This window comes from Arachis hypogaea, chromosome 12 (assembly GCF_003086295.3).
Source record: "Arachis hypogaea cultivar Tifrunner chromosome 12, arahy.Tifrunner.gnm2.J5K5, whole genome shotgun sequence".
Classification (NCBI taxonomy): Eukaryota; Viridiplantae; Streptophyta; class Magnoliopsida; order Fabales; family Fabaceae; genus Arachis; species Arachis hypogaea.
The window spans coordinates 99,649,732-99,721,820 of NC_092047.1; the positions used below are offsets into that span (position 1 = coordinate 99,649,732).

The 72,089-nt window shown below is 31.6% G+C and overlaps 4 protein-coding genes across 7 annotated transcripts; all 4 read right to left on the reverse strand.

Moving 5' to 3' along the window:
* Positions 1–12,555: 12,555 nt before the first annotated feature.
* Positions 12,556–18,094, reverse strand: LOC112727849 (vacuolar protein-sorting-associated protein 11 homolog). Of its 4 annotated transcripts, none has more exons than XM_025777769.3 (6): positions 17,758–18,094; positions 17,222–17,562; positions 16,438–16,611; positions 16,003–16,326; positions 14,145–15,905; positions 12,556–13,242 (listed from the first exon to the last, which is right to left on the reverse strand). In XM_025777769.3, exons 2-6 carry the CDS (start codon positions 17,459–17,461, stop codon positions 12,853–12,855), a joined length of 2,889 nt encoding a protein of 962 aa, XP_025633554.1. In that variant the 5' UTR covers positions 17,462–17,562; positions 17,758–18,094; the 3' UTR covers positions 12,556–12,852. The 4 variants fall into 4 exon arrangements, with proteins under 4 accessions (XP_025633554.1, XP_025633553.1, XP_025633555.1 ...); XM_025777768.3 differs by having other exon boundaries at positions 17,222–17,557; positions 17,758–18,067; XM_025777770.3 differs by having other exon boundaries at positions 17,222–17,557; positions 17,764–18,022.
* Positions 18,095–32,084: 13,990 nt separating this feature from the next.
* Positions 32,085–33,113, reverse strand: LOC112727850 (18.1 kDa class I heat shock protein). The gene has a single exon (XM_025777772.3). It carries the CDS (start codon positions 32,753–32,755, stop codon positions 32,312–32,314), a length of 444 nt encoding a protein of 147 aa, XP_025633557.1. The 5' UTR covers positions 32,756–33,113; the 3' UTR covers positions 32,085–32,311.
* Positions 33,114–49,278: 16,165 nt separating this feature from the next.
* Positions 49,279–57,387, reverse strand: LOC112727851 (GDSL esterase/lipase At5g33370). Its single transcript, XM_025777773.3, has 5 exons — positions 56,967–57,387; positions 56,516–56,643; positions 55,720–55,962; positions 51,387–51,639; positions 49,279–50,012 (listed from the first exon to the last, which is right to left on the reverse strand). Exons 1-5 carry the CDS (start codon positions 57,256–57,258, stop codon positions 49,780–49,782), a joined length of 1,149 nt encoding a protein of 382 aa, XP_025633558.1. The 5' UTR covers positions 57,259–57,387; the 3' UTR covers positions 49,279–49,779.
* Positions 57,388–64,347: 6,960 nt separating this feature from the next.
* Positions 64,348–67,037, reverse strand: LOC112727852 (small nuclear ribonucleoprotein SmD3b). The gene is made up of 5 exons (XM_025777774.2): positions 65,642–67,037; positions 65,415–65,467; positions 65,240–65,306; positions 65,106–65,162; positions 64,348–64,648 (listed from the first exon to the last, which is right to left on the reverse strand). Exons 1-5 carry the CDS (start codon positions 65,798–65,800, stop codon positions 64,589–64,591), a joined length of 396 nt encoding a protein of 131 aa, XP_025633559.1. The 5' UTR covers positions 65,801–67,037; the 3' UTR covers positions 64,348–64,588.
* Between the last annotated feature and the right edge of the window lie 5,052 nt (positions 67,038–72,089).

The window sequence follows — 72,089 nt, forward strand, 5'->3', positions numbered from 1 at the left end:
AAAAACCTTGTGTCACAAGTCGAGTTTTGTAGCGTACAACTTCATTTTTCTCATTTTGTTTTCTCAAAAATACCCATTTGTATCTAACAGGTTTTACATCTTTTGGTGTACGGACTACAAGTCCAAAGACTTCACATTTTGCAAGTGAGTTTAACTCAACCTTTATAACTTCTTTCCATTTTGGACAATTATTCCTTTGTCAATATTCTTCGACTGTTCTGGACTCAAGATCCTTATTTTCATGCATGATGTGTAATGTCACATTATATACAAATATTTCATTGACAATTATTTTATTTCGATTCTATTTTTCTCTTGTAAAGACATAATTTATCGAATTTTCAAAATTTTCAGATACCTGAATGTCTTCTAGCGTCAACACTATTTCAGACTTTTGGACATTTATTGGTGTCTTTTCTATGTCTTTATCTTTTTCAACAGGAGTACCATTTGTCTTGGTAATATCAAATGCCTCTCTTCTTTTTCGATGATTTTTATTTTTGGAACCAATTGATCTACCACGCTTCTGGCATGTACTCGTTTCAGTAGCTATTTGTCCAACTGGAACGTCAATTTAAATTGGGACATTTTCAGCTGGTATATAGAATTTAGTTATCATTTTCGTATTAGAAAATACATCAAGCAATTTATTTGATATTCTTTACAAATGTATAATCTTTTGAACTTCTAGTTCACATTACCCTGATCGAGGGTCTAAAGGACGATGCATTCCAATTAAGTCCCTTTTCAATAAGCTTATTCTCTCTCCCAAATATTGAAAATTTTGATTTATCAAAATGATAATCTGCAAATCGAACTTTAAATACATCTCCAATTTGTATCTCAAGATACCTTACTATAAAGAAAGAATCATATCCAATATATATCTCCAATTTTTTTGGGATCCCATTTTGGTGCAATAGAGTGGGACAATTGGATTATATATCACATACCAAAATATTCTCAAATGAAAAATATTTGACTGCTGGCCAAAAGCTAATTGCAAATGAGAGAATTGATAGTTGTTGGCCTTAAGCGAATAAGTGCTGCAACATGTAAATGGCATGTCTCAAAGCAAAGGTTAGGAACTTTGTTCTCATAAGAATCTAGCAATCAATTGGAGTCATTTAATAAGTGACCTTACTAGTTCATTTTGTGTATGAACATAAGCTACTAGATATTCAATACTTATACCATTGGACATATAATTAGCATAAAAAGCTTGAGAGGTGAATTCACCAGTATTATCAAGATGAATTATTTTGATTGGATTTTCTGAAAACTATTCTTTTAATCGAATAATTTGAGCAAGTAATCTCGCAAATGCCAGGTTATAAGAAAGACGATAAGCACACATATGACCATCTCGAAGATGTATCTAATAGGACAATAAAATATCTAAAAGATCTACATTGTAGATGAATAGGTCCATATATATCGTCTTGAATCTTTTCTAGAAATTCAGGAGACTCAAATCCAATCTTTACTGGTGATGGCCTTAAAATTAGCTTTCCTTGAGAACATGCAGCACAACAAAATTCACTAGATTTAAGAATCTTCTGGTTCTTTAGTGAATGTCTATGAGAGTTCTCAATATTTCTCTGCATCATGGTTGTTTCAAGATGTCTCAATCGATCATGCCAAATTATGAATTTATTTAGGTTAGTAAACTTCTAGTTTACAATGGAATGTGATTCAATTGCACTGATTTTAGTATAATATAACTTAAAAGAAAGTGAGGGTAACTTTTCTAATATTACCTTTTATTTAAATGATGAGTTGTGATACATAAGTACTCATATATATATACGACAGTACCTGTATGCGTATGTATGGTCTATGCTATGTGTTGTGGTTATATATAATGCTGACTTGAGTATGTTTAATTAGCTGTCCTCGCAAATCTTTTTATAAAGTAAAAGTCCTTCCAAAAATCGATAGTACGCTAACCCGATTACAGGCTTAATAATAAATAGTAAAAATTTCAGGTGAACAAGTTGGTGACATTTGATTTCTAGTATGATCGTGACTTACCGGGAATTGGGTCGTTACAACTGATTTTTTTCATTTATCGTTTCAATATGTATCCATTTCGGTGAATATCTTTAAAACTCAACAAGTTCCTTAGAGACTTAGTAGACAATAGTGTATTATCTATTATGAATTTTGTTCATCTAGGCAACAAAATTATATCTCTTTCGGAGTCTTTTATCACATTACCTGAGTCAATAATTGTATTAACACATTCTTTTTTTGGTACAAGATGAGTAAAATATATATTACTTTTAAAAATTGTATGCAAACTTGCATTATCCACAAGACAAACAACTTTATTATATGTCCTTGCCATTTTTTTCAAAACAAATAATAATAATAATAATAATAATAATAATAATAATAATAATAATAATAATAATAATAATAATAAAATGAGTAAAAGTATAGGGTAAAAAACAAAAATAAGCCAAGGGAGAAAATAATTTACGTGAATAAGCCAAAACGAAAATTGCTTCGTGAATCCACCAATGCACGTTAATATGTAGTTCGAACCAGCTTGGTTCGAACTCCATTTCTACATAATTCGAACCAGCTTGGTTCGAATTACACACAAACACACCCACACACATAATTCGAACCAGCTTGGTTCGAATTACACACACAATAATTCATGGTATAATTCGAATTATGCTGTTAAAAAATTAATAATTTATTAAAAAAAATTTATTAAAAAATTAATAATTTAAAAATTAAAAAAATATATATTTTTATTTCATACGTTAAAAAAAAGCTAACAAAATATTTAATTACGAGAATTCTTTAAAATATTAATGAGCTATCAATTCGAATTCCATACAATACTTTTCTGTCTATTTTTAATAGTTCATGAATATTTTAATAATTTTTTTTAAATTATACTACAAAAAATATTTTATCCTATGCAAAACAATTTAAAAAAATGGCTTAAACAATGTTAGGAGTACTATAAAAATTTGTAATGTTATAATAACTTAGGTAAATACATGCATGTACTCAAATTTTAAATAAAATACTCTACATAGTCAATAATAATTTAGAAATGAAAGAAAATATTTTATTCCATACAAAATAATTAAAAAATATATTTTATTCTATACAAAATAATTTTAAAAAATGGCTTAAAAGATGTTATGAATACTATAAAAGTTTGTAATATTCTAGTGATTTAGGTAAATACATGATAAAAATATTTTTTCTTTAATTTCTAAATTATTAGTGACTATGTGGAGTATTTCTTTAATGTCCTAAGTCATTAGGACATTACAAATTTTTATAGTACTTCTAACATCTTTTAAGCCATTTTTTAAATTATTTTGCATAGAATAAAATATTTTTTATGGTATAATTTAAATAAATTTATTAAAAAATATTCATGATAATTTTTTAATAAATTTATTTAAATTATATGGTAAGATATTACATGATTCGAATTACACATAGGGAAGTTCGAATTACTCTGATTCAAATTATATGGTGAGCAATTTGAATTCTATACAATACTCTTCTGCCCATTCTTGATAGCTCATGAATATTTTTTAATAAATTTATTTAAATTATACCATAAAAAAATATTTTATTCTATGCAAAATAATTTAAAAAACGGCTTAAAAGATGTTAAAAGTATTATAAAAATTTGTAATGTCCTAATGACTTAGGACATTAAAGAAATACTCCACATAGTCACTAATAATTTAGAAATTAAAGAAAAAATATTTTTATCATGTATTTACCTAAATCACTAGAATATTACAAACTTTTATAGTACTCATAACATCTTTTAAGCCATTTTTTAAAATTATTTTGTATAGAATAAAATATATTTTTTAATTATTTTGTATGGAATAAAATATTTTCTTTTATTTCTAAATTATTATTGACTATGTAGAGTATTTTATTTAAAATTTGAATACATGCATGTATTTACCTAAGTTATTATAACATTACAAATTTTTATAGTACCCCTAACATTTTTTAAGCCATTTTTTTTAAATTGTTTTGCATAAGATAAAATATTTTTTGTAGTATAATTTAAAAAAAATTATTAAAAAAATTTATTAAAAAATATTCATGAACTATTAAAAATGGACAGAAAAGTATTGTATGAAATTCGAATTGATAGCTCGTTAATATTTTAAAGAAGTCTCGTAATTAAATATTTTGTTAGCTTTTTTTTTAACGTATGAAATAAAAATATATATTTTTTAATTTTTAAATTATTAATTTTTTAAATAAATTTTTTAATAAATTTTTTTTAATAAATTATTAATTTTTTAACAGCATAATTCGAATTATACCATGAATTATTGTGTGTGTAATTCGAACCAAGCTGGTTCGAATTATGTGTGTGCGTGTGTTTGTGTGTAATTCGAACCAAGCTGGTTCGAATTATGTGTAACCATGTGTTTGTGTGTAATTCGAACCAAGCTGGTTCGAATTATGTAGAAATGGAGTTCGAACCAAGCTGGTTCGAACTACATATAAACGTGCATTGGTGGATTCATGAAGCAATTTTCATTTTGGCTTATTAACGTAAATTATTTTCTCTCTTGGCTTATTTTTGTTTTTTACCCAAAAGTATATGCACAGTAAAATTATACTTTTAATTGAAATTATTTTTTTAAAAAGCATTGTACATAAAAATATATCATATACTAAATTTTATTTTATTATTATTATTATTATCATTATTATTATTATTATTATTATTATTATAGAATTTGATACATTTAATAATTTTAAAATTCTTAAACATAAACATTAATATTTTATTAAATATTATTTATATACATCATACGTAAAATTCACATATATAAAAGATAAAACTTAACAAAAAATTTCTTATATTATTTATTTATATAAGTACTTAACGAATTTAAGTATTGAACTTATTCATCATTGATTAAATGACCAATATTTTCTTTAAGATTTTCAAATAAATCAAATATTTTATAATGAGTGGTATAATTTTCAACAATATCTTTTGAAATAAAATTTGTCTCCTTTCCTTTGTCATCCTTTTTTAAGAATGCTTGATAAAGATCAACTAAGAACCTTGGGGTACAATGGGTACGTGACCAATGACCCTTTCTACCACAACGGAAATATCTATCATCTGTTAATTTATTTTGTCCATTATTTCTTTCTTTATCCCTCTTCTGGTGAGATCCTTTATTGTGAAAATAATTTTTTTCTTCCATAATTTTTTTTGTTACCAAAGCCTTACAATTTATCTCTTCTAGGGTTATAATTTGCCGCATTTGCTTCAGGAAATAGGACGGCGCCAGTTGGGTGCACTTCATGATTTGTTAAAAGTAATTCATTGTTACGTTCAACAACAAGAAGGCAAAAAATTAGCTCACAATATTTTTAAATTTTTTTCTTGATACTGTTGTTGCAGGAGCACATTCGAGGCATGGAAGGTCGAGAAAGTTTTCTCTAACATGTCATTATCAGTTATCTTTTTTCCACATGATTTCATTTGTGAGGTAATTCGGAGCATTGCTGAATTGTATTCATTTATGGATTTAAAATCCTGTAAACGCAAGTGTGTTCACTCATATCGAGTTTGAGGAAGTATCACTGTCTTTTGATGATTATACATTTTTTTAAGGTTTTTCCATAGATCTGCATAATCTTTTAGTGTGAGATATTCATTTTTCAATCCTTCGTCAAGATGACGACGAAGGAAGATTATGGCTTTGACTTTATCTTTCTAGGATACTTTATTTTCAGTTTTAATGGTATCTCTAAAATCTATTGAATCAAGATGAATTTTGGCATCTAATATGCATGATAAGTAGTTGTTTCTAGATATATCAAGAGCATTAAATTCAAGATGAAAGAACTTTGATATAATAAAAATTTATTATCTGAATCTTCTTAAATTTTTTATCAGAAACTCGTGCTGATAACGTATTATAAAATAAAAAGATATAAATAAATAACTTTAATATTAATATTTATCAATATTATTATCTCAATATAATAGAGATTAGTTATATATATTTACTAATTATATGAGTTGTAAAATAAAAAAATTATTTGTTGTGTATATATTATCTCAAACCATCCTCTTATTTATATACGAACTAAATTTTTATTTTTAAAATTTTATTAATTTAATTCATTTTAAAAACTTGATCCTTCTTATTCTTAAAAATCTGAACCGTCCACATCAAATAAACATTCATCTATATCACAACAAAATAAAGGTTTTAGTATGGAGGAGTTGTTATTATTTTTAGGTTTAATTATTGTTAAAAAACTAGGAGTTCATAGGAAGTGGACCTAAGGCTTTTCACTGAAGTTTTAGCCTTTGCTTGAGAGTAAAGCATTTTACGGCACTGTGTTTGGGGGATTTGATGTAGAGGCTATGGTGTGTTAAGTGGGGTCTATCTTTGACATGTGTCATGCAGAAGCCAGAACGATTGTGCTTTTGAAATTGCCCACAAATCATTTTCATATCTTGCTTTTCATTAATGGTAAAAGATCTCAATTCTATCTTGGAACTCACCGATAAGCGGTTCATGATTTTAAAAGTCATTGGAAATTACTTTTTGTTTTAAATAATATTTTCTTTAATTTTAAAAATGTTCTGTAAACATTAGAAATTACTTACAAATAATTTAGAAATTACTTACAAATAATTTAAAAGTATCATATGTATACGAAAAAATTAACCTTCAAATTAATTATTATATATTTTTATATAATATAAATATATATTATTTAATTTATTATAATATATATTTTATATAAATAATTAATTTAATAATTAAATTTTTTATATATATTTAATATAATTGAATAATTATAATATTTATCTGTTATTATCTGATAGGATTTATATGCCATCTAATAAAATAATAATTAAGAGGTGATATATACGAGATAATATGATGATAGTTACATAGATAACTAATTTATGCGAACTACCGTACACCATGATGTATATAGTTTAGGATAGTTTTGAGAACAATCTCGTTGTTTATATTTTTTATGATATGGATTTATTTATAAAATAAAATTTTTATTAAACATATAAAAAATTTAAGTTTTTAATATATTTATTTTATATTTTTTATAATTATTTTATTTTATATTTTTTATAATTATTTTATTTTATATTTATTAAATAAAAATATTTAAAAATATTTATTAATAATAAATTTATTATGTATTCTTAAAATATATGTTAGTTAAATTTTTATGATAAATACTATTTTGTTATTAATATTTTTTAATGATCGAATACATCTTTTTTAATTAAAAAATAATTGAAATATATAATTAATTAATAATAACTATATGTTTATAAAAAAATCAATCGTATTTGATGTATGAATAATAATTTTTTTTTTAAAATAGATCATAATATGTAATTTTAAAATTGATGAATTATATGATTAAATTATTTTAATAATTAAATTTAATTAAAGTGATCTAATAAATTAATAATTGATAACAAAAATTACTTGTTCACCAGTTATTTTTCTTCTAAATCATACGAGTAATAATTACACATTAGTTGTTAATGTAATATTTTAGATTATAATTATATTTTTTTTAAAAACATAAAATTCTTTGCAAAGCTTTGGTCCTCTTATTTGGAAAAATACTAGCGTCCCCGCGCAGGAATAAGATTACTCTGTCCACATCTTACACCATCGAAGATCTTATGAAAATGATTAGTACAAGTAATGAAATGAAAACCTGATTTGATGGAGTAAAAATGTAAAATATATATAGAAACAGAATTGATGTTCAGATATCTCCCTCTTTCTCAATCAGAAGGCACAGCGAGGGGCATGAAATAATGAAATGTAATGCACAACGCAAAGGACATGCATGGCAGCATAGCTAACTGCATCAGTGCTATCACTATCAGATCAGAGTATCAGCTATGTGCCTAATGCTAATGCAAATACGCCAATGCTACTTATTATTCACTTTTTAATTTAGATCTAGAAGGAGGAATAATGTAGGACGTAGTTATAGAGTGTAGAAGTGCTTTACGCAACTGTGGTGTTAGGAGCAAAAATCGGACCGTTTGATTTGTATACCCTAAATTTTTTTAATTTTTTAAACATAAATTGAAGGGTCCGATTTACCTTCGCCAAAATTTTAATTTTTTCTTGCACACTAATCGGATTGTGCGATTAGTAGGCTTAATTTTTTTTACAAAAAAATCGAATGGTCCGATTTTTTTATCCTTGTTTCAGAAAAAGTTGTCTCATTTTCATGTCTAACATCCACATTCTCCACAATATCTCACAACACACATGTTTCTCATATAAAAAAAAAATATTTTTTATGATAAATTTTAAATATTTAAAATAATTTATTTTTATATTTTTAAATTAAATATTATTTTTTTATTTTTTTAATAAGTTAAACACTATTTTTAAACATTATAACAATTATCATGCAAAGCTTTCTTCAATATGCTTTAGGAGACGCACCACGCGCGCGCGTAAAGGGTGACGGCTGAGGAGTTCGTTGTTGGTGAGGGAATTGGTGAGGCACTACGCCATATTTTCAGTTCTTCCTATATTCGTGCCTCCCATTTTCTCCTTTCTTTTCCTAAGCTTTTTATTTTTAAAAAGAATTATATTTTGAGTTTTTAAAGTAAAAACTTTTGATTAAGAAAATGTTAACGAGTATTTTTAAGAACACTAAATAATTTGTCTTTATTGAAAACAAAGCATTAGTTTGGTTTGTAGAAAAAAGTTGTTGGAGTTCTTAACTGATCAACTGATCTGCTTGTTTTCTTTTGTTATTATTATATGTATTTTTTGGGTCACTCACGCATACACCTCACTACACAAAGGGTTCTTTTCTCATGGAAAAAATGTTTTACTTGGTCCATTCTTAACCCAATAATACCTAATGTCAACTGCAGTTGAGGTCTTAGTTTAGATGCTACATTTGAATACTTAATTGAATAGTGCATTGGAATTCAACTCCCAGCTAAAGTTGGATGTAATTTAGAAACTCCGAAAATGTGTGTGAGTACTGAGTAGTGTATAATGACAAAAACAAAAAAACACACACACAACTGAGGCAAGCACTCCATCAAAACCTAAGAGAATGAATCATTTTGGACATAGAAAAATTCTAAAACTTTGAAACATGAAAAATTTTCATTTAAAATTGTCAATAAGTTCTTGGGGGAACAAATCATCTTAATTTATTCTCTTAATTGATTTTATAAAATGTGATCACACTATATACAACTATAATGGTATAAAAGTATATTTTAGAGCAATTCCAATATTAATTTCTATATAAATTTTATTTTGGATCCTTAAAATATCACATTAACATTTGTAGAACTATATGTTATATTTTATTTGAGATTTAAATATGAGATTTATTATTCTAATATTTAGTCTCAATTTAATTTTAATTTTATATTATTTTAATTATATCATCAAGATAATTATACAAATGACAAAATTTTATTAGTTTTCATTAATGATATCATTTTTCTAAGATAGGATTGGTTTTATTTTATCTATTAATTTTAATGCAAAGTTTAATTCTAAATTAGTTTATTTTTCGTACAAAAGTAATACTCCAAAAACATTCCATTAGAGTTGATCTATTATTTTTTTGAGAAAAGGACAAATAGGTTTATGATTTTTTGTCCTGCCGACATTTTCATCCATAGCTATTTGAAAATATTTTTAAGTTCCTGACTTTTTTTTAAATTGGATATATGTATCTAGATTCCGCAGACTTAACAGAAATGTGTGATGTGACTCCCATCGTATGACCGATGCACACTTTCAAAAAGGAGACTAATTTGTCCCATTTTAAATTCTCTTCTACTACATGTGGATTCGTAATGATTAGGTCGACACAACAAGAATCACATTACATATTTTTGTTAGGTCTAACGGATCTATACGAATTGAGTGATATTAATGTTCAACTTTTAAAGAGGTTAAGAACTTGAAAGTATTTTCAAATTGTTAAAGACAAAAATATCCACAAAACAAAGAATTAGAGACCTATTTTTTAAAAAAAAAAATTTTTGAGTATGTTTTCCGATAAATAATTGAATTTGTGTTTACAAAACTTCTATGAAGAAAAAAAATAGAATGATTTAGAATTTAGATTCTAAATCAGAGATTCAGAATTTGTGATAAAGAATATTTTTCTACCTTTGATCGAAGTGTCAAAGTCAAATTTGGAGGAAGAATGTAAACTCTTCCAAAGAATGTGCAGGAGCATGAATGAGGGGTACCTAAAGGAAAACACATGCAATTTACACATTGAATGGTATGCGTATTACGCATGACATAAGCCAGATTCTAATGTGATTGATCTGTTTCTCAAACAGTGCTTTGGCTTCTGCTGCTGCTGCTGTTTTTTTTTTTTTTTTTTTTTTTTGCGTTGTTTCTTTTTTAATGCAATTATTTGTTGTAGGAAATAAGATCATTAAGGTGGTGCCCCTTACGAAATTGAAGCATCGGATTCCATTCTACAGTTTTGTTATTCTTACAATCTATTCTGACAATATATTACACGACCACTGTTGTGATCATTTGCACAGAAATGTGAAACTAAAATATTCGCTGTGTGATGAGTTATAGAAAACATCATTTTCATTCATTTTATTTCTATCAATTTTTGAAATATTATTGAGTGTGATGTTTTTTTTTCTTTTTCTACTAACAAAAATACTATTTACACATCAAAATCAGTTATTATATATTTATATATAAATATATATAGCTTAATTTATTTTTAATATATATTTTATATTTTTATATGTATTCTATACTTATTATTGATTTTAGTGTACACTTAACATGGTTGTTCTATCAAATATAGAACTTTTATTTTTGTATATTGGATTATGAGTGGTGAAGTCTTTAAAAGTGATCTAAATTAGGTGTTAAACGTTATTGTGGGTGTTTACAAAACGTCAGTGACGTTTTCACTTTATATAATTAAAATAATATTTTTTTTACAAAACGTCAATGACGTTTTCTCATTTTATAATTAAAAAATATTTTTTTACAAAACGTTGGTGACGTTTTGTTTTTTTATATTTAAAAAAATATTTGTTTTACAAAATGTTAGTGACGTTTTGTACTACCATCATAGCATTGTAAAATACCAAAATGAACAAATATTGTCGTATTTCACATTAAAATTATCCATATCTAAAAATTTTAGCCTCAAATATACATATACTCCATAATTTGTTTTAATATTCTCTTAAATCTCTTAACTTTTCTGCTCAATATAGTTTTAAACAATATCATAAGACATCATAACTTAAGTGTATTGTAATTGGATGATATAGTTTGTCGCCTTTTGTATGCCATCCTCTCAATAAAAATATTAATGACGTGAACTGAATATCAAAGAACTCATCCCAAAAGGTTAGTTTATTGGTGAAAAACCCTTAAATTGCACTTGAACTAAAATCAATAATAATCTTCGTCTATAAATAACAAACAACTAACCGATAAAAACACCATATTTCTTTCTGTTCAGAAGTGGTAAGACTCACTAAAATGAATCTGTAAGGTGTATTACATGGATATGGATCATGCCTTTTTATAGATTGCAAAAAATAACTTTATTTGACATTAGAGGCATTCGCAGAGTACCAAAAACAACCCATTACACATATCATCTACCTTAGATTTTTGTAGGTTGCCAAAAACAATTTATGTTATCTTTTTGGCAAATTCTGGAAGCAATAGGTGTTTTCTTTTGCAACACGTAACAAACCAGTTCATAGCCGCAGAGCGTTAGCTCAAGTGGCATTTCACCCTCTCCCATAGTTATCAGAATCGAACCGGTGATCGAATCGGTCAGATTATTGGGTCACTAGATCATTGGTTCAACCGGTAGGTCACTGGTCGAACCGGTTAACTCGGTATATATATATTTATTTTATTCTTATATTATTATAGGCAAAAACTCACATACAATTGTTTTCATGTGAAGTTGATATTTAAAAACCGTTAGATGATTTGACAAGTTTAACTAAATATCATTTAAGGATTTTCAACTATCAACTTCATATGAAGACAACTGCATGTGAGTCTTTACCTATTATTATATACTAAAAGTATTTATTAAAAAAATAATATTAATAGATATCATATAATCATGAAAAAAATAAATTGTGATTAATAAAATTTTTTGTTTATATTTTTAATTTGTATATATTTAATAAAATTTATAGTTAAATAAAATATAATTGATTTAAAAATGAGTGACTTTAAAATTAAAATAAATTGAATATAAATAAAATAAAAACTTGGTATATGTATTATAATATGTATATATATTAGTAAGAAGTGTGTCAGCTTGTTGGTACAATCTTCCTCCTTACATCTTTTGAATGAAGGAGCTTGAACCTTGGGTTAGTCATTTTGAAAAATTTTCCAAAAATTCACAAGGTTTGAGACATGGAAACTAAAATCATGGTACATTTATTCAAAGCAAGAAAATAAAAATTGTGAATCAAACCCACACTAAAACCGATCAGAATTCAAAGTGCCACTATTTCTCATGGGATTTAATATTTGCATGTATTAGATAAATCTCATCTTCGTCATTATAAATCCCTCGTAATTTTACACACAAAAAAAGGAAAATAAATACTTGAATGCACACCTAGGAAACCTCACATTGCCCTAATTATTTCTCTGAAATTTCCACCAACGAGAGGCTGTCAAGAACCCAAACAAGCAGCTTCAAATTTTCTCACAAAAGGGAAATACCAATCTTAACAGCCAGCAAAATAGAGAAATGATGAAGTTGAGAAGGCAAAAATTGTCAACTTCAGAAGCCACTATTGGATGAAGAAGCTGCAGCTCTGAGATCAGAAGTGGATCCATTACTTGTTTTGCTGATGATCCCTTTCCCGAAATATTCGGCAATGACAGAAAACCCATCTTTGGAGTTCTTGATTTGATGGAAAAACCTATCCTGGTCCTTAGAATTTTGCTCCAGATTTCTTTTCATTTCTAAGACAGATCTGTATTCAGGAGCACACTCAGGGCATTCTTTTTCGTTGTCACCGAGGCAGCGCAGATGAAATGAGTGCATGCACATGAAGTGCACAGCAGGGAGATCAAGGGTAAAAGTGCATGTAGTGCACTTGCTAAGCTGGAAAATTCGAGCATTTGTCCGAAGATCCTGAATCTCTTTTCTCATTGCTAGTGTATCTTCCTGTAGAGAAATAATTTATTAATCTTCGCCAAACAGAGAAGGAATATCCATTAACTAAGACTACCACCACTGATTAACATCAGGTGGAATTTTCATCTGCGAAACTCAACTGAAAATTTTCTCATATTATCTCTCCTTATCCAAAATAATATTTGTATGCCTACCAAATTTAGCATTACAGTGCACAAATCTGCCAATGCAGCAAGAACTAGGGATTTCTAATTAATGAAAATTCAATTCATAATACCAAGAGACATACAGCATGCACTACAACTTGGAGATGTTTACTTCAAATAAATAATTACACGGTAAAGCACTAGTCTTACAACAGAGAACAGATTCTTCGCATTATATAATCAAGATCACCCAGCTCCAATTCCACATATATATATATATATATATATTCCACATATATATATATATATATATATATATATATATATATATATATTTTTTTTTCACAGGTGTTCACAGATAAGAGAGAACCAATTCAAATATCTCCATTTTCTGTTCAATCATCTATATTACTGCTTCTTTTATGCAGTCAGTATTCATAATTTAAAGAATGAGTAGGGAATGGTTCAGGAGTTATTGATACTAAAGGGAACAGAGGGAAGTGAGGCAGGATTTTAAAACCATACACTGATAAATGTTTGAAGGTAATAGACTAATAGCCATAAAATTTTAGATAACTAGTATCAGTCAAATCAATTTCCTATTCATAATTCTTCAGAGTCATAACTTTCTCTCAATAGAAAAATTTATTCTGGAGTTTGGACACCATCAGAGTAATGAGGAAATACAGAAAGCATATTATGTTTCACTAATTAGTCATGCCATTAGGAAATTAAACATATACTAGTTATATGGATATAAACTACCAGATAAAATTAGGACCCAACCTGATATTTCTCAATAGCTTGTCGATCCTCCTCAATCATCTTTGATTCCTGCTCAAGCTTTCGAGCAATGTAGTCTTTGATTACGGAAAGTGTGAGGCATGGATTTCTTGAAAGAGTTTGAAGGACAATTATGGGGGGCAAAATATCATCCCTCTCAATATAGGTCAAAACTTCTTTTACTTCTTTGGAGCAATCTTCTCCGAGCTCACCAAAATATTTAAGTAAATCTGCCCAGAGAGTTGGATCCCCTCCTTTAACTGAATCCCCCAGCTTTTTGCAGCATGCAATTAACCCCTCATGATCGTGCGCCTGCATATAGCAAGCAATCACTTCTTTATAAAGTTTCATCTTTTCATACAAATATAGAAGTCCGTCTTTGAATGCATTCATTTCACATAATATAATTGCTAAATCAACATCATAAAGTGGATGTTCTGCCTCTGCAGGCCATGCACTCTTAAGCAAGCGTAGACCCTTCTCACGCCTTACAAGACGGTCCTTCTCCTCCTTTGAACCCTTTTTACCAGCAGTGGTTCCATTGGATTCGGCATTTAAAGTCGCAGCTTTTGCCGATGCTCCATTAAGGTAATCTCCACCCCCATTAACTTGTGACATTGAAGGAAAGTTCAACTCATTGGCTATATACAATTCTAAGAGGGTATTGTGAATCTCCACTTGAGCAGGTGAATCCTTGACCTTATTGGTATATTTCTCGAGAAATTCCATAAGGGACTGAGGATGATGAATGAAGATGCTGAGAAAATCAACCGGAGATGGCAACATAGATACATAGAGACCATTCGAGTCTCCTCTTTTGTCTCCATCCTCTGTACAGAGCCTTATGAGAATCTCAATTGTCTCCACTGGTTTGTGCTCTATTAGAATTTTACCATACTCCTTTATTGTCATCCCTGCTTGACTTGCTTCAAGACTTGAAATATATTCCAAAGCCTCTTCATATCTATCAAGATCTTCAAGCAAAATTTTCAAGTACCACTCATGTCTCCCCGCTTTCTTTGCAACATACATTGCATGCTCATGATAATTGGCAGCACGACAAACCCTGATTGCTGTCTCCACATCAAACTTAAGTTCCCCAACACTGTCATCACTTTTAATAAACAGATTTAGCTTTTCAACATCCTTAAGTTTGGTGTAACAGTTCAATAGAAGAGTGGTGTGATCTTTAGAAGCAAGACCCTTCTCATGTAGTTTTTCCAAATAATTTGTCAGGTTGTAGATTCTTTGAGCATCCAAAAACTTCTGTATTACATAAGACGGTTCAAGGTGACCAATAGTATGAATGTATTGAGCCATTGCCTCATCATAGTCTTGCTTGCTATACAGATGATCTCCATATTTTCTTAGCACCTCAGCTGTGGCAGCAGCATCAGCTTGCTGAGTTTGAACAAGATTAATTGCTACCGTATATAGGTTCTTCTTAAATAACATGTCTAACTTGCTTTCCATGTCTTTTTCCCCTATACATAAAGCTGACTTGTCACTCATTATGAGTATGATGTTACCCCATTCATACAGCATGTGAGAAACCTCTTTAACCGACGCACTATGGGCTATTAAACGATTCTTCAGGTCATAAATGTTGAAAGTGTGCTTTCGTGTTCTTTGATCAGCAATGACACACAAAAGGTACCCTCGAAACCATCCTAGCAATTTCTTCTCTCCCTCAAAAGCCCAACATGGACCACGCCCATCAACTTCATAAAAATATACTGCCTCAGGTCGCCCAATCATCAGCTCCTGCCAATATTACAAACATGAAAATATTTAATATTCAGAGATAATATAAACATGAGAATATGCTAAAACTTATTATGAAGGAACAAAGACTGCATACAGAGCGGTCACTCATTGCAACACTGTGTCCATCACATCCAATCTGATCAAGGGTCTGCCTTCTTGGTGGTTGATCATGCAATGAGAACAAGCTCACTGAACTTGGAGTTACAGCAAACAGTTGTAGAGATCGACCATCTACCCTAAATCCAAGACCATTTATGGAGGACAGGGTTTTGTCTGAATAGCTTTCCACCTGAAGCTTGAATCGGCTGATACGTTCCCTTGCAATATCTCCTTTGATGCAGTAAATAGAACCATTGTCTAAGCCAATAGCTATGAGTAGTATAGGAGGCACTTCTTCTAAGACTAAAAAAGAAGTAATCTGCAGTGCAACAAATTTCCCGCATTGTAAGAAACTAAGAATAAGCAACTGAAATAGTCAATATACATTATTTTCAGCTTCTATATTCAGTATGCATAAAAGTCTCATTACCTGTGCCTCAGGAAACTGATTGGTGAATATACGCAATATCCCAACACAATCAGGACTCGTCATGCTTGAACTCTCTGGTTGCATCTTATCAAGGTCAAAAACCTTCAGGCACAAAGGTGATTGCTGGGGAGAAAGTTGTTCATCTTCCCCAATAGTTACTAAGAAGTTGCGTTGCTGGTTAATCAACATACAAAAGAAAACTCCGTTGTTAAATTCAATTCAGAACCCCAGCAATATTCATCAACTACTCATACAAACATTTAATCACAGAAGTCTTTCACCAATCTTGAGGGGGGGAAAATATTACCAACCCTTTAAGTCTTTCATCAATTCGATATTAACACAGTAGACACTAGACAGTACAAAATGTTCAGAAATCCCAACAATGAGAAAATAGCAACCCTTAGCAGCAAGGAGCAAATAGCAATGAGAAAAAAGGAACTCTTGCTAAAGAGTTACATACCTATTTAATCCAAAACAACAATTCCAACATTGAAGCACCTAAGTTTTATTATCTCCCTTATTTTTCCCAGTTTATATACTCCCTCATCTCTCTCAAACCCAACTATTTATCATCAAAAGTTGCTCGATGGTACCATCAACCAGCAATCAAACACAAAATAAACAAAATCTTAATGCAAATAAGTGAATAATTCAAATAAATGCAAGGTGAATTGCATACACATGTTACAGATTAATAATCTCCACACCTAAACAACTATCTCCAATCCAAATAACATTTCTATTTCACGGAGGCATCTACAGAGTGAAATCAATTGATTACCTTGAGCTGTTGAAGAAAGAGGACACTGGAAGCGTGAGGCTTGAAGGCGTAATTGAACTTGAGACCTCGATCAAACAAGCAAACGTTACCATCATCAAAACCAGTCACCACCTTTCCCCTGCCACTGGAACAGCAAGTGATCTTCTTCGTGGCGAGATCATCGTCTTCCTCGCCATCCGGAACCACGCATTTCGCCGCATACTTCTCCTCGAAGAACTCAAACTTCCTCCATTGATACATCGATCCGGCTTCACCAAAATGCTCCCTTCTTCTTTGAATCACTTCCCTTCTTTAGAGAAGGGTACCATCACCATGATTCTATCTACTCTCAGATACCTAGGCTTAGAGGTATAGAATACACGGAATTGCAATTTTTTTTAGAAAAACAGAATAATAATAAAAATCAGAACATATTCAAGATGTAGAACAAATAGCTGAATGAAAAAAATTTGTAATTGGGGATCTAGTGACGTGGAAGGAGAGAAGCGAAGGAAAATTGAATCAAATTTAGAGAAGATGGAGAAGGAAAGGGGCACCAGTGCCTTTCTCGGTCCGTGAATGAGAGTGATCAATTGCGAACAGCGACGGTAGTTGTGAGACTCTCTCTGGCGGCGGCAGCGACGGTGGTGGTGGAGTAAGACGGGCAGTAGAGCGGCACGACGTGATGAGCTGGTAAAGAGATGAGCGGCGGTGGTATGGTGATCCTGAACTTATGTTGTTTCAACTTTCAACGTACGCAACGGACGGACGGAGTAAAAAAATTTGCTACTAATTTAGATTTTAATTTAATTTTTAGTCACCAATATTATGTACCAACAAAAAAAAATATAATAAAACTCTACAAACAAGTGATTTATCTAGCCAACTTCAACTAAATCATCTAGGTACAGGCACTCCTAATGTATATCAGACTTTTAACGAATTAAACCCTAAAATGGTCTTTCAGATTGGCGTCGTACACTAAAATCGTTCCTGAGATTTCAATTGCATCAATTATATCCCTGAAATTGAAAAAAGTGCACCATATTAGTCCCTGACCTATTTTTCATTAGCGATGTGATGACATGGCATGATGATATGGACTGTAAGTGACACATGTCACTTCATGATTTGGCCACGTGTAATGGTATGATGATGTGGTGACCAGTGACACGTGGCATGCTGACGTGGATGGTTGTGCCACGTGTCACAATGTTATTTGACCACGTGTCCATTTGTGCCACGTGTCGCAACCTTATTCGTCCACGTGTCATCCATCATGTCATCGTTGTATATACACCAAATTAGTCCCTCACTTTGCATTAAGTGATTCATTTTAGTCCCTGAAATTGAATGTCGTGCACCAAACTAGTCCATTCACCAGTTTTTTCTCATTTTTTCTATAAATTCAAAATTCTCAATATTTTTGAATGCATTAATTTTAATTCGATTTTTTCACATGTTCTTCAAATAAAAGTGTTTTTATAAAATATTTTTTCTCTTGCGAATACCCTAACCGCCAACTTAGAATTGACGTGAAGGGTTTTCAAGTACCTTCACTACCATCTCCGACCTCTTTCAGTACTTTTATAAAATATTTTTTTTCTTGCGGATACCCCTAATAACCGCCGTCTTGGAGTTGACGTGAAGGCATTTCAAGCTTCTCTCATTACCATCTCCGACCTCTTTCGTCTAGATTGCAGAGGTCAAAGATGGTAGTGAAGGTGCTTGAAGTGCCTTCAATCTAGTTCATTTACACATAACGAAAACGTGTATTTCATAAGAAAAAAATATTTATTTTAATTATTAATTTATTGTTAAAAACACATATTTTTTATGAAAAAAATGTGTCTAATCAATCATATAATTATTTTTTTATAATAACATACTTATATATTATAAAATTTACTAGTGTTAAATTATTAAAAAAATTATATAATTAAAACTAAAAAGTAAAATCTTAAAAAATTTTATGAAAGCACTTGTATTTAAACGATATATGAAAAAATAGAATTGAAATTAGTGTATCCAAGATATTAAAATTTTAAATTAAAAAAAATGAGAAACAATTGGTGAAGGGACTAGTTTGGTGCACGACATTCAATTTCAAGGACTAAAATGAGTCACTTAATGCAAAGTGAGGGACTAATTTAGTGCATATACAACGATGACATAATGGATGACACGTGGATGAATACTGTTGCGACACGTGACACAAACAGACACGTGGCCAAATAACATTGTGACACGTGGCACAACCATCCACGTCAGCATGCCACGTGTCACTGGTCACCACATCATCATACCATTACACGTGGCCAAATCATGAAGTGACACGTGTCACTTACAGTCCACGTCATCATGCCATGTCATCACGTCGTTAATGGAAAATAGGTCAGGGACTAATATGGTGCATTTTTTTCAATCTCAGGGACGTAATTGGTGCAATTGGAATCTCAGGGACGATTTTAGTGTATGACGTCAATCTCAGGGACCATTTTGGGGTTTAACTCATAGCATAAATGGTTTTTTTCTCTACATTTTTTTACAGATTTCATTTGTTATCTCTGACTTGTCTACGTTGAGATGAAATCCATTTCGTGCCCCACATTTGTCCTTGTCGATAGTTCCGTTAACGGAACGCTGATGTGGCACGTTAAGTCGCCAGCGTGTGTATCCATGTGTCACGCAGCTTGCCAGGGTGGATTCTTGATGAGTGAATGATGTGGCAAAATTTGAATCAACTCAATTTAACCCCTCCATAGATGATAAAACCCTAATTTGCAGCCCTCTTTTCCGAATACGGTGAAGACTGTGCTGGAGAAATGATGAGTTCAGGAAGCCTACCTGCAGTGAGTTCTGCACGATCACGTTCTCATGGGGCTTCCCTGAAGAACCTTAATGGTGGGAGGTTGGAGAAGATTCCTGACTGGTGTGGTTGTGGAATGCGTCCAATACTTCGCTAGTCTGGAACAAATGTCAATCTTGATAGACCCTTTTATGGGTGTCCAAATTATAATGTAAGTTCTCAATGTCGTCTTCTTCTTCCTCAATGTGTTGCTACTGGTATTTGTGTTTGATGAGTAATCTTAAGATTTTTTCTTTTTGTTGGTTGTTGCAAAATTGGCAGAGTTCTGGGAGAATATGGTGTGGTTTCTTTATGTGGGCAGACGGTGAAGAATAATAGAGTTTAGTGGGTAAAACACAACCTACAAGCAGTGATGATAGTTGGAAGATGAATTTAGCATGGAGAATTACTTCAATAGAAGTTGAAATTAGGTGTTTGAAAATATGGATTAATATTTTAAGTTTGGTTATTTGTTTAGTTATGTTTCTGATTGTTATGTATAGTGTAAGTATGATTAAATTTTGATTAAAAGTGTGGACCTGAAGGTGTGTACTCTGAGGGTGAATGAAAGCATTGTATTCAGATTTGCATGAAAAAGAAGCATGGTTTTAGCTCCTCTGGTACATATATCATATTGCAATAGTGAGAAAGGAAAGCTACATATTAAACATATTGGTACCATTCATAAACCTGAAATAAAGTGTCTACATTTAGTGAATATCCAAAAGCATTGCTTGCCAACAACTGAACAAATATCCAGAAAGTCATTAACAAAATACATCCAGAAATTCTTTAATAAAATAGCCAAGTATTTGGACACACACATAACCATGTTCTAGTGACACAAGATAAATATAATTAAGAAAATAACTACCCTAACTATAATAGTCTATCACAACTAAACATCATTCATTTCTTCCTAGGAGGTTTGAATGCTGGCTTTACTCCTGGTGTTGGGACAAATTTCATGAATTCAGCCATCCTTAAAGATGTTCCAGCATTTGCTCCTTGCAATGGGTCAACACTTGATGATCCTGGGGCTGGAGATGCTTTCCTCTTAGGTTGTAATTTGTTGGGCCTCGTTGCAGAAGTTACCTATGGTTGCATGAGTAGAATACAAGTCCCCGTCAGTCAAGTCAAAAAATTAAATTAAACAGATATTTTTTAAATAATCATTAAAAACACAAATAATAAGACATATTGGATTTCTACTTGTTCCTGATCTCCATTATCTGGTTGTGAAAAAGGGGTCTGTGAAAGCACAATCTCTGAAGGAGAATTTGTTGGGGCTGCAGAAGTGGCAACATTAGTTGCTGCATTAGCACCCTTTTCTTTCTCCTTAGCTATTACAACTGCTGCAGCAGCAGCAAGGGCAGCTGCAACGTCATCAACTTTTTTGTAGGAGCAGCTTCTCTTCGTGTGACCTTTTGTCCCACAGTAAGCACAAGAAAACTCCTTGTACTTTCTAGGTAGCTTTGTTGCATCTGTCTTACTCTTCTTACTTCCTGAAGACTCTTCATCTGCATCCTTTCGTCGTTTCTACTTCAAAGGACCTGGCTTTCTCCGAATCTTGGAAGCCTAGGGCCTACTATACTGAGACTTCTCTCACATTGCTTGTCCAGGGATGGGATTCAAGGAATGCTTATATGTTTCTTTATATGAGTCCATTGTCAACCACTTGTGACAATAATCTTCAAGATTCCCATTGAGTCTAGCTATTGCAGCACATGCGTGGACACATAGCATGCCTGAAATCCAGATTATATTCAATCAGAGAGGAGGTTCAGTCACAAACAGTTTATATTCATTCACGTCACAAACAGTTTATATTTCAATCAACGTTACAATTCCTACAAAAGTTGCCAATGAGACCTCATATGTACTTCTGAAACATTTTATAACTACTACCAAGTAAGAAAAAAAAGAATCTTATACCTGTGATCTGTCAGAATCTTCATGTGCATATATGCTTTTCCAAGTCAACAGCCATGTTTATTGGAAACCCATGAATCTCAAATCTATGATAGCCATCATCACCACACCACACCGGACGCCATTTTTGTGACTCCTTCCTTATCTTCTCTAGTCTGCTCCTCTGAATAGGAGGAAACCTGCCAATGTGGTATTGTAGCTTCACTTTTTTTTTTGCAATTGTTCTCATCACGAACATGCGTACTTCCTCTAGTAGAGTGAGTATAGGCTTTTTCCTATACTCCTTTATCCTTGCATTGAAGACCTTGCACGCGTTATTACAAATGTTATCCAGCTTTGGATCATGGCTAAAGTATGCCTTCGTCCAACTTTTCTTTGGCCATTTGTTCAAGTAGGCCCAGGCATCCTCATTCTTTCTCTTTACTTTCTCCATTTTCTGTTCAAATCCATGCCTCGTTGTCTCTCTTGCACATTCCCATAACATAGTTTTTAACTCTTGCTCTTTCCATTGCTTGTTAAAGTTCTTCCACAGGTGCCACACACAAAACCTATGGTGCACTCCAGGCATCAATTCACAGACTGCTGGAATTAACCCCTGACATCATATGCAGCACTATTAGCAATTACTGTTATCGAGCCCCAATTGAGCCCACCAAATAAACAGTTATGACTCTATCTGAACCCTTAAATTTAAATTATGTCCCAACAGAGTCCTCGATAGTTGCAGTCAAATTTTTTAAAGCTTAAATGTTACCTTTTGCATGTCAGACATGAAGCACCATTTGTTAGAGGCTACATCACCCAGATCATCTAACAGAAGCTCCAGAAACCATCGCCAATTTTCCTTGTTCTCAACCTCTACAATGGCCCAAGCGATGACATATATATGGTTGTTGGCGTCTTGTCCAACTGCGGCTAGTATTTGTCCTCCAAAGTGTGTCTTCAAAAAGGCTCCATCTAGCCCAATTAGAGGCCGACACCCAGCCTTGAATCCTTTCTTGCATCCATCGAGGCACATGTACATTTTTTCGAAAGTTGGTTCTCCTTCAGGTTGCGGCTTCACTCCTATTTTAATAGTTGATCCAAGGTTACTTTTCAATAGCATAGTTGTCAGAACCGAACCGGTGATCGAACTGGTCAGGCTACTGGATCATTGGGTCACTGGTTCAACCAGTGGGTTACTGGTTGAACCGGTTAACCCGGTCCTATGTAAATAAAAAATAAAATATAGTACAAAAATTAGAATTAAAAATTTAAAATACATATTTTTACTAATATTTTAAAAATATCTAGCTATTCTAAACAATATGGAACAGAAACAATAAGTATTTTGTTAATTTTACTCTATCATAAATATTTTTATTTTGTTTTTATATTAAAATAAGTATTATTTTCGAATTTTAATAATTTATTAATTAGTTTATATCTATTATACTATTATATACTACAAGTATTTATTAAAAAATAATATTAATAGATATTATATAATTATGAAAAAAATAATAAGTGAGTTTATAATTACTGTTAAATAAAAATATAATTAATTTAAAAATGAGTGAGCTTATAATTAAAATTAAAATAAATTAAATAAAAGTAAATTATTTACCGAAAGGTATTAATATATATTTTAATTTGTATCCATATTAGTGAAAGACAAGGTAGCCTGGTGGACATAGGTACCTTTTATTTCCTGGAGGGATGGGGTTCGAACCTCAACTGCTTCATTTTGAGGAAATTTTAAACTGTTCCGGTTCGGTCGGACCGGTTTCTACCGGTTCTTTGCGGGTTTGACCGGTTCTTAACCTTGTACGGTCCAATCATCGGACCGGACCGGTATAGGATCCGGTTCACTGGTTTTTCGGTCGAACCGGCCGGTCCGATCCGGTTCTGCTAACATTGTTCAATAATGTCTCTGCATAGTCTCTCAGAAGTGTGTCTGCCGCATCTCCATATACAATGTTCCTTGCATCACTTAAGGCTCTAGTCAGAGAGGACTTATTGAGGTCAAGATCACACTTCCTCTTGAAGTAATCAGACGCTTCTCCATGTTTCAGGTTAGGATATTTTTTTATTTTCTTTACCAGCTTTGAGGCTAACCACTTCCTATTTGCTGCCCTATTTTTAGTTCTCCTTGCACATATGTGGTTGTTGTTTAAAGTTTTCATCTGCCAGCAAGTCTCTTCATGATCCATAGAGGCATATGCAACCCGCTTACAACCCTCCTTCTTGTACTTACAAACAGCTCTCACCCTATAACTCTCATTTCTTCTGAAATTGATTTTCCTCCCCTCTTGTATGGTGAACTCTCTCACTGCCTCAATAAAATCATGTTTGCTATTGAACTTCATCCCGATCTCCAACTTTAGCTCATCAAATCTTGCTCCCTCCATGAACATTGGAAAAGCATCGTCCTCATCCGCATCAGATTCTTCATCCGAATTAGGTGGGGTCTTTATTTCCTCAGATTTCCATGAGTCATTTCCATCAGAATCATCGTGGTATGCATCAAAGGCGTCATATGGTGGCTGGACCTCAGGGGCTTTTCCAATCACTTGGCCCAGATCAACTTCCTCATTAGAATTCTGAACTATCAGCTCATTTTCTTCACACAAGTTTTCGAGACATATCTTACCTTTTGCCTTATTCTTTTTCATTTTCAACTCCCTGGGTCTTGCTGTAGCAACTTCAGAATCAGATTCATCATTACTTGAACTCTCAAAAGCCTCGGGTCCAGGCCTATAAAGTTCATCTTCCGCACTCTCATACGAGTCACTACTGTCACTGCTTAATGTCACGGATGGGACCTCACCAACAACCTTCTTCCCTCTGGGTGCAAATCTTGAAGCTGATCGTGTCACTCGTTTTGGTGGTGGTATCGGTACCTTCTTGACAGCACCTTTCTTTGGGGTAGACTTTGAATTTTTTTTACACTTGTTTTAAAATTCTTTGTAGTGGTGGGTGGAATAGACTTCTCAGATTTATTATTTTTTGATTTAGAAGAACATGGATTAGAAATAGGCATTGGTTTAGGCTGGGATAGAGGTGTGGAGGTGGGCTGGGCTGGAAGTGTGGATGTGGCTGGGCTGCAAGTGAACAGTTGGGTTGGACTGCAGGCTTTGACTTGGGCTGGGCTGCAGGTTCAAAGGTGGGTTGGGCTGGATAATTTGAGGTGGGTTTGGTTTGAGGTTTAGAGTGGGGCTGACTTGGAGGAACAGAGTTCAGTTGGCCTAGGGGTGCAGAGTTTGCTTCAGGGAATGTGATTGTATCTTGTTCAAGGGGTGTGTTTGGAATACATGAGGATGGATTTGAGGTGTGTCAGATACCATGATTTTTGGACTGGGGGTCATAGGGACCAGTTGTGGAACCTCATCACCTTCATGTTCAGAATTTCCATGCTCAAGGTACACATACACTACACCTTCATTATTCTTTGCGTGAAAGCACATCTCTAGCTAAGAGCTCGGTCATGTGACAGTGCTCTCAATCCAGTCTTCAAAGGCCTCCCAGGAGCTAGCCACCAGCACTTCTTCAAGTTGTCATATCCTAGAACCTTCTAATAATTTCTTATTGAGAACACGTCCAATGTATCTTCCTCTAGTCCAAATAACTGTTCAATTTGGTCTCCGACATACACAACTTCTCCATCTTCTTTTGTCTCAAAACTTCCTCCATGGTGGATAACAATTGTTATATCATCATCCATCTACATTGCAAAATAACAAAAATCTCAACAATAATTTTAAAAAATAAAGCATACTGACTTAACTGACTTCAAACTTCAAACAGGACAATAGATCATCATTCATTTTAAAACAACAGATTTTTTAAACATAAGCAATAACACACACATGATAACATTTTTTCACAGACAGCAAAAGATAAAATCGACATTCTCTTCTTCATCAAGGAAAAAAAAACCTAGCATTATTCACATGCAACAATTTTCAATGCCCTAAATATAACCAGCACCTTGCTTCGACAATAACAATGCAATACAAAAACCCAAACAAAAGCCAAAAACAGAGTATTAAGAAATTTGTGAAAAAAAAATAAAACTTCACTTCCTAACCTGATCTTCTTCGTTTCTTTTTTGCGCCCATGTTAGTTCGTCAGCAACCTCACCCAGCAGTCCAATACACCACCAATGTTACTCTGATTCTTCTTTTTCATAGTCAAGCATGCGAGAAGAACAACAACGTGGAGAAGAAGAATAGAAGACAAAGAGAAGGAAGAAGAAGGGTTAAGCTACGTCTGTGTCTTCATCTACACGTTGGCCCAACTTTTTTAACCCAATGAAGCCCTTAAACGACGTCACATTGAGTTAAAACTGGGAGGGAACATAAAACGACATCATTTTAGGCTTTCCTATGTGTCAATTTAACATGCCACATCAGATCTCCGTTAACGGAGATAGCTACGGGGCAAACGTGGGTCACGATTCAATATTTGAGGGTTTTAATTGGGCAACTATAAATTTTGGGGTCCAAATTGAGGCTACTCAAAAATTTTAGGGGCCAAAATAAGTATTAACTCTGTCTACGTTCTTTACAAATTTTTTTCTCTTTCTCTATAGATTTTTGCTTTTATTATGAATGCTATTTGATTTGAATTTGTTTTCGATCAAACAGTGAAATCAACTAGTGAAATTAAATTCGTATAAGTTTTTTGTGTTCGAAAACAATGAATAATGCAAGTTTAGATCAGTTAAACTAGGGCGAATTGGATTATTGTTCTAAATCGAATCAAGAGGACAATGTTTGCTTTGTTTCTAGTTAATGTAGCTCGTTAGTAGTTGATGTTCGTGTAGTTGTTTTGTCTACAAGTTGAATAATTTCGTTAGCAAGAATTGTGTCAAAAGCATCCAATTTTATGACTCCTTTTCTCACAGATGTTCTCTCAGAAGAATACTAATATTGGTTATTAGCAACCATCTCAATCAAATCTAGAGCCTCCTCAGGATCTTTTTCATGTAAAGAGATCCGCCTATAGAATTATCCAAAGACATTTTGGCAACCTCAATAACTCCATCATAGAAAATCTGTAACTGAATCCAGTACGAAAACATGTAAGGAGGACATTTTCTGAGCATCAACTTATACCTCTCCCAAACTTCATAGAGAGATTCACCCTCTTTCTGCCTGAAAGTCTGAACATCTATTCTCAGCTTACTTAGCTTCTGAGGTAAAAAGAATTTGATTAAAAATCTATTGACCAACTTGTCTCATGTATCCAAGCTCTCCTTGAGTTGTGTGTCAAGTCACTGCTTGGCTCTGTCCCACATAGCAAACGGAAAGAGCAACAACCTATAGACATCAGGATGAACGCCATTGGTCTTCATCGTGTCACAGATTTGTAGAAAATTAGAGATGAATAAGTTTGGGTCTTCCTGTGGGAGTTTATGAAACTGAGAATTTTGTTGCACCAGAAAAATAAGTTGAGGCTTCAGCTCAAAGTTATTAGCACCCACAGGAGGTACAACAATATTGTTACCATAGAAGTTAGGACTAGGAGAAGTGTGTGAGTCAAGTGTCTTTCTAGGATGCTCAAGTACATTAGGAGCATAAGGAGCATTAGGAATAGCAACAATGTTGTTGTTCAGCTCTATAGTTAATTTTTCAGATTCCTTCTTAAGATTATCCTTGAGATTCTCAGCAGCTTTGTAAATTCTAGCCTGCTGTAAACTCCTTCTCAAAGTCCTCTCAATCTCAGGATCAAAGTCAAGAAGAGGTTTCTTGTCTCTGTTCCTACTCATAAACAAACAGAAAATAAAAAAAAGTGAGAATCTCTACGTCAGAATGAAAAGAATTTTCCGTGAGGTAACCTAAGTAAAAGAAATAAAACTAAATAAATGGAGCTAAAAATTTCGAAAACATATAAGAAAAAGGGAACAAAAATTTTCAAAAATATAAAGAAAAGAAATAAGAAAATAAAATAAATAAACTAAGAAACACCAAACTTAATTTCGAAATTCAGGGAAAAATTGCAAACAAATTAAAGCAAATAACGTCTAATCTAAGCAATTAAACAACGGGTAATTATCAATTATAGTCAATCCCCGGTAACGGCGCCAAAAAATTGGTGCGGATTTTATAAACCACAAACTAACCGGCAAGTGCACTGGGTCGTACTAAGTAAACCTCAGGTGAGTGAGGGTCGATCCCACGAGGATTGATGGATCAAGCAACAATAATTGAGTGATCAACTTAGTCAGACAAAAGAAAAGGAGTGTTTTGAGTTCAAATTGCACCAAACAGTGATTCAAAAAAGTGAAGAAAGCAAATAGTAAATTGGTTGGGAGCAATAATGTAAGAAAACAGTTAAGGTTCTAGAGATGTTCAGATTTCTGGATTAACAATTCTTATTAGCTACCTTGATTATAAAAAGATTCAATTCACAGTAAACTTTAAGTGATTAGACTCCAATTTCTTGGTAATTTAATCCTCTTCTAACTCAATTAACCGCCAATTCCTTGGTCACTTAATTTAATTAGAGGGTTTAAGTTCAAATCCTAGTTTATAAGCCACACAAAATCCTAAAAATTCAAAGATGATATGATTATATGCCACGTATCACATTAAATCTTGATAATTAGAGAGTCATGAGAATTCAGTTTCAAGCTATTATTCAGGTGAGATAACTTTTCCAAGATTCAACAAGAATTCAATTTAGAAAAGAGTTATTTTTAATATACTCTAATCCGTAGGATGAAGAACGAAATAGATTCTTGAATGTAAATTAGTGCATAAATCAGAAGTAGAAAACAATAGTTATTAATCCATCCAAATAAACAGAGCTCCTAACCTTAACAATGGATGTTTAGTTGCTCATGGTGCAGAAAAACTCAAGAAGTTGTAAAATTAAAAAGTGCAGTCGAAGAGAAGCGAGCCTGCAGGGCTGAGATATCTTCTCTTTTATATTTAACCTAATTGATTTGAAAATTAAATTCCAAAACTTAATTAATATCTTTTTTCTAATTAAAAATAAATTAAAATATAAATCAAATATACGGGATTGCGTTGCAGGATTCGTTTGGGCGCAGGTATTGGCGCCATACTTGGAAGGAGTGGCGCCTGACTTGAGGAGTAGGTGTGGCGCCATACTTGGTAATCCAGGCGTTTGGCTTGAGGGCTTGTGATGTATGGCATTCAACATGGCACCAAACGCCGTGATGTAGTGTTTGGCACCACTTTTTGCTCTAAATCCAGCAAGTAACAATAAACTATTATATATTGTTAGAAATCTTTGAAAGTTGGCTTTCCAATACTGCTGAAAATGCATCAATTGGACTTTTGTAGATCAAGTTATGCTCGTTGTAGTGTGAGGAGGTCAGGATCGATAGCATTCACAAATTCTCTTTGCACTTTGCCAAACTCGCCCGAATGCCACCTGTAATAAATCAAATTGTAAAACATCTCAAAGTAGCATTCATAGTGGTTTAAAACACCTAAATTTCAGAACAATATAGCAAATCCACATGCAAATTACTAAGAAAAGACAAGAAAGATGCTCACGCATCAGCGGCCCGTTGTACTTTCAGACTTTCTAGTAGCTTTTTCTCTGCCACATAGTCACACGTATCAGCCAATTACACCCATTTTCAAACTGCATACACTTTCCATGATGCTTCAACTAATTGGACTCAAACACCTTATACTCTACACTCGACGAATATTATAACTCTTCACTGTCAACACAACTTCCTCCTTATTTTGGAACCGTTGCCCGATTTAAAACTCCTCTGTGCCAAGTATACCATGCCCGTCTCCGTGAATAGCAGACAGTTGTTGACCTAGAAATGCTGGTTAATTCATCGCGTTAAGATCCAAAGTAGAGAAGAGTGGAGGGTACTGTTGTGTCTGAGAGCTTGATTGCCCTTGTAATCTCCCAACTCATGTTGTGTCTTCCTCACCGTCTGTATCATTACCAATAATGGGTGGTTCCGAATCTGACTCATCATCGCCCATGGCCTCAACAAGTGGATCCCTATCTCTGACCTCTATGAATGCTGGTGTACCATTCAATAACGGTGCTACTCTAATTGCAGCTGCAAGCTCCCCAAAGGTACGCACATCACCTAAGTCGACTACATTATCGGCCTAAACGGGCAAATCTGCTGCAAATGATGGAGATGAAATATGGACGATGACATCGTGATCGGTTGGAATGGCACTAGAACCATATTCTAGCCCGACGGTTGGCAGATTCGGAGTAGTTCCACCTGAGCTACCCTCCACACCAACCATTCTCGCAAACAACTCCATAGCCCCCAAATCTAAAAATCTAGATTGACTGTAAAATATAACACAAATGTCGTTATCGCCTAACATCACATACTTTCCAAACTTCACATAACCTTGCCTGAGTGAGATAGGAATCCGAAAAAATAATTACTTAACACTTTTTTACCGCACTGTCCTAACTTCTATAATATACTATTTCGTAAATCCTCTAAACTCGTTGAAAGATTTACGAACACTCTGACCTGCTTTTTACTAGTGAACGTTACACCCTCACTTGTGTTTTTATCAATTTTTCTCAGTAATGAACTAGCAAAAATACACTCTCAGCCATCTTCCAAAATCCTCAATTTAACTATGGCTCGATATACGTCATGTTTGTTTATTTATAGCCTCTTTAAGTACATAAATCGTTCCATGGTCAAGAGCTTTATGTTTTTCAACGTAAATTATCACAGCCTAATGTGCTTTAAGATATTTGCATATAAATCGTGCTAAGGTGCTGGGAGTTGAATAGCTGCACGTAAATCGTGCTAGAGTTATGAGCTTTAGGTTAAAAAGCATTATACATACTGAGGTGGGACGATTTATATACATCTTGCGAAGCATAATAGCCTGGGATAATTTATGTATATTTATCCAATACATTTCAAGCACAAATCATCCTAGAGTAACATGTTTCATGCATTATATAACACATATCACCCTAAAACGATTTATATATTATATGGTTTAAAAAATTTACGTTGTCAAATTTCATTTAGAAGATTTAAGTAATTTTGATCTTCTATTATTTTATTTAAATAAAAAATTTAAAAAATACTAGTAATTTTTTATTTATAGAAATTAAACGGAGTATATATTTTTTAATTTTTTATTATTGTTGTTTTAAAAATTGGTTAAAATACTATATTATTAAAATTATGTTAAGTTTTAGATATATTGAATTTAAATTAACTATTATAATTCACAAAAAAATCATCATCATCATTATCATTATCATTATCATTATCATTATCATTATTATTATTATTATTATTATTATTATTATTATTATTATTATTAGAAGTATATATTTTATTTTATAATAGATAACAAAAAATAATATAATATTTTATTTAAAATAGATGCAACAAATAAGAATCTTTATGTTAATTAATTATGTAGATATAATATAATATTAAAAATTTAAATTTTAATATTTTAAAATAACTAATAACAAATAAATAAAATTGATAACAATAATTAGTAATATTTTTTTATTAATATGTATTTTTTTTATTCAATTTTTATAAGAGAAAAAATTTTAAATCACTAATATTTCTTAATTTTTATACAATAAATTTAGTCAATATATATAAATAAAAGTACTGAAAAATAAAAAATTTTTTAAAAAATTCGAATAATTATTTTAAAAAAGACAACAAAATTTTTAATAAAAAAAATTCGTCAACCTTAATTGGTATTTAATTAAGTGCCATATAGACACATTTCATTAACTCAAAAAAAATCATTAATAGAGAAAATAACTAAGCTTACAGAATTAAAAATCAAAAGTGAAAAAAAATAATTTTTTTTGTTAAAATCTCGTAACAAAAAAATTATTAGAAGTGGAGATAGATATTCACTTTTAAAAGAATGTAGCGATTTTAAGAGGTTGATTTTAATATATATGAATATTATTTAAAATAAAAAATAAAATTATATTTAAATTAAATTTGATTTGATAATATTTTTTTTAATAGATTACTTGCCAATAAAATTATATTAATAGATTACTTACCAATAAAATAAATAAACTATAATTGAGAGGACATAATTTTTCTATACTTATTTTAAAGATTGTAAATTCCAGTGTCGCTCCTAATTTAAAAAAAAAAAATAGATTACTTATATTAGATTTCCTGGAATGCTTGAATAGCATTTTTCTACATCGACATGGTGATTTACTTAACCAAACACAATTTCACACATACACACATCTCAATTATTGAACTTTCCCAAACATAACGAACATAAAATAAAAAACAACTGAAAATCCAAAAACACAATCATGCATCATCATCATCATCCAAATCAAAACATCATTACAACTCAGCCAGAGATCTCAATGGTTTTGACCTCAGGCTTCTTCTCCGGCAACTTAGGAACCGTAACAGTGAGCACACCATTCTCCATTGAAGCCTTAACCTCATCAACCTTTGCATTCTCCGGAAGCCAGAACTTCCTCAAGAACTTTCCACGTCCCCTCTCCACTCTATGCCATTTCTCATCCTCCTTCTTCTCCTCCTTCTCCACGCGCCTCTCCCCGCTTATCTGCAGCACGCGCCCTTCTTCCACTTCTACTTTCACTTCTTCTTTCTTCAGCCCCGGCAAGTCCGCTTTGAACACGTGCGCTTCCGGCGTCTCCTTCCAATCCACACGTGCGTTTGTGAAGCTCGAAACCTCGTTGTTGGAGCCGAATGGTGCCCATATGTCTGAGGAGAATGGGTCCAGCAAGGTGCTCCTGTTGCTTAGCAATGAAGGAATCAGAGACATGTTTCTTGATGAGCTTTGTTTTTTGTCTTGTGTAAAAAAGAGGAGAATTGAGCTTTGAAGGAATTAAATCTTCGATGATTATTCTAGTGATGATGAAATTGAAGGAAGATGAGTGGCTTATTTATAATAATAATTCAAGTGCCGATGATGGGTTATCGTGAAGTTTCGGGCTTGTTCGATGGTTGTGATGATTGAGTTATCGATGTGTCTCCACAATGTTCTACTAATTTCTTTTACTATTTCTCAATGGCTTTTCTGATAGGTTTAATTTCCTTTATCATGATTTGATTTGGATATGAAGCAGAAGAGAAGAGAAGGGAAGAGAACCTTCTTCTCATTTCCTTAGCTTTAAGTATTTTCCTTACTTCTTTAGAAAAAAAAAAGTATTTTAAACATTTTTTTTTCAAGCTTAAATAAGGCCACCATTGGTATAAAGACATAAAAACAACGTTTTCTAAAATTGTTTATTTATTTTAAATTTTTTATTTTATAATAAATTTTAGATTTATCCTATTAGTCTTTATAATTTCACTAAATTTTAATTAGATTTTTATATTTTTTTAATTGGATTCTTACACTGCTTTAATTTTGTAATTAAGTCCTTTCTAGTGTAAAAAATATTAGAATTAATTGAATATTTTTTTACAAATTGAAGGTATTTATGATTAAAAACTTAATTAAATCTTTGACCACATATATTTTAGTAAAAATATTATGTTAATTTTAATATTTTTAACATGAAAAGGACATAATTACAAAATTAAAAGCAGTGTAGGGACCTAATTGAAAGAAAAAAAAGAATAAGAACCTAATTAAAAATTTGATAAAACTATAGAGACCAATAGAGTAATTAAACCTAAATTTTATTCAAAAAAATTAAAAATGAATAAGAATGATTAGATTAAAAATATAATAATTAGCAATAAAAATTAGACAATTTAATAAATTAAAATATAGATCTTTAAAAAGTGAAAAAAAATATTAAAAGAATTATAAATAAAATTTAATTCAAAATAAATTATTAAATTCACAAAAAATAAAATATATCAAAATGATAATAAAATAAAAGTAAAAAATAATATTATAAAATTTACAAAAAATAATTAAAAATAAAATAATCTTTTATTAATTTTTTGTTAAAAATTTAAATTTTAAACAAATTCAAGAATATAACAATCTAATCAATAGACAAGATCAAACGTTCCTATTTAAACGCATTTTGTTATAAAATAACTAAATAAATAAATAAGGAAGATGTAATAAATATAAAATAAAAAAATATAATTAGATAGTTCTAGTAGTAATGTTCACTAGAATTACTATATCAATATAATAGATATAATTATGTATTGAACAATATTAAAATAAAATATATAAGAGAGAGAATAGTATGAAAGAGAGAGAGTGAAGAATGTTATATTCTTATTGTTGTTGTATATGTTACGTGAGGATATGCCCTCTATTTATACATACAAAATTCAAACATTCAACCTTCATTAATTCTCAATTTGTATTGAGAAGTTAAGTTTTGAAAAGCTCAGCCGCCCAATTGATAAATGGGCATTCATTCCATCTTTATCACAATACTCCCCCTTAGATGCCCATTTAGGATTATTGCCTCGTTAAAACCTTACTAAAGAAAAATTCAGTGGGAAAAAAAAAACCTTAGTGAAGGAAAAAGGGTACAATATCCTTTGTGATGGGGGCTGCCTCATTAAAAACCTTGTCAAGAAAAACCCAATGGGAAAAAAACCTGACCAAGAAAAAAAAAAGTACAGTCTCCCCCTCTTGCCGACATCATTTAATGTCTCGAAATCGGCTGATCCCAATCTCATGTACCAATCTTTCAAAGGAGGATTTTGGGAGTGACTTTGTGAATAAATCTGCCAGATTGTTACTTGAGCGGATCTGTTGGATATCAATTGTTCCTTGATTTTGAAGATCATGAGTGAAGAAGAATTTGGAAGAAATATGCTTTGTTCTATCACCTTTAATGTATCCACCTTTAAGTTGAGCAATGCATACTGTATTATCTTCAAACAGAACAGTTGGAGCTATCTTATGATCAATCAGTTCACATGATGACAGAATATATTGGATCAAACTCCTGAGCCAAAAACACTCGCGACTTGCTTCATGAATCACTAATATTTCGGCATAATTAGAGGATGTTGCAGCAATCGTCTGTTTCGTGGACCTCCATGATATAGCAGTACCATCATATGTGAACAGGTATCCTGTTTGAGATCTCCCTTTATGTGGATCAGACAAGTATCCAGCATCTACATAGCCAACTAATTGTGACTTGGATCCATAGGGATAAAACAATCCCATATCAACCGTTCCATGAAGATATCAAAATATTTGTTTGATTCCACTCCAATGTCTTCTGGTTGGAAAGGAACTATATCTTGCTAGTAGGTTCACAGCAAATGATATATCAGGTCGTGTATTATTAGCAAGATACATTAGCGCTCCAATGGCACTAAGATATGGTACTTCTGGACCAAGGATATCTTCATTTTCTTCTTTAGGACGGAATTGATCATTTTTCACATCCAAAGATCTTACGATCATTGGGGTACTCAAGGGATGTGACTTATCCATATAAAATCTTTTCAAGATCTTCTCTGTGTATGTTGTTTGATGAATAAAGATCCCATCTTTTGTATGCTCGATCTGCAGGCCGAGACAAAATTTAGTCTTTCCAAGATCTTTCATCTTAAACTCTTCCTTTAGAGTTTTTATAATTGTTGGAATCTCTTCAGGAGTTCCAATGATATTTAAATCATCAACGTACACAGCAATTATAATGAATCTAGATGCAGATTTCTTTATAAAAACACATAGACATATATCATCATTCTTGAATCCATTTTTGGCCAGATACTCAATAAGACGATTATACCACATTCATCCAGATTACTTTAGACCATATAAAGATCTTTGCAATTTAACTAAGTATAACCCCTGTGAATATTCATTGGATGGTTTAGATATCTTTAGCCCTTCAGGGACTTTCATATAGATATCCCGATCTAATGAGCCGTATAAATAGGCTGTTACCACATCCATTAAATGCATATGCAGATAAACTGACCAAATAACGCAATGTTATCGCATCCACTACAGGGGAATACGTTTCTTCATAATCTATACTGGGCCTTTGTGAAAAACCTTGTGCCACAAGTCGGGCTTTGTAGTGCACAACTTCATTTTTCTCATTTCGTTTTTCCACAAATACCCATCGGTATCCAACAGGTTTTACATCTTCAGATGTACGGACTACAGGTCCAAAAACTTCACGTTTTGCAAGTGAGTCTAATTCAGCCTTCATGGCTGCTTCCTATTTTAGCCAATCATTTCTTTATCGACATTCTTCGACTGATCTTGGCTCAAGATCCTTACTTTCATACATGATATTTAATGTCACATTATATATAAATATTTCATTGATAATTGTCTTATTTCGGTCCCATTTCTCTCCTGTAAAGACATAATTTATCGAGATCTCATCATTTTCACAATTTTCAGGTACCTAAACGTCTTCTGGCGTTAAAATTATATCAGAATTTTGGAAAACTAGAGGTGTCTTTACTGTGTCTTTTTCAACAGGAATAGTATTTACCTCTTTTCTCTTTCGAAGATTTTTATCTTTGGAATCGACAGGCCTGCCACGCTTCTGACGTGTATTTGCTTCAGTGGCTATTTGTCCTACTGGGACATCAATTCGAATTGGGACATTTTTTTCCCTGCCACGCTTCTGGCGTGAATTTGCTTCAGTGGCTACTTGTCCTACTGGGACATCAATTCGAATTGGAGCATTTTCCGCTGGTATATAAGATTTGGTTATCCTCTTTGTATCGGAAAATGCATCAGGCAATTCATTTGCTATTCTTTGCAAATGTATAATCTTTTAAACTTCTAGTTCACATTGCCCTGATCGAGGATCTAAATGCATCAAAGATGATGCATTCCAATTAAGTTCCTTTTCAGGAAGCTTATTCTCTCCCCCTAATATTGGAAATTTTGATTCATCAAAATGACAATCCGTAAACCGGGTTTTAAATACATCTCCGGTTTGTATCTCAAGATACCTCACTATAGAGAAAAAATCATATCCAACATATATCCCAATTTTCTTTGGAGTCCCATTTTGGTGCGATTAGGTGGTGCAATGGGAACATATATCGCACACTCAAATATTCTTAAATGGGAAACATTTGGTAACTCGTTGGCCTCAAACGAATAAGTGCTGCGGCATGTAAAATAGCATGCCCCAAACCGAGGTTGGGAGATTTATTCTTATAAGTAAGGGTCTAGCAATTAATTGGAGGCGTTTAATAGGTGATTCTACTAACTCATTTTGTGTGTGAACATAAGCTACTGGATGTTCAACACTTATTCTATTAGCAATACAATAAGCATCAAAAGCTTAGGAAGTAAATTCACTAGCATTATCAAGACGAATTGCTTTGATTGGATTTTCTGGAAATTGTGCTTTTAATCGAATAATTTGAGCCAGTAATCTCGCAAACGTCAGGTTGCGAGAAGATAATAAGCACACGTGTGACTATCTCGAAGATGCGTCTATTAGGACCATAAAATATCTAAAAGATCCACATGGTGGATGAATAGGTCCACATATATCACGTTGAATCCTTTCTAGGAATTCAGGAGACTCAAATCCAATCTTTACTGGTGATGGCCTTAAAATTAACTTCCCTTGAGAACATGCAACACAACAAAATTCACTAGTTTTAAGAATCTTCTGATTCTTTAGTGAATGTCCATGGGAGTTTTCAATAATTCTCCTCATCATGGTTATTCCCGGATGACCCAATCTATCATGCCAAGTTATGAATTCATTTGGGCTAGTAAACTTCTGGTTTACAATGGCATGCGATTCAATTGCACTAATCTTGGTATAATATAACCCAAATGAAAGTGAGGGTAATTTTTCTAATATAACTTTCTTATTTGAATCATGAGTTGTGATACATAAGTACTCATGATTTTCCTCATTCATAGTCTCAATATGATATCCATTTCGGCGAATATCTTTGAAACTCAACAAGTTTCTTAGAGACTTGGTAGATAATAGTGCATTATTTATTACAAATTTTGTTCCTCCAGAAAACAAAATTATAACTCTTCCGGAGCCTTCTATCACATTGCCCGAGCCAATAATAGTATTAACATACTCTTCTTTTGCCACAAAATGGGTAAAATATATATCACTTTTAAGAATAGTGTGCAAACTTGCACTATCCGCAAGGCATATATCTTCAGAATATGTCCTTGCCATTTTTCTTCAAAAACAAATAATAATAATAATAATAATAATAATAATAATAATAATAATAATAATAATAATAATAATAAAATGAGTAAAAGTACATGCACAGTAAAATGATTCACATGAATACTTAACAAACACACATATTAAACTATTCCATCATTGATTAAATGGCCAATATTTCCTTCAAGATCCTCAAAGAAATTAGATACATCATAATGAGTGGTGAAATTTTCATAATTTGAAACAAAATTTGTTTCCTTTTCTTTGTCATCCTTTTTCAAGGATGCTTAATAAAGATCAACAAGGTGCCTTGGGGTACGACAGGTACGTGACCAATGGCCCTTTCCACCATAACGGAAGCATTTATCCTCAATTGATTTACTTTGTCCATTATTTCTTTCTTTATCCCACTTCTGGTGAGATCCTCTCTTTTGAACATAATTCATTTTCCTTCCATAATTTTTCTTGTTACTAAAACCTTGCCATTTACCTCTTCTGGGATAATTTGCCGCATTTACTTCAGGAAATGGGGCGGCGCCAACTGGGCGCGCTTCATGATTCTTTTAAGAGTAACTCATTGTTGCGCTTAGCAACAAGAAGGCAAGAAATTAGCTCAAAAAAAAATTTTAAAATCCTTTTTCTCGATTGCTACTGCAGGAGCATATTCGAGGCATGGAAGGTCGAGAAAGTTTTTCCTAACATATCAGGCTTGAGGAAGTATCACCGTCTTTTGATGATTGTACCTTTCTTCAAGGCTTTTCCACAGATCTGCAGGATCTTTTAATGTGGGATATTCATTTTTCAATCATACTTCAAGATGACGACGAAGGAAAATCATGGCCTTGGTTTTATCCTTCTGGGATGCATTATTTTTAGCCTTAATGGTATCTCCAAGATCCATTGAATCAAGATGGATTTTAACATCTAATATCCATGATAAATAATTATTTTCAGATATATCAAGAGCATTATATTCAAGATGATAGAGCTTCGACATAATAAAAATTTGTTACCTGAAGTCTTCCTAAAATTTGATCAGAGTCTTGTGCTGATAACATATTATAAAATAACTAAATAAATAAATAAGGAAGAGGTAACAAATATAAAATAAAAAAATATATAATTAGATAGCTCTAGTAGTAATGTTCACTAGAATTACTATATCAATATAATAGATATAATTATATATTGAATAATATTAAAATAAAGTATATAAGAGAGAGAATAGTATGAAAGAGAGAGAGTGAAGAATGTTATATTCTTATTGTTGTTGTATATGTTACGTGAGGATATGCCTTCTATTTATACATACAAAATTCAAACATTCAACCTTCATTAATTCTCAATTTGTATTGAGAAGTTAAGTTTTGAAAAGTTCAGCCGCCCAATTGATAAATGGGCATTCATTCCATCTTTATTACAACACATTTTACCTTAGTCTTCATCTAAAATAAAGCTCTACAATAATTTCAAATAACATCAAATTAAAAGATTATATATATATATATATATATATATATATATATATATATATATATATATATAAAATATGTTATGGAATCGGCCCACTTGCAGCATATGACCCATCTTAAATTTAAAATATTCTTTTATGGAAAAATTTTACTAATCGTCATTAGTCAAGAAATTAAAATTTAGGGGGTGTTTAGTTATTTATTTTTTATTTTATTTTCACAAAAAATAGAAAACAACATTAGAAACTCGATTAGTGGGTGAATTTCATATTCAATTTTGTATAGAAGTGTTACCTGAGTTGTTTGAAGGAGTTTGAATTTTAGGTAAAAATGATTTAAAATTCTAAAAATATTCTTCAAATGATAATTGAAGTATTTATAAAAAAATTTAATGCCAAAGTTAACAGATATTTTAGTAGAGCGTAATTAATTTAGGACAAAAATTACCTAATATAAATATAAATGAGTTATTGTAAATAATTGTTCCAAAGTAAAAAGTTTTATGTTGGGTCGTATGTCATTTATTTTTCTTGGTGCTAGAATTATTAGCACAGTAGGAAGTTAGATTTTACTAAACTCATGAGATCATCTTACGAATATAAGGCTTCCAGTGTGCTTCCTGAGTTAAGATCTAATCAAGTTGATGTGATCCAACTTAATTCTTAAGTCAGAGTAGACTTATACAATCATATGGCTTTGGCCTATCTTAGGCTTTTTTTGAGTTTTGATTCCTTTAAAGTGTAGGTGATTTTTTTTTTTGGTAGAAGAAAGGGGTTTAAGGCCCAGTGTAAACAACAAAATAGAACTAAACATCAACTACTACAATGTATAAGAGTGAATTCTCAAAATTTCTCTCAGGATGGAGAGAATCCTCTCTCACTAGGAGAGTATCTCAGAACTCTTGGTTCTGTACCTAGAAAGTAAGTAACCTTTACCTCAAAACTTCTTTTAGCATATCCTTATCTCATAACTTTAATCCATTCTAATAATTTCTTTCACCACAACAAGTAACTGTGAATCCTACTCATAAACTATAACACATTGTGCTAAAAAACGGTATATCTCACCCATATCAGTTTAGTCCATCCGTTACTATCTGTATTTACAATCTGACTTCATACATTCTTGTCTCAACCGCAAGCATAATTACCCACCTCTTTCACTTTATCCCACCAGTTCACATGTCAACCAGATACGGCAAAATTTAATAGCACCAGATACATCACCTTTTTCTTACACTACATCTCTCACACCATCACACCCTTTATCTACTAACTATCACATAGCCTAGCTATAACATGGTTAGACCAAATATGGGAACCGACCATTGAAGGTGTCATCATCACTCTTAACCTACAATCTAGCCCAGGTTTTAAAATAGATAGCTTCAATTTGGTTGGCAAAATTATCACAGATAAAGAGCTGAAATTCAAAACCATTAAGAATTCCATTCTCAACATGTGGGGAAGCCCCAAAGAGGTCTCAATTTCGGAAGTGGAAAGAAACAAAATTCTTATAAGCTTCAAGGATAGTCGAGTGGAAAATAAGTTTCTCAACAATGGTCCCTGAAATATTAGAGGGAATCTGCTAAACCTCCAAAGATGGCTACAGGAAAAGGCGATATTGGATGTTAGCCACGACTATATGGAGTTTTGAATTCAAGTACATAGACTTCTGATCGAATACCTAAATGTTGAAACATCAAAACCATTGAAAATCTCATTGGAATACTGGGAGAGGTGGAAAACCCAATAAAGGAGGGAATAATAGAGATGAATTTTCTGCATTTTTGAGCTACCATTAACATAACACAACCTCTTCAGAGAGGTTTTTGGCTTGACCGAAATAATAAAGCCAGAACTTGGATTAGTTTCAAATACGAAAGGCTTCAGGATTGCTTCTGCCTTAAATGCGGTGTTATTGGACATGAGAAGAAAAATTACAACAATCCAGTAGCCATGGCATGCTGGAATCTAACAAAACCAAGGTTCACCAAAAGATCTAGTAACAGAGAGGGTCAGACCTTTGAATGCAGAAAAGGAGGAAGAAAAATGGAAACAACAGTTCATGGAATATGAAGAAGCGTGTGAACATCACACGAGGGAGGATGAAGGTAGTCAAAGCTCAGAAGACAAAGTTAAGGACTAGCAGATACTAGAGATTTTAGAGATAGAGGTGTCATCGAGAAAAGCAAGAGGTCAAGATGTGATAGAGAGTGGTGGTGAAAAGAAAGAAAAAGGTAGAGAAGCTAAACCACTGCCACAAGAAAAATAACTGAATGATCGAGAAGAGCTTCTTCTCAATCTCCTAGAAATAGCATTGAAAACCCTGATGGCAGCAAAAGAAAATGGCGTGAAAAATACAAAAGAAAGCAAGCAAAAGGAGAAAATGGTACAAGGTGAAGAAAAAAGGATGCAAAGGGTAAAAGATATAATTGGGCCATCTAATTGGGACAATCCCAAAGACTTACACACAAATGAAGCTATGAAGATAATGGAGCAAGCCCAACAAAAAATAAACAGCTTTCATGATTTTAATCATTTGGACCTACTCAATTACCAATCAAGTGGACTTCAAGCCTCTTCAGTAAACCACAAAGAAGGCTACTATCAACAAAAGGATCCTCAAGGTCATTTACCTCAGGCTCTAGACCTCAAGCAACATCAACCAGGCCTGTGAAAGTAATAGTCAGAGAATGAAGAATAGGATAAAGAACAAAAAGTAAAGTAGACTACAAGAGAGGAAGTAGAAAACTGGATGAATATTAGCAGGCACAAGGAGAGACAACCTTTTAGAAATGAAAAAGGAAAAATCTACTACTATGTGAAAATGATATCAGATGAGGAGGACGAGAAATCAAAGGTAAGTAACCCATTTAACAGCAACATGAAAATTTGGGAAGAGGTCCTAAGCATAGGAATGCAACACAATCTGAAAATCAAAGGAAAAAGAGAAGGGACAGAAGCTATGAGATTGACTGACTCCAACTGGGAGGAGGATCAAGAATCAAGGAACAGCAAAAGGATCAAGAATATAAACCAACAGTAAGGACGCAGCACAACTAGGGTTGAGGAGGCGGGCCTAACCATGCCCCTCCCCAACCATGATTGTCCTAAGCTGGAACTGTCGCGGAGTGGTGGCGGCCGCGATAGCTTCCGAGTTAAAATATCTGTGCTTGAAGCACAAGCCGACCATAATATATCTAATGGAAACTAGGGATAAGGAGGATAAAATTAGAAAAATTGCTAGAAAATTCCAATTTAAAAATATTTTTTGTATAGAACCTCGAGGTCTGTCCGGTGGTTTATGTCTTTTATGGAATGAAAAAGTTAATGTTTCAGTTTATTCATGGTGCCAAAATTTTATCATTGCTAATATTAAAAGTAACAATAATTCAGATTGAAAATGCTGCTTTACCTACGAAAATCCCATATTCATGCAAAGAAGAAGAACATGGCAAACATTATCCGAGTCAAAGGACCTGGTAAACGAGCCAAGTTGTTTCATTGGGGACTTCAATGACATTCTCAACCAGGATGAAAGGATTAGCAAATAACCAAAACCACCTATCCAAATAGAAGTGTTCAAAGAATAAGTGAACAAGAAGAATCTCATGGACATGAAGCTTAAAGGAAGTAAATTCACATGGTTTAGCAACCCAAAAGATCGCTTTGTGACCAGAGAAAGAATTGATAGAGCCATGATCAATTGGAAAAGGAGACAAATTTTTAGTCATGCCATGCTCATTGCCTTACCAGCTATTTTATCAAACCACTGCCCCATTCTCCTTAATCTTAAACCAAGTTAGAAAGTCCCAAGGCTGTTCAAATATGAAGCCTATGGGATGACAAAGAGGAATTCAAGCAGATGATCAAGGAAGGATGGTTCGAGAAGAATAGCAATGGAGGCAACTGGAATAGATTGATAAACAAAACAAAAAATTGCATCAAGAAGCTGAAAGAATGGAACAGATCAAGTTTCAGAAGAGCGGGCAAGGAGATAGCGAGATAGTAACTCAAGATTCAGCAACTCTAAAATTCTCCCTACACTATTACTCAACAAAACCAAATCAACGAGGCAAAGCAAAAAATCAAAGAGCTATGGAGTCAGAAAGAAAAGTTTTGTGGGGCAAAGGGCAAGAATCAAATGGCTTAAATGGGGAGATCGCAATATGAGCTTTTTTTATGCATCAACTATACATAGGAGGGATAGAAATCACATTGACAAATTGAAAAATAACGAAGGCAATTGGGTTCAGAACTAGGAAGACATCTTGAGATTGATTGAAGAGTAGTATTCGGGGATATATTCTTCAAAGGATACTACAAACATAAATGAGTGCATCAAATCTATCCCTTGTAAAGTGACCTAAATAATGAATAATAATCTTTTAAAAGAAGTCACTGAAGAGGAAATTAAACAGGTTGTCTTTAGCATGGATGGTACTAGAGCTCCCGGGCTAGCTCGACGGTCTTAGTGGTAAATTTTATCAAAAGCATTGGAATACCATTAAAGAATACATATGTGCGGTTGTCAAATATTTTTTTGAAGAAGGCCACATTCCCAAAGAGATTAATAAGACTCAAGTTGTTCTTATTCCAAAAATCAAGCAGACAAAAATTCTCAATCACCTGAGACCCATAAGTTACTACAATTATGTGTATAAAATTATATCAAAGGTAATGGTGGCTAGGCTTCGAGACATCATGGAAAAGATTATATCTCCTATCCAGAGTGCGTTTGTGAGTGGAAGATTGATCCAAGACAATATTGTCATTAGGGATGGCAATACTACCCAAATCCGCGGGTACCCACCCCGCCCCTACCCGCTCGGGGCGGGTTTTTAGTAGGGCGAGTTCTTGGGAGGGGCGGGGCGGGGCGAGGTCGGGTTTAGGTAATACCCGCCCCTACCCACCCCGTTATATATATATAATATATATAATTTTACTATATAATATGTATAATATATGTAAAATAATTAGTAAATGATTAATAATATTGTATCATATTTAAATTTTTACTTTAATTTATGTTATGTATGTGGTGATGGTTATATAAATTTTGAAATTTAATTTTATTTATTGAATTTTAATAATTATAGGAGCGGGGCGGGTACCCGCAGGAGCGAGTTAGGGTTCAACATTATACTACCCGCGGGTAGAAGCGGGGCGGGTTCTATGCGGGTTTTTGTACGGTGGGACGGGGTCGGGTAGAGCAAAAACCCGCCCCTACCTGCCTGTTGCCACCCCTAGTCATTGTTAAGAGGCTTTCCACAAGATTACCAGTACAGGGAAGCATGCATCATAAGACTTAGCTATCAAGTTGGACATGAATAAAGCTTATGATATGATGGAATGAAATTTTATGGAGAAAGTACTTAAGGCTTTTGGATTCCATCAGTAGTGGGTAAAATTTATCATGGAGTGCATCAGGAGCGTGACATACAAGTTCAAAATAAATGGAACTCTTACCAAAGAGATTACGCCTTAGAGAGGATTAAGACAGGGAGATATTCTTTCACCCTATCTCTTTATGATTGCATTAGAAGTGTTTTTTATTCTAATGGATAATGCACTAAACAAAAATCTTATTGCTGGGATTAAGTTAGCTCCTTCAGCACCAGTGATTACCCACTTGTTATTTGTTGATAATTGTATTATTTTTTCAGGAGCAAAGGAAGAAGAAATATACCAATTTGTCCAAATTCTAAACCAGTACACCTTAGCATTTGGCTAAGTTATCAATTTAGAGAAATCTGGAATAATTTATGGTAACCATATTCCAATTCAATTCAGAGTCAATAGAGAAGAAATTCTTAACATTCCGCTTTGGGACAACCTAAAAAAATACTTAGGCTTACAAGCACAATGGGATAGATCAAAGAGCAGATCACTAGACTGGATAATAGAAAAGGTGGATGGCAAGATTGAAAGGTGGAAAAAAAATTTGTTAAATCAAGCAAGAAAAGAGGTCTTCATTAAATCAGTCATTCAAGCAATTCCAACATATGCCATAAGTATCTTAAAATTTTCTAAGTCTTTTTGCAACAAGTTAAGTACAAAAGTGGCCAAATTTTAGTGGAAGAATCAAGGAAAAGAACAGGGTATCCATTGGAAGGCCTGGACAAAGTTCTGCACAAGCAAAAAAGAAAGAGGACTAGAATTTAAGGAATTTCAACACCAAACACTTTCCATCTAGCAAAGCAAGCTTGGAGGATCATCAAACATCCAAATGTTGTATGGATACAAATACTTAAAGCTCTATATTTTTCAGATTATAACTTTTGGGATGCCAAAAAAATCGAAGAGGATCTTAGATTTGGGATAGTATATTACAAGGGAGGGAGCTTTTGAAGAACAAAGCAAAATGGATCATAGGTCAAAGAAGGAACATCAGAAACTAGATATATGGCATCACCCATGAAATAAGGATAGGAATGAAGACCAAAGAGTGGAGGAGCTGATCCTACTATCAAGAGAGTGGGACAAACTTAAGATCAAAAAATTTTTCTCCCGATCATCACTGAAAAGATCATCCGAACACCAATCAACAGAATAGTGGAACAGGACAAACTGATTTGGCCATATAGACAGGATAAAAACTAAACAATCGAGACCGGCTATCACATCGCAAAAAAAGAAGAAGAGGAAAAAGGTGCAATGGACAACCCCTCAACAAGCTCCTCAATAGAAGATATTTGGATAGGAATATGGAATATGAAAACTCCCCAAAAGATCAAGATGTTTATGAGGAGAGCTACTCACAATATTTTGCCAGTTAAAATTAATTTAATAAAAAAGAAGATAACTAATTGTAATCTATGTCCTATTTGTTTGTAGGAGGAGGAAACAACTGAGCATGCATTACTACTATGCGATTGGACGAGAGCTATATGGTTTGGCTCACAAATATAGTGCACACTAAACAAAGAAAACATCGTCAAATCAATAGGATTATGGTTACAAGAGATGCTTAGAAAATACAATCAAAGAAATAAATCAGAAGCAATCCAGAATTGGAGTAAAATCGGCATCATAGTGTGGGCAATTTAGAAAGCATGGAACAAAAAAGTTTATCAAAACTCAGAACTAAATCCAGAGTCAACCATCAACTATGCTAAAGTACTTGAACTAGACTATCTCAATTCAGCAGAAGAGAGCAATAATGAAATCAAAAAATAAATCAGGAAAAGTTCAGTACCTATCATATGGAGAGCACCTCCTTCCAACTGGCTCAAATTAAACACGGATGCATCCTTTTTCAACAGATCAAATTCTGGAGCAATAGCAACTATCATCAGGGATTATAATGGATCACTTAGGGGAGGGACTATATCTGAGATCCATACAAACTCTAGTCTCACTGCAGAAGTAATTGCAATTAGAAGAAGCAATGATTCTAGCAGATAATCTCAACATTGAAAATACAATAATTGAATCAGACTGCCGCTAGTTAATTCAAATTCTGAAATAAGAAAAAAATTTGTGGGAAGTGGATCCAATTATTCAAGACATAAGAACAATTCAGAAGAGACTCTCGAACTGTGGATTTACCTGGATTCCTCGAGAGGAGAATGAGCTGGCTCACAATCTCGCCATCTTAAAGTCAAAGAACCAACTTGTCAGCAATTGGCCAACATACCCACCCAGCCAAATTGCACAAATTATCAGAAAGGAAAAATTGGGCATACCTCTCTATCTCCACAAATAGCGACTTTGGTTCTCACGATAGCCGAAATTGCAACCTTCGCTGGCGGCAGCTCTATATGCGTCTCCCTTTTTATTTGGTTTGCCGTCGCCAAGAAAGGAAGTTTCTGGCTCCAACCTCGCAGCATCACTCAGTCTGGTGTAGCAGTAGTTCCTTTCATAATCGAGTCTGGTTTCTGTGAAGAACTCCTTCCAAGATCTCTCTCTATGTCAAATCTCCATCATCTCTTCATTTGCCCGTGTGCAATAATGCTAATGGGTTTTAATTTAAAATAGCGTTACAGGGAAGGAAACATGCTTTGGGATAGTCAAACTGGATAGTGATAGGAATGGTTGTATTGGTGTCAGGTTGGGTCTTAGTTCGGGTGGTTTTTTACCCGAACTCCGTCCAAAAAAAACATCAAGTACAATATGGGGTATTGAAACCCCTTTAGCATCATCACTCAGGAAGACTTTGAGTTCCTCCAAGGATTGATTGACAAAGTGAAATCCTGGTTCCTTATGAATGCTGCTTTTAGCAATCTAGTCAACACAAATGTTAGCTTCTCTGTAAGTATGTTGGAATTTAATTTTCCATAATTTCTTTGTCAAGCTCTCGATACCTCTAAGGATGGTGTTGTGGCTACTGTTGTAGGTTATAGGCCTTGTTATGTTCTTATATCCAAATTCTAAATTCATCTCTACCAAAACTCCACACATTTCCAACTGTCACACCAAGCTCAAACCATAAAGAACGCCCCAAAGCTATGTCTCTTCCACACTACAGTGTTCCAAATTTACCATAAATTTTCCGATCCACTCATCTAGGTATGTTTTGATTAAACTCCACTCTCAACTTTGTTCTTTGTGATTTTTCATGCTCCATCAGTGTTTAGCTTGTCCCACTTTTTTAGAGAAGATGTCATTTTATATGAATATTTTTTAATTTCTTTTTCAATGTTATATTATTAGATTTCTCTTGTTGTATGCTTTTTTATAAATTTTTTGAATGTCCATTTTCATATTCACCAGGTTGTAGTTAGAAATTCATCCAGCCAATTTATAGTACTGATCTTTTTCATGTTACTATGAAAATTCTTCAGGTGTTATCAATTCAAGTTAAAAATTTCAGGTGTCGTACAAGGGTTTAGAATTTGTGATCATATAACTGCTATTTTTAGGCAATTTCTAAGGACTAAATGTGATAATTAAGTAGACTCATTAAGTTTTTAGACTATTGGTTTCTAGTCCTGTATAAAAACAAATTTCAAAAACATTCTCAAAATTCTTAAAAATTTTAAAAATAGAAAGACATTTTTTATTTTTAGGAAACAAACAGCTACAATTAAATAAATAGACAAAAATACATATAAAAAAATTTAAAATAGTCAAAAATACACAAGATTCGTAAATATCAAAATACACTTTAAATATTATTTTTGATAACAAAAATACATATAAAGATTCATAAATATCAAATCCTTACTATAAAAATATGACATTTTATTCATTAAAAATAATTTTTAATGTGTACTTTTATCCATCCCAATTTTTTTTATTGTACTGTGATACCTCCTCTTTCCTTTCTCTTTATTCTTTCACCCGTCCTTGGTATTCCATCCTTAACAGCATATTGAGGGCCCTTCAAGCCACCCCCTCGCCAACATCAAAGGCTCCGAAGCATGCCACTAACTTTTAAGTAGTTTGTTATTGTATACATAGATTACATTTTAAAATAGTTGTCTCTAAATTCTAACAATAACGGTAACACAACAACTATTTTTTGGTTAAGTAAGAACCGTGGTCAAATATATTATTAGTAACTAATTATTTTCTTGAAATTTTTTACTTATAAGCAAATGGTTGGCCATTGAATACTTTCTAAAAACAAAATTTAAATTTCAAATATCTTGCAGGTAGGTTTGTCACAAATAGCAGATTTGTTGGTTTTTATGCAGCTGCACTCAGGTTTGAAATATGAGTTTAGCACATATAATAGAATATAAGAATCTATCAAATTGTACGTGTATAGTTGTGCGTGAGTTTGTAATTAAATACCTAAAATTTAAAATTGTCAAATTCATTTGAAAAAAAAAAAAAACTTCAAACATCTTGGTTAAAGAACAAGATAATATTGAGCTATTAGGTCACACCCACGAGATTGCTATAACAACTATAGACTCAATTGATCCTAGTTAACTATAAAGGCTTCAACATCCAACAATAATGCAATGTATTTCGCATTGTGAACACTCCAAACACGACAAAAGGAAGGAATAGATATTCAATTTTGTTCTCAAGATTATAAGTATGACTTAATTTAGTTAGTTTTTTTTTTATTAATTTAGTCTATGAAACTACACTTTCTTATATAATTCAATTCAATTTCATGAAACTCCACAAAAATTAAATTGAATCAAGAAATGTAATCTCAATGACTAAATTAACTGTTTCGAAAAAATAAGAAACTAAACTAAATCATACTTATAATCACAATACAAAATTGAACTTTACTCCCTAACGAACCCACATAAATTAAGGCATTGATTATTATTTATTAATAAATTAGATCCTAGAATCTAACTCCATAATTGTGCTAAGGTTCATGGGGCTCATGTATTCAGTGGATCCAGTCATGAATTTGTCTACGATCAATCTATTAGCTTTCTCTGAGGGATGGAAGGGATCCCAAAATGCAAAGAGGTCTCTGTTTGGACACAAGTTTGAAGCTGGTGTGCATAGCCCTATTCCATTGTATGCTCCTTGACCACAACATGCTACTTTTGATGTTACAAATCCTGCACACATTTAATAACGTGTTCAATGCTTCTAAATATATAGATACAAACCATAACCATGCATGTGCTTCACGCACCGAATTACTCAATTTAAATAGTTACAATTTACTAAAGTAAAAAAAATAATTTAAATTTCATATACATCTCATTAAATAACGAGTAAAGAACAAATAGGTCTCTAACCTTTTTTTTACGAACATTTTCGTCCTCAAAGAAGAAAAAATACATTCAAGTCCCTCATCCCCAAAAAACGTAGACATTTCAACCATTCCGTTGAATTCAGACGGTTGGACTGGACGAAAAAGTCTGACCTGGCAGAGGTGCGCTGACCTGGCCATTACGGAGCCCACATGGCAGTGAGCTTTTTGTCTCCGGGGACTTAATGTCCTGTTTCGAAAAGCTCACTGTCACGTGGGCTCCATAACGGCCAGGTCAACACCACCTCTGCCAGGTCAGACTTTTTCGGTCCAGTTCAACCGCCTGAATTTAACGAAAGGATTGAAATGTCCACGTTTTTCAAGAGTGAGGGACTTAAATATATTTTCTCTTCTTTAAAGACAAAAATATCCGCAAAAAAAAAAAAAGATCAGTGACCTGTTTATCCTTTACTCATAATTATATCTGTTGTATACGTGGAAAGCCAAAGCCAATAACCATCCATATTAAGTGACTGGCATGCCATTAATTCTGGCTTCACTGTACTGAGACACAATGCATGCATGGGTAAGTCATCAATCCTTTCCTTTGATACGTCAACTATACAGATTACAAAGTGGTCCAAATTAAAAGGTCAATTTCTCATGCCAATTTAACCTAATTGTAAAAAATCTCTAGAATGAAAAGAATTATAAAATAATAAATTAATTATTGTTGAATTTATAATTTTTATCATATCTAAATTTTACTATTTTAATTCAAATTAAAGATCATTATTAGACTTTTTTTTTTATTGTTTTGTTAACTTTTTTACTTTAAAAGTGTTTGATCCTAATCTAGTTATATATTTGGGAGGGAAACTCTTGGTTTTTATTTATTTTTTGGCTAAATTCTTGTTTAATTTTAGACATGAAAATTATCTTCTTATTTTTTTTTTCCATATATTTTAAGGAGTATAAAACATGATTATTAACACAAGAAATTCTCACATAAAAATTTCTCCCTATAATATATATGTAAGCTAAGCATGGCAAATGCAATATATGTCAAGTATGTCACTCTTAAATTATTTTGAAAATTTTCATTTTGTCTTTAATCCTAATTGAACTATTGGAATTTGGATTAAATTATCTAAGACAATTTTGCAAATTAATTAAATTAAATGATGAAGAAGATAAGCAATAAAACCAGATGATTGGTTAAGAAACACACACATACCGTATTCCTGTGGATTATTAACGAAATCCAAGTGCATAGTGAAGGCATTTGCAGAAATAAAAACATTGGATCCAATTTGAGAGTTGAGTTGGTTGATCAATTGGACCAATTGAGGGTTGAACAAGTTAACAGCGGCTTGAAGCTGAACCGCACATTCTCCATTTCTACTGTGAAGGGCCAATTCTGCAGGAACACATCCTAATGGCCCTGTTCCTGTCACCAGAACTCTTCTTGCTCCCAATTCATACAGGCTCTGCACAAATTCATCTATTTCATTCAACATTACAACTTACAATGCAATCACAGGTATTCCAACCTAGAAATACTAATCAATTCAGTTCTTGAGTTTTCACCTCGTACTTAATTTCGTGCTAAGTTGTAAATAAAAATAATTATCGATAATAATTAAAATTATTTTATTTAATTTAATATTTATAATTTTATATATAAATATTTAAAATGATATATGTAATATATTTAAATAAACTCAAAATTTTAGTCTAACCTATTTTTTTTGGCAAATTAAATGAGTCCGTCCAATAAATTTTGATTCGTTTGTTATCTTTACTAATCTTTAATTAAAGACTTATAGTATATACATTAATTAAAGATATTATTCTGTTAGTTAAATAAATAAAGACTAGCCACTAGTTAATACATTATTAATTATTATTAGTTAACTGCTCTGTTAATACAGCGTCTCTAATACTTTAATTTCTTTGTTCTACGAATGTGTATATATCAACTAGCTATGTTATGTATGTAAAAAAAGTAATTATTTATATAAAATATATATTAAAAATAAATTAAATAACATATATATTTTATATGTATATATGAATCTTATTAACTTATACTTTGAAAACACAATTTAAAAATATTATAAAAATAAAAAATTTACTAAAATTTATTAAAAATAAAACATTTTTTATAATATTTTAAATATATTAAATATATAAAAAATTTATAATTTTTTATTGTTATATTTTAAAATATATTCTTAAAATATAAATTAACTAAATTAATTAATTAATTAAATATATATATATATATATATATATATATATATATATATATATATATAGATAGATAGATAGATAGAGAGAGACCCTCCTCCCCCAACTTTTTTAAATAAAAGTTAATAATTTTAACTATATACAATTATTATAGATTACATAATTTTATTTTTTATTAAAATAGAATAAATAATTATTTTATATAAATAATAAAATTATTAAACTGAAAAATAAGTAACAATCCTTAAATTGATATTGTCAATCACTTTTTAATTAAATAAATTTCTAAATTCTTAAACATTTAAATTTTTTTCTCTTTTCAAATTTTTTTTTAATTTTCACATTTATTATCATATAAAAATATTTTAATATTTATAATAACTAAAAAAAATTTTATATATTATAGTACATACAAAAAATAAATTATTTTAAATTTTTTTCATGATATAAAAATTATAACATATTAAATAAATTTATTAAAATGATTATATTTTATATATTTTATTTACGAATATGTTTTAAACGCATATATAACGACGTTATTAGAATAATTTATTTATATTATTTTATAGTATGTTTTTTATGATATGAAGCATAAAATTATAATTTATTATCATAATAATACTCAAAAAAATAAATTAATTAAAAATAGATAATTTTTATATTTTATTAAATTCAAAATAAAAAATAAAATTTATAAGAACGAAGATAATTTTTTATATAATAAATACTTATTAAAATTTTTTAATAAAAAATATTAATCATGATTATATATATTACTAAATATATAATATTATATTTAATTATACAATATTTTAATTTTCGACTTTTTTTACCAAATTATGTGAAAAGAGGACTTTTTATAGGAATACTACTGTAGTATCCTTGCTGTATACTCCTATTTTATAGAGGACAAATAGGAGCTATAATATTATAGAGGGTAACCCATTAAAGATTACCCAACTCCTAGTATAACTCTCTATAAAGGTCTCCGGAAGAGTATTTTATTAATTATTTTAGAACTTTTCGAGGGCTAGCTCCCTCTATCTCACCTCCTTTGGTACTGTATGTACCGGTTTTGAATTTGACATTAGTCAAGCCGGGGCATACAGTATTCACCAGGGTATGGAGAAGACGTCAGTTACAGGCGTGCTGCATAAAGTTACAACTTCTCATTCGACAGAAAGGCGTAAGCAACTCAGTATTCTGTTCGTACATTCTAATTGCAGTCTTCTTGTCCTTTCTCAATATGGACACGGAAAATAGGGGCCTTCGTCAGGTGGGGTTCTAACTCACCTAGGATTATTGGTTTTCAACCTTCATAATGGATACTGACTTTTTCAAACTCAAATCCCTAGAGGAATTCAATACTGATTTTGCAGGTATGGATGGTTCCTCACCATGTGCGTGATGCTGATCGAGAAAGATTTCTACAATCACATATGCCATTTCTTTTCGAGTAGCTCGTGACTCCTGGGTAAGGGACAAGAGTGATATTGGCGTTAATCCCCGAAGAAAATCTGGAGTAGGTGTAATAGTCTCGCAAAAAAATTTCTCTAGTGAGAGAAGTCTGGATGGAGTTCCCAAACGATAGACCTTCCTCTAGTGAGGGAATTCGAGGTGGGATTCCCGAGCAATATAAGTTAAGTCCTTTTTTTGACTTGACTTGACTACATAACTCTTGAAAGTAAGACACTTACTCACGGGTATGAAAAAGTGTCGATTATAGTTCCTTCTCTCTGGTAGGAGTGCCGCCCCCAAAGTACCTAAAAAGCGTAGGGGCATCGGCTCTCCCTTTTTCTTAGATTGGAGGAAGTGCTTCATAGGTGTGGAACACTTCCGAAACTGTTGAAGTGCTTCACAGGTGTGGAGCACTTCCGAAACTGTTAGACCGCTATTCTTGATTTTAGGAGGAAATAAACTAAGGCCTTTATATTTTCTAAGCCCGCTTATATATATATTTCCCTTAGATTAGAGGAAGTGCTTCATAGGTGTGGAGCACTTCCAAAACTGTTAGACCGCTATTCTTGACTTTAGGAGAGAATAAATTAAGGCCTCTACATTTTCTAAGTCCGCTTATATATATACTCAACTCCCTTTTTCTATTTTACATATGATATCAAGGTCATAACATTATTTCACCATAATTTCAACTACCTTCTCTTCTTGCCCTTCTTTGAGGTATTGGAACTCATTTTCTCACCTTTTCCTTTCATTTTCTATGTTAGTATATGTTGAAGCATCTCAAAATTCATTGGCTTATGAAACTTGCACACTTCAGAAATATCTAACCTTCTTTAAGTAATTTCTGCATTGACCAACCTTACCCCCACCTTGAATGTTACAGCACACAGCAATATAATAGCAAGTGCCTTAAATTCAAGTACGTATAAAGAAGAAAGAGAGTATTGATTCTGATGAACGTACAATACGGCTTACTCACTATCTTAATTAGGAGATGAATATTGATGATGGAATTCATGTGAATTTTAATAAATCGGCCCAATGACCGCTGGTTTCAACAACCATTCCTGTCCCGTTATAACTCCCATCCATTGCCTTATAAAACCTACATCTCTATCATATTAATTACTTACAACAAAAAATATTTTCCTTAATTTCCAAAAAAAAAAATATATATTTGCCTTTTTATGGAATTGTTGTGCTACATATATACTCTACTTGTGTATTTTTTGAATTATACGTACGGATTCTAGTGTAATATTTGTTCAGATTTTGGACATCCAATAAATGATGCTATATAAATCTGAAATAATAATTTTCCAAAATTATATTTTATATTTTATAACAAAATGTGATTTTTTTTAAAAAAATTAGAATTAGACGATACTAATTTTCTTTTCAATTGTATCATTATTGTTAAGAAAAAGAAGAGTAGTAAAAAAGAAATAAAAATGTTATGAATAAATTTTATAAAATATATATTACTTAACTATTTACACCAATAATATTAATCTTTGAAGAAGAAAAAGAGGGAACATTCTTCCCGGGCCTGTAAGAACAAGCAAGAAGACATAGAGAGGAAACCCTTAAATTGATTTTCAATAAACTTTTATTATATTTTTTAAAAATTATTTTTGTCAGACAAATTAATTCATTTATTTATTTTAATAAAATTTTTAATATTTATATTAGACAAATAAATTATTAACAAATTTATTATAAAATAATTACATTTTTAAAAAATATCATTTTAAAACAATAAATTATTAAGGTGTCTAATTAATTATTTTTCAGAGATCAATTCAGATATTTACTGGAGCTAGCTAGATAGATAGAAGGAGAAGCAGGCATACCTCAAGAATTTTGCGATACTCAGAAATGAGGAAGACAACGTAATCAGGAAGAGCAAATTCTCGAGATCTTGCAGAGAAAGGAACCAAGTAATAGTTGTTCACAAAATCATTGCCCCCTAATGTTATAAGCACCAATGCTTGGTTCACTAAATCTTGAGTTTCTTGCTCTCCAATTAGTGCTGCCACCCTTCTTTGATACTGCTTAAAGTACTCTAATTGCTCTCTAATTCGTATTATGTTTATCTGTAATACACAAATTCAAAATCAACTAAAAAATGGGGAAATTAAAGATGAGCAAATATATCAGTACTGAATAGTGAATACTGATCAATTCATGGTACATTGGTATTTGGTACTATAGCAGTCATAATTTGAGAGAAAAAAAAAAAGAAATATTTTATTACTATTAACTTTGTCTGCAACCTTTCTATTTATGGCACAATATCTACTCATTGAAATTTGTAACACTTGCACAGTGTCTGGATTTTATATACTATATATCATGTGAGAATATGTAGAAATATTAGGAGTCAACAATTTAAAATAGAAAAAAATGATTAGTATTGATTTAAATATAAGACAAATGTTAGAGACAAATATTAATCACCCAACATTTTTCATATATATATATTGAGTTTAGCTACTAATACATATTAAAATTATTTTTATAAAAAAACTTTTCTAGATTAATAATATAAAAGGGCTATTTATCAGTAAAATCATATATATGTATCAAGTATCATGATTCATAATAAATAATTGTAAGCACAAAAAAATATTGTAGAGTACAACTTACAAACTGGATTCCAGTGTCATTGAGAATTCCTATCCCAGCTGAAGCAAAGTTGGCACCAATAAGTAACCTCTCTCCATCAAGCTCCGGACTCAAATATGGCAATGTGGGTTCAGACCCTATTTTCTCACCTGCATACATTTATGCATAAAAAACTTATACCCTGTTAAAATGTTTCAAAACAAAACAAGAATGAAATTAAAGCATGCACAACAAACAAATGAAGCCTTAACACTGAAAGTACCTAATTTAAGCTATGTAGTAATTAAACTTCAAAATTTAAAATAAACCTGTAAAGTCTTATAAGTTGATTCAAAAGTTAGATAATTCTGACAAAATAGGATTGGTATTTAGTGACTATTTTTCTTTTTCCCAAAATACTCTTCCTCGTATATTAAAATAGCATAAAAGATTTGTTTAATGGAGTAATATAAAATTAATATGAGAACGTAACTGATAAGATCAGGCATGTTGAGGCCATTGGAGAAACGACCAGAGGCTCTATGAGAAGGAGAGTCAATGCCATAAGGGTATGAGTCAGCACGAGCTGTGGTTGCTAAGAAGTTGTTGTTGCCATTGTCAACAAGCGAATCCCCGAAAACGAAGAACGCTCTTGCTGCTTCAGCTTGTGGAGTATGAACAATGCTCCAATGTATCAAAACAGAACAAATAATCAATACCAACATAGATGAAGAAGAAGAAGAAACAACGTTGTTCCTTTTTGTTATTGTGTTGTGTTCTTCCATTGGAGATGTAGGAGTGTGTTTATGTGTTTACAAGAATAATAATAATAATAATAATAATAATAATAATAATAATATAATAATGATATTGATGAATAAAAATGTTGATCGTCCCCTTACCAAATATTCTGCGTCTGAATGAGAAAGTTAAGGTACTATATATAGGTGTGTGCTCATCAACTATTGCAATCTTGTTTGTTTGGCGGGGTGTTTAATTTATTGCTCATCAACTATTGTATTTTTTTTTTTTTTTTTTGCGGTTAATGTTACCTATCACAGAATAATTGATTGTTGTATTTATGATTATAATTAGTTAACTAATCATTCTATGACACATAATATTAATCTGTCATATCATTATGTCTAGGGGTGCACAGACCCGGCCCGATTCGAAGGTCCAGCCCTGTCCCGAACATTTTTGGGACTAATTTGGTGTGATTTCATCGGGTTTAGGACCGGATAAGGATCTCAAATATAGACCCGGTCATTATTTCGGGTCGGGTCTTGGCCATAGCTCGGGTCACCCAAAGTCGGCCCGGTGACCCGGTCATCATACAAAATTAATATTTTGTGTTATTAGTCATTATAAGACTATAAGTTAATGTTTTATGTTTAGAATGCATAAGACTTAGACTAATGCATAATATTGTGTTATTTGTATTGATTTAAATATTTGGTATTATTAGACAATATTAGTATTGATTGTGGTTATACTTTAGTATTGATTGTGGTTATGCTTTAATTTTGAAGAAGGGTTGGTTCTTGTTATATTTTTCCAAGTGAATTTTACCATGTTAAATAATGGTTGGAGTCTTGAAAATTTGGATATTTTTACATGCTAGCTTACAAGAAGGTATCAACGTAATGTAATGTTAACGGCCCGGTTTTCACCCGATATAATTGTGGCCCGAAAGTGTATTGGTTTCATCGGGTCTAGGGTCGAGTTCGAGTCTAATAAATAAACCCGGTGTATATTTTAGGTCGGGTCTAGGTCACATTAAACCCTGCTTCACCCGACTCATGTGCACCCCTAATTATGTCATATGACAATTAGCATAATATGTTGTGACAAATCTAATAAATTTTGACAAAAACAAAATAAATTTAGAATAATATTACACATTTAAATTTTTTATAAATTGAGTCCAATTAAATTAATCAATAAAATTTAAAATAATATTAATTATAATTAATTTTTGTTATATTAAATTAACTTAATTAAATTTAAATAACAAACAAACTTAGATGTATAATATTATTTATAAATTTAATAATATAATAAATTTTAATAAATATTATTGTTATATATTACAAAAAAAATTTTCAAAATGCAATGGGACACTTGCCCCGTGTTCATAGATTCATTTTGGGTGACACATTATCATTTATCGAAAAGAGAGACCGACTTGATTTTTAGTTATATGTTTTATGAATTATTATGGTTAACAAAAATTTGTAGAGACTACTTTAAAAATTAAATTAATTTTTAAAAACGAATTTGAGTATTAACCCTATATAAATGAGTAATAAAATTCTATATTTAAGTCATATTCCTAATCAAGTTTAATCAAATATTTTAAATTCACGCGTCTGCCATCACTTTTTCTTCTTAAATTCACGCGTGTGCCGTCACTTCGTTATATTTCTCTTTCGTTATCATCATCACCAATACCACCACCATTTCATCCTCTTTCTTTTTTCATTTGAATTTCTTCTTTTCTTTATTTTTTCTTCTCCTTCTCCTTTATTAGCATTATCATCATAATCATCATCATTATCGTTATCATCATTTTCTTCTTGTACATATCGTTGTTATCGTTATCGTCATTGTTATTGTTATCGTTATTGTTATTGTTGAATTTTTGCCATGTTGATGATGTTATCTGATCCAAAATTAATTTTCGTTGTATTTTTATTCGTGATTCAGTCTTGTTTGTATGATTGTTTTCAAACTGAGTTAATTGTGTCGCAATCCATTATGTAATTTCGGTTCATTTCTAAGTGAATTAAGGTGCATTTGGACTCGTTGTCCTGCACAATTCAAAACTCTTTCTCCTCATCTTCTACTGCTTTTTTTTTCTTCTTTTTCATTTTTTCCTTTTTCATTTTCACTTTCTTATTTTATTTTCTCAAAATTCTTTTTTATTTACTCTCTTGAGAAGAATAAAACTAAAAAAAAGAAAAGAAAATATCAAAAAAAAAGAAAAAACATATTAATGACGTTATCTGATCCAAAATTGATTTTGGATGTGTTTTTGTTCATGATTCAGTCTTGTTTATGTGCTTGTTTTTTAACTGAGTTTATGTGTCGCAATCATTTTGGTACATTTTTGAGTTAATTGTATCGCAATTGTTATGTAATTTGGTTCATTTTTTAGTGAATTAATATGCATTTGGATTCGTTATGAAAACACGCGAAAAAGAAGAGGAGGAGGAGGAGGAGGAGACAATGATAACGTAGCACGTAAACATAAATGACTTAGTTGAAAGAATGATGTGCGTGCGTATAATCATGTTCTTTTTAACAAGAGTGATTTTTATTGGTATGGAATATATTTAGTTGGACTTTGATAACATATTACTTGGGTGTAGCAAATTTGATAAATGAGCAAGGCAGGGCAAAATCTTTTTACAAACAGACCAAATTCTTAAGAGCTAAAAGATTGACCATCGATAATAAAAAATCTCCTAAGATTATCTATCTAACACGAAAATGCTAAAGGATATATTAAAGTAATGAAAACTTTGAATTATATACTAATATATTAATAATTTAATGATGTTAACAATTTTATTTTGATAATATGTTAAAATTAAATTCTATATAACTAAAAATAGGCTAATATATAAATATTAGAAATTAAATTTAATCTAGTCCAGCTTCAAATTTTAGTTTAAAATATTCTTATCGTGCACTTTAAAAACTATATATCATGACTCTAAACAACAACCACAACAACAATAATAAATCCTTTGATATGAAACGAACATTTAAAAAATAAAAATAAATATAAATAAATAAAGGACCTACTAGCTGCTAGAGATTCATAGTGATTCCACACTCTCAACAAAATAGTGATTAAAATTACTGTGTTTTAAATGTTACATGGCCCACGGCTAGCTGTTCGTTTACCATCCTGATGTCTAATACTTGCTCGTCTATGCTGTCACATAGACACCATAGTTATTATTTTTCTACTTTGCTGTATGTCAAGAATTTACTCATGCAAGTACTAATGCCCCACATGGTGGTTCAAGCTATTACTTGCTTTGTAATTAGAGATAGGGACGAATTCACCTCACAAAGTTGAATGATGCATTGAAGTGGATCATTAACTATATGGGGACAAACCCTGCCAAGATCGTATACAAGCATATGATATACTTTTTTTTGGCTTCACGACTTGAGTAACCATGTCCATGACGAAGATCGAACTTTCGACATTCAATATTTGGTTAACGAATGATAAACCACCATGTTGAACCGCACTTTGGTACTAATACTAATTCTTTTTTGGTTCAAAGGAAGAATTAAAATACTCCCAAAGTAAGTACCAGATATAGGGTTTGTATATAGGGACAGTTCTACTATATATGGTTTATAAAAGAATTCTACCTAACTCTTTAAAATAAAAGATAAATTATCCTCTTTTAACATGTTTAATAATTATTAGATAAAATGGATTAATTTATTGTAGTTAATATTAACTATTAATTTAACCTACGTTATTATAATCTAACTAGCTAATTAACTAAGGTATAAATTTTTTTGCAATTTATAAGAATTACTAGAAAAAATACATTTTGTAATTTTAACCAACAATAAAAATTTTAAAAAAATAAAAAACAAATAAAATTTTTAGTGCTTCTTTAAGGTTAAAAGACAATAGAAATTCTGTTTATGTCATTTTATTTTAAGACCAAGAGAAGGTACTATTACACTCTTTGCACCAGATCATTTATCATTCAATATTATTAACTAATTTTGTTCATATGTTCCTATTTATCAATCATTCAACATTATTAACTAATTTTTTTCATGTAGTATTATATAGACTAAAGTATCGTTTTTGTCCTCAATGTTTGGGGTAAGTTTTAAAATTGTCTTTAATGTTTAAATCGTCCTATTTAAGTCCCTAACGTTTTAAAATTGACTCAATGTTATTCTGCCGTTAGAGATCTGTTAACAGAATTGACGGCAGGACAAAATTGAGACGATTTTGAAACGTTAAGAACTTAAATAGGACGAAAATGTTAGGGACAAAAACGATATATAAAAATAAAGTTTAGTTTTATCCTTCAAAAATATCAAATTTTACCGTACATAGTTGTTGTTCAATTATTTTTTAATCACATATAAGTAAATTATACTTAATCACATTATTTTTATTCTAAATAAATTTATTTTTTTATAATTTTACTTTTAAAGCTTTTTATTTATCATGAAATATTTGTAGAATGACTAGTACATAAACTTATGGAAAAAAAATGATACATATACAACAAAGTAATGGGATTCTAGTAATTCTACAAACATTTCATGATGAGTAAAAATCTTTAAGAGTAAAATTATAAAAAAATAAATGTATTTAGAATAAAAATAATGTGATTAAGTAATTTACTTAAATATGATTAAAAAAATAATTGAATAACTATGTAAAGTAAAAGATTGATATTATTAAAGGATAAAATTAAAATTTATTTTTATGTATTATTTTTGTCCCCAACATTTTCATCCTATTTAAGTCCCTAATGTTTCAAAATTGTCTCAATTTTATCCCGCCATCAATTCTGTTAACAGATCCCTAACGGCAGGACAACATTGAGTTAATTTTGAAATGTTAGGGAGTAAAATAGGACGATTTAAACGTTAGGAACAACTTTAGGATTTACCCTAAACATTGAGAACAAAAACAATACTTTACTCTATTATATATGTACATGTAATCCTTCCTCTCTCTCTCTCTCTAAATGTTTTTTAGTTGCCCTCGATATTTTCCAACTCAATAGGTTAAGGACTAATCCATCGCGAATCTAAACTCCATTTAAAGATGTGCTGCTGATGAATGGGTTACTGAAGGCGATAAATCTTTTATGTATGGTGATTTTTATAACTTGGTATTTTTTTTTTTGGGTCAAACACGAGTTAATCTTGAATCAATGTTCCTCTTAGCTCGGCCCATTTTCTTCCCCAGCACTAACCAAATATGAAGATCTCTATGGTTTTCAACATTATGGGAAGGCTTTGGAAAATGACGAGATTTTAGCTTTGTAGAAAACACAAACGATTTACACAACTAAACGACTAATAACTCCCCTTAAAAATGTTAAATTGTATTTATTTGTTAAATGCGTGAAAAATAATTGTCCACTAACATAAATTTTAATCACATTGCCATGCTTCAAAATTTTAATGTTTAAGAATCATTTTCAGGAGATATTTGAGGGGAGAAGATGGAAGTCAAATACACAATTCTGGAAGATATTTTATGGAGCATTCGAATTGTTCATTTTGCATGAGATATTGTTGAGAAATCCAATTAACGGATTCAGCCACCAAATCTTTGCATAAAACTTATATTGTTTTAATGAGAGCAAAGAACCTGATAATTCCTTTAACTCCTTATACATGTTACCATGCATACGGTGATACAGGCTTATATAGAAAACTTAGACATAATTGATCCCTGCAGCACCTTAATCAAGCTCTAACAGTATTTGCTATTTCTTAAACTGAAGTGTAACAAGTTCTTGTTGATTATCAAAAAGAGATCACATGAATAATTAGTAAATCAAACTAAATTAATGTCGACCCTTCATCTTGAATCAAAATAAGAAAAACTACTTGGCAAATTTCATCTTTCCTTGACACAAGGTGAAACAATTCTGCGTTTCACAAACCATATCAAAGATGTGAGTTTTTGCCACAAACTCCAAGAACTAATAATTTTAACTGAATTCCTAAAGTTAACACTAACAACTCGATGTGAGTTCTGAATTCTCCCTAACAATTCACAGCAGCTGATCAGCTGATATTTAAAAAATGGGTAATGGGTAATTCACGTGCCGGATAAGGAACATGGCGCTATATACTATGTGAGATCACATGAACAAAGAAGGCTACATGGATTGGAGAATAATATGCAAATAAGACTTCTAAAATGAAGCATTGTAATCACTGGATGACAACTGGACTGTAGAGAAAGAATAATATGAAGATGAGCTTAATGTGGCGAAAGCAGTTTGCAATATATCACAAATGTCTTGGAGTTCAGGTGGAGCCCTTGGTGATACATCAGGGGAAGAGAAGATTAAAATGAAAAAAATAAGCTCTGAAGATGTATCAACGAAGTTTGGCATGGCCGGTGATGCAAAAGCCAGAGTTAGATATGATAAGTAGGTTAGGCAGAGTCTGTTAACTTGCAACCGGTAGAGAAATCAGAATAACTTAAACGCAGCTTCAGTAGGTGCTCCTCAAACTGAAGTAATCCTAATGGCATCCTAAGTGTGTAGAAGATAAGGTCATGGAAATCAAAACAGAATAGATGACCATTACAAATGTAATGGGGAAATGAGCTAGGAGTGAATTAGGAATTCGGTCAATGAGATATTGATACTAATAATGGTCTTGAAACTTATGCCTATACAACATGGAAAAAAAAATAAAAAATAAAAATCAGTGACAAAGACAAGCTCGCTCACTACTTGGATGCGGAGGCTGTGTTTGGGAGCCAACAATACCATGAAATGAGACGACTAAAAATGGTGCAAGGAGAGGCAAGGGAAATAGTATAAGGATGGATGCCACCCTCTGTTTCGTTATGCAAGAAAGGATTGAACTTTGGAGGGTAAAAAGAAGTTGAGTTTTGAGTGGCAAGGGAAGAACACCATCACCGACCATCCAATGCCATTTAAATCCCTTTCTCTATAAGGCTTCCAAGACCAAACACACTTTAATTGCATTGGGTCATCCGCTTCCTGGTCATTCCCCCTTCACCGTCCTACCAAGCATAGACACCGGAAAAATTTGAGGCTTCAAAGACACACATTGTTCCCGATTCACATATCAGATGGCATGAAAAGACTTGGTGCTGAACAGGGTAAAGAGCAAACCATTTTATAGATTCTATTTAGAGCACACTAGTAACAGGCATCTAACAGAAAGTTTCAATATTTAACATAATATAAAATTATCCTAGAAGGAAAAATTGTTAGGAATACATTCTTCAGAGGTAATTTCTATTGGAGTTTCTCTCATAACATGAGTCTTCAACAACAAGCTTAAACATCACATCCAACAGCCAGGGCAAATGAGAGACTATACGAATGGCAATCACCTGCGGACAGGTGGTACACCCCTTCCAGGTGCAGCTCCACGGCCAGCAGCCTGAGCCTACATAAGCAACAATTTTCAGTTACACCGCATGTATTAAATCAACAAGCCCTTCAACTACAACAATTTAGAATAAATAACTGAATACAATAGAATGTGATAGAAATATATGGGGTGAAATAAAACAAAAATACAGAATGTAATAGATTCTCCATTCCATTGTTAGAATATCACAAGATAAAGTATGGAGAAATCCCATTGCCATACAATGGGAAAGGGTGGACCAAGAATGTATCTAAATTATATGGTCTCACCTTCCATTCGATTCCATTAAAATTGGAGGGAAGATAAAAAGGATTGTATTCAATATCATTCTATCCTATCCTATCCTAATTTTAAAATATACAAACAATGAGACCTAACACCATTCACCCCATTCCATTTTAATCCCATAACTTTCCCTCTATCCAAAACATAGCAAGAGAGTGAGATCTATAAAAAGGAAAAGGAAAAATACCTTTGCTCGCATTGCAACTGCTCGGCCTCTACCAACACCCAGAGATGCACCCTTGCCCTACATGAGATTCAAAGGTGTAAAATGCCAATAACAACAAACAAAGTATTCAATCAAAAAGCAAAAATAAAATGTACCTTAATTCTTGCATCCAAGCGCTTAAACATAGGAGCATTTTTAAGCATGTCTGGTATGACCATAAACCTGCCCCCAAAAAAATCTCATCAATTGCCTTAGTTCAAAAAATAGAATTAACATATCATTCAAACACGCAGCAACATATAGTAGATTCAATCCATCCAATATCCATACCTAACTTTGCTTCCTCGAATAAACACATGCTCAAGTTGCGATGTCCTTCCATCCTGAAGCAGGTCAAAGAAAACATCAGTCAAAAATTCAGCAACAACTCACATTACGAAGCACATTTTATGCAAAATATTTGCAATAACATTAAAAATCTCTTCAAATAAGTTAGTAACGGAGCATAAGATTATTGATTCGAAAAAAAATAGCGAAGTTGGGGGAAAAATGTGAACCTTCGCAGTGTAAGTGATACTCTCGAGTTGGCAGTTCCAGTTGTCCTCACACTCAATCATGCTGCCACGGTAGAGTTCTCCGCTTTTGAGCTCAACGGTGACAACGTGACCCGAAGCCTCGTGAAGAAGCTTCACTGGAATTCCCAAGCTTCTACTCATCTTCTTCTTCTTCTCTCTCTTTCAACGAAAAACCCTAGGTAATGTACTTGATGACCCTGTGCACAATAATTATAAACAACTACGCAAATTCAAAATATACAAAGAGGAGAAGGCGGCGAGAGGAGGAGGCGAAGCGGCAGTGAGCGGGGCTTCGCGGTGACAGTGAGAAGCGAGAAGAATTGAAGAATTGAAGAATGAAGACGAAGAGAGTAGAGAGAAATTCAGCCAGTTAGGGTTTCGGGTTTCCTTTTGGGTTTTAGGGATTTTGTTTTGACCCAAAACGAAGCGCTCGTCCCGATGCAAAATACATTGTTTTTTTTTTTTTTGTCATGATATATTGGGTTGAACCATCTTGTTTCAATTGTTCTGGTAATCAACCGAATTGGGCTCAGGTTCTTATCAAATTGGTTTGACCATCAGCTCCGGTCCAATTTCTAGAGCTATTTATATTAACTTAACGTAACAACTTACAAGTTAATCATGACCAAAAATAAGTAACAAGTTAACCAAAAATAACCTAGGATCACAAAAAAAAACATAACAAGTTAAACAATTATCTGACTCCAAAAAAGAAATATTAATAATGAGTAATATATAATTATAATCAACTGAAGTGATGAACGAAATCCAAATTCCAATTCGACTTGTTTAATATACGAGTTTAAGTTTAGGTTCACATTCAACTTTTTAGACTCATAAATAAACTTATCGAGTTATTAACGAACTCAGTTCGAGTTCGTTCATGAATCAACCTGAGTTACTCTTGGTATGAAGAAGCAGAACAACCAAAATTTGGGGTCAAACAATCAAAAAAGTTCCTCACGTGGGTGGTTTCATTTGCAACAATAGAACTTCTTAAAAACAACAAATTTCATAAATCCTCTTAGCAGTTAGCACCAACAGGCAACAAGGAAAATAGTGAAATAGATAAGATAAAATAAAATTTTCATAAAATGTTGGTGCAGACGTGCAGTGGGCCAACTGCAGCTAATTAAAACTCATGTTGAGGAGTGAGGACCACTGAATCTAATAGCCCTAAGCAACTCAAGAGTCACATTCTAATCAACCGATGCAATGATCCTTCAACAATTGCTGTGTTTGATTGGGAACTCACGCATTAACAATTTGTTGGCTCCTGAAGGAAACAACATGTTTTGATTTGCAAAGTTCCAAGTTGCAATTGATGCCTTCGTCTCTGCCTTTGGAAGTTTTTTCACATTTCGGGCACTGAAATATCTTTTGCCAGTTACTGTTAGACTTAATATATATAGCGTTTGTTGATTTATGTACTTATTTATTTATTTTTTTGACACGGCTTAACATATTTCCTATTATATTTTGCTGGTCATTACCATTATTATATTTCAAATTTTCAATATATTAGGTCCACCTGTTTTGTGTTGTTTAGTTTGGAATATAAGAATTAAGAAAAAGAAGTCATTTAGATAAAAGACGCCTAAAATGTTTTTTTTAAGATGTTTTTTAATAATTAAAATTTAACATATATAATCGATTGAATCATGTTATTTTTGTCAAAATTAGGCTAGACAAATTGATTTAACCGAAAAAATGGTGAATCAAATCTTGAATTGGTCTAAATTAATATTATTTTTTTATAAAAAATGACTACAATATCCTTATTATAGAGAATGATTAAAATATTCTTATTATATATATATATATATATATATATATATATATATATATTTTAAAAATTCTAAATCCTAACCCTACGATAAAAAAATAAAAGATTAAAATTTAGAATTCTCAAAATTAATATATATAATAAAGTATTTTAGTCATTTCCTATAATAGGTATTATAGTTATTTTTTATAAAAAAATAATATTAATTTAGACCAATTCAATATTTGATTTATCATTTTTGGGTCAGATTAATTTGTCTAGCCTAATTTTAACAAAAATAACACAATTTAATCGATTATATGTATTAAATTTGAATTATTAAAAAATATCTTTATAAAAAGACATTTTCAGCGTCTTTATTTAAGTCACTCTTAAAAAAAAATATGACCTTGACTGCGAGTAAAGATTTAATGTAACAAAAAATACACTACTTACATAAATTTCAGTTACACATTGAATACACTATTAAAATAATATTTAAAAAATTCTGATGCCCGACAGAAATACACTAACGATAAAATAACTAATAGAATGAATAACATGACAAACTTTTTTTTTTGGAATAATGGAGCTCAACATTAACATGAGAAACAGTGATGGATCCAAAAAAACTTTGTTAATAGAAACAAAATATATATAATATAATAATAATTTTTATAATAAAAATATTATATTATATAAAAATTAATTATTAAATTATTTACTAACTACTATATATTTTTTTATAAATATATATATTGTTTAATTTATTTTTAATATATATTTTATATTTCAACGTATTTTATATATGTGGTTATTATTTTTAATGTACATATAATATAATTATTGTTATAATTATATGTTGTTATTATAAAATATGATTAATTTTTAAAATATTTAGTTTATAATTAAATATTAAAATAATAATTTAAATAATAATATATAATTTAAAAATTTATTTTTTAAATTTTATATTTTAAAAAAAATTGAATTTTTTTAACAATATAATCAAAATGTCTCTTTTTCTATATATATATATATATATAAAAGTAAATAATTATTTAAAAATTTACTTTTCATACAATTAATTAAAAGTCAATTCTTATTGATATTTATAATTGAAAATTTTTTTCAATTAGTGTAGTTACTATTAAAATAATTAAAACTAATTTTAAAAGAAAATAAATAATACTCTTTTGAGTCGATTTCTAAAAAAGAATATCAATCTCTTTTTTTTTTGTTTCTAGAATATCAATCTGTTTTTTTTTTTTTTTTTGGTTTCTCACGGTATTCCGATCCCCCAACCTGACCGGCCAAGGACTAATCCACTGCGGTATTGAGTTCTATTTTAAGAATTTGTCGCTGGCCAATAATTGTTGCATGCATAAGGCGGGATTCAAATATCCGACACTTATTTAAGCGAACTAGTGATGAGCTAACCACTAAACTAACCCAATTTAATTACACCAATCTCATTTAAATTGAGAATTAATCATTTTAGTAGACATCTAATATAAATTGTAAAATTGATTATTAAGTACTAAAAGTTAAATAAAAAATTATTATGAGATCAAATTTAATAATTTATAGAGACTAATAAAAATTATTATCATATATCACTCAAAAAAATTTTAAATAGTAGTAAAACACTTACCCCACAATAATATACATAAATCCGTCCTTGAGAACAAACTAAGGTTTATGGCATTGTTAATTATTTTAAAACTAAATAAACCCTAATTTTCCAAATCAATTCCCCAGTGTCCTCCCTCCTTTCCTAGTTTTATATCTCTCTTTAGTCTTTAGTTCCAAATCTATTTCCTCGCTATCTTTGATTTCTCCGGATTCAATTCCCTTCCTCTAAGATAATAGAAAATCACACAAGATAAAAAAAAAAAAAATTTACAAGATGAAAAATCAAAATTCCCAAATTAAGCAAATGAATTCTCTATTTAATGGCATAATCTTTATTTCTAACAACTGATCATGTTGATGAACAAAGAGATTTAGCATTTTTATTATTCAAGTATAATAATGAACTGAATGAATGAATATAGAGACTTAAAATAATAATGGCATACAAAGTCAGTGCACATATATTCCGAGCAAAAAAAATTAAAAAGAATAAAGAAGGTTATGTAAACGTTAAAAATCAATTGTTATATATTTATATATAAATATATTTATTGTTTAATTTATTTTTAATATTTATTTTGTATTTTTATATGTATTTTATACCAATAATTAATTTGGTAACTAATTTTTTATGTATACATAATATGGTTGATCGAGGAGGTTAAAGAGCACTCTTTTAAAAGGTTGGTTATTTTCGTAAAATTTAATAAATTTTTAAAATTATTTTATCATTCATCTCTTTTAAAATTATTTTTATCGGCATTATAATTTTTTGATACTATTTTAGTAGTTTATTATTTTTAAAATAAGGATGATTTTTATTAATTATTACTATTCTAGTAGGACGGAAATTACAATTACAATTAGAATTAGATATTAGACAATAGATAATTATTACCAAGTCAAAACCTTGAAAGGTCGTGGACAATAAAGATAGCAAATGGTTAGCTTTTCCCATTTCTCACCTACAAAATATACCATATTGCTCCTTTCCGATTTAAAGAATAAAGGCATGCCAAATGCAACCCTAAAAAAAGAAACAATTACAAATTAAAGCACGCCAATCTTTTCTTTTGTGGTTGAGCATATCATGATATCATGCCTTTATTTTAAGCCAAGGGAACAAAGTATAAGAACAAGGAAAACTGGAAAAGAATGTAACGCATGATTCGAAGGCCTACGGGCGTATCAAAGAAAAGAATGTAACCCACAGAAATAAAGTAGATAGATATTTGAAGATTTGTCTCACCTTCAGTACTGTTTACGTAATGCTTGATATAGTTTCCAAGTCTTATAAGATAAAATTAAATAACTAAATTATTTTAAAACCAATTAAAAATAATTTTAAAAGATTGAAATAATAAAAATCTTTAAAAGGAATGATTTATTGTGGATCTGGATAGATTATCTGGGAGTTTGGCAATAGTATGGAGGGATGGTTGCGTTTAGGTAAATTTTTTATTGCGGCATCAGTTCTTACAGCTGGTTCTAATGATTTATATGGTGTTCTAGGTGTTTATCTCAAATCAAATGATCAACATAAAATGACTCAGTTTGCTGAATTAACTTCAGTCACTCAATAGTTCGATGGTAAAGTTGTGTTAATGGGTGATTTTAATGTCATTTCTAATCAATTAGAGAAATCAGGTGGGGGTGTTAAATCTCTTTGGGGATGGAGGAGCATACTGGAAGGCCAGAAGATTATTGAAAAATGTCTTAACTGGGCTGTGGGTACTAGAGAGAATATTCGAACCTTTGAAGATTCTTGGCTGCCTCTCCCGTATCCTTTAATGATTTCTGACATGCCAAATATACATGCATTTCTGAGTTGGTTCTAAGAGTTAAAGATCTAATTACCGAAGATAGGAATTGGAATCAGAATCTCATTCAAGAATGATTTCCCCAAGACATTGCAGACAGGATTTTGTCAGTTAAAATTCAGCATAGTAGAGACAAATTGCAATGGGATTTAAACAAATCCAAGCAATATGATATAGTTTCAAGTTATAGAATTGGCTATTTATTTTACCATCCGCCTCTGGAGCTTTGCCCTAATTATATGCAGCAGAAAAAGTCGTGGATTGATCTATGGAAGTTGAACTTGCCTCACAAAATTAAGCTATTTATCTGAAAAGCTCTCCATGGCCGGCTTCCGGTGCTTGCTCAAATTCATCACCGCATCCCATCTATATCGTCAATATGCCCCTGCTGTCATGAAGCAACAGAAATAGTCACTCATTGTTTGATCGATTGCTCTAGAATCAAAGAAGTATGGTCTCAGAGTTATTTCCATGACTGTCTTCCCCCTCAGAGTCCTAACGACTTTTGGACATGGTGGACTGCATCAACAGAGATGCTTAACCCGTTGAAGAATGCTGACCGTAATCCTCAATTGCTTGCCATCATTTGCTGGAACTACTGGAAAGCTCGCAACCAGCTAATTTTTTAAGGTTCTACTTCAATGCCGTCTGGCATTCTAGCAAGCTCGGTCAAGTTGTTCCGTGAAATCCAAAGAACTCCTAGTTTAGATCGTCATCTCCATGAGGCAAACTCTTAGTTTCATTCAATTTGATTTATCATTCTTTCTTCTTTAAGATTTTTCTTCATTTTTCAACCATGCATCGTTGGATGAATACCTTTAGTATATTGTTTTGGGAAATCCCCACCTTTTATTATACTGTCCTGCTTTTGGACATCTTTGTATTTCATTTTTCAATAATTAATGAAATATAACCTACTATTTTAAAAAAAAATAAAAAATAAAAATCTTTAAAAGATTATATTAATTCAATAAAAATAACAAAAAAAAAACATTAAATATCGCAAATGACAAAAGATTTGTATATTTGATCTAAATTTTTGTATAAATATTTACATAATTATTTGAAAAGTATATAAAAAAAATCAAATAAAAATTGATCTCTAAATTTTTTTTTAGTCATTTGCGTAAAGATAAAAGTGCAAAAGAAAAATCCACATAGCATAAAATTAAAAAATGTTAAGAACGGAACAATCTCATTATTCTAAAAT

What these genes read in the sequence shown, in the direction of transcription:
- LOC112727849 (XM_025777769.3), bottom strand. Translation starts at nt 17,461, where the DNA reads ATGTATCAATGGAGGAAGTTTGAGTTCTTCGAGGAGAAGTATGCGGCG. An exon ending in TCTTTCTTCAACAGCTCAAG is followed by an intron (nt 16,612 to 17,221) that starts GTAATCAATTGA and finishes TTGATTAACCAG; the next exon opens with CAACGCAACTTCTTAGTAAC. An exon ending in AAGCTATTGAGAAATATCAG is followed by an intron (nt 13,243 to 14,144) that starts GTTGGGTCCTAA and finishes ATTTCTCTACAG; the next exon opens with GAAGATACACTAGCAATGAG.
- LOC112727850 (XM_025777772.3), bottom strand. Translation starts at nt 32,755, where the DNA reads ATGTCTCTGATTCCTTCATTGCTAAGCAACAGGAGCACCTTGCTGGAC.
- LOC112727851 (XM_025777773.3), bottom strand. Translation starts at nt 57,258, where the DNA reads ATGGAAGAACACAACACAATAACAAAAAGGAACAACGTTGTTTCTTCT. An exon ending in CAACATGCCTGATCTTATCA is followed by an intron (nt 56,644 to 56,966) that starts GTTACGTTCTCA and finishes AAATGTATGCAG; the next exon opens with GTGAGAAAATAGGGTCTGAA. An exon ending in AGTATCGCAAAATTCTTGAG is followed by an intron (nt 51,640 to 55,719) that starts GTATGCCTGCTT and finishes GAATTTGTGCAG; the next exon opens with AGCCTGTATGAATTGGGAGC.
- LOC112727852 (XM_025777774.2), bottom strand. Translation starts at nt 65,800, where the DNA reads ATGAGTAGAAGCTTGGGAATTCCAGTGAAGCTTCTTCACGAGGCTTCG. An exon ending in GTATCACTTACACTGCGAAG is followed by an intron (nt 65,468 to 65,641) that starts GTTCACATTTTT and finishes GACCTGCTTCAG; the next exon opens with GATGGAAGGACATCGCAACT. An exon ending in ATTCGAGGAAGCAAAGTTAG is followed by an intron (nt 65,307 to 65,414) that starts GTATGGATATTG and finishes TTTTGGGGGCAG; the next exon opens with GTTTATGGTCATACCAGACA.